The following is a 72,089-nucleotide window of genomic DNA, read 5'->3' as shown; positions in this document are numbered from 1 at the left end:
TTCGAGGGGAGGCTCTATGATCATAGGTAATCTATAGGCTTCAAAGGTGGCTTTATGTGGTGTACTTAATGAGAGGCAAGACTCTATGATGATGAGTTTATAAGTAAGGAAGTCAAAACAAAGTCATAAGAGTTTATGCTCTAGACAATATAATACTATTGTAGACAATATTGTAGCTTTATTTCAATAAATAAATTCATGATTCTCTCACAAACTTTATTACAATTCATAAAATTTTTAAAATCAAATCTCTTCATACCACCCAAGAATTATAAGGCTTTTCCCCAATATAGTTGCCAGGAGGATCATAATTGCAAACAACAAACTGAGAATTAGCCTTGCAGGGTACTCTAGCACATCCAAGCCGCACCGAGCTCCGCCACACCATCTGAGTGTAGTGCCCACATTCACCACCCACGCATTTATTCGACGCATGATCATACAGCGGCTTCTCGTTCACCCACAGCTTCACTGCATCTGCCCCAGTAAACTTAGGGTAGTAGCCCGCGGCTATGTTTTCCCCGTACGGCCCGGTTGAGTGAATCATGGCGCAGTCACCCTTTCTTTTTTTTGCATAGGCTTGAGCGTACGCGGCCACGGTGTTGCTCCATTGCATGGGGCCGACGCCGACCTGGGCTCGAGCTCGGTTGTGAAGCGCGAGGTAGTCACCGGGGGCGTTTTGAGCGTTGGTTAGGGCGAGGAGGAAAATGAAAGTGGCAATGAAAGCGACCATGATCGGTAGGGTTTGAGTCCACATAATTTCAATGAGAGATGAGATGAAGATTGAGAATGAGGGAATGATGTATATAGAGATGGAAAACTTAATATGGAATGTGAGGGAGAAAACCATGAATTATTAACTAATTATGCCATGCTTGGGAATTCAAAGAGAATAAATTCATTCTCGCTTCCATGTTTAATTACGAGCTAGATTTTTGTTTTGATTAAGTTCAAATAAGTGAAAATTTTCTAGATTTAGCTAGTTTATGAATTTTTTTTAGGATTAATGAAACTTAATCCACCTGATTATGGTTAATATTAAAAGATACATTTTTACTTGTAGGTATATATTTATTGTTTTATTTAGTTTTATAATTTTATTTATTTATTCTTCTCCAATTTTTTAAAATATATATTAAAATTGAATTGGTTAATTACATGTTCAAAAATAAGTAAATAATGTTAATATTTTCTTAAAATTCTGAAGGAAGGAGCAATAATAGGGAGAAGCATAAAGCAAGGTTGCATTGCTGATTCCACCATGGAGGCTGAGTATGTTGCTGCTTGTGAAGCAACGAAAGAATCTGTATGGCTTAGGAAGTTCTTAACTGATTTGGAAGTCGTTCCAAATATGCATCTTCCCGTCACTCTTTATTGTGATAACAGTGGAGCAGTTGCAAATTCAAAAGAACCAAGAAACCGTAAGCGAGGAAAACATATTGAGCGCAAATATCGTCTCATAAGGGAGATTGTGCAACGAGGAGATGTGATCGTCACACAAATAGCTTCAGAGCACAACATTGCTGATTCATTTACAAAGCCCCTTACGGCTGAAGTGTTTGAAGGGCACCTAGTGAGTTTAGAACTACGAGTTATGTAATCTAGGGCAAGTGAGAGAAAAGGCATGAGTATGTGATGCCCTAGTTTATTGTATTTCTCTCCTACTCAACGTTATAAAACCTCACTAGAGTTTTAGTCCAAGTGGGAGTTTGTTGGGTTTTATGTCCTAAAACTCATTGTTTGTAAACAAAAACATATTCTATTTTCAATAAAGTTATTATTGTTGTTTATTTAGTAAAGATTGTTATTGAATAAAGTGAACTTTACGATCATTAATCTAAATCCAATAAACTTAGAACACTCTGGCTATAGTATGATTACTTGAACTATATGTAGAGACATAACAATGTGATCACTAATAGTATGATTACTTGAACTATATGTAGAGACATAAGAGTGGATCAAGTTCAAGTATATAATCAAAATGATCTATAGTATAAGGATAAGGCTGAGTACCTTATTCTGGGGACACTATGGATGCTGCCCACTTTTGTATATGATATAAACAATGTGATCATTAAATTGTACATGTGGAGACATGTGAGTGGGGGCGTCCTATGCAACGAGTATTTCATAAGATCAGACCATAAAGAAAACCACTCTCACTTTATAATGTCGTTTACTGTTGAGACTGATTTTCTTTTCATTCGATAACCTAGGTAACTCAGTTTTAATCCTGAACTAACCATGAACTCTTGTTTATTCGGAATTATCCTTAGATTTTAATGGGTGAGAGTGGCTCTAGTTCGTCATTCAATAGGCTTCCCATTTCAGGGGTAAGACTGGGTGAATGGCTGGGGACGTGGGGTGCAAGATGGAACTCACTCCTACCCACTTTTAGGGATAGAAGAGAGGTAGTTTCCTTAAGCACTGACTCTAGGTCTTGAACAAGGGGCCCCACCCTCTCATTAGCCTGAGAGGGATTCGGTTTACTGGTTGGACCACAAACCAATTGTTCATTAGAGGATCAGTGAGACATGAGGAACAAGAAGTAACTTTAGGGGTAAAACGGTAAATTGACCAAGCTCTAGTTACGAACAACCTGTGAAGGATCGACTTACTAATCATGGTTATATAAAATGGACAGAAATATATCTATAGTGAGGGGAGTGCAACTACTAGGCTATAGTGGAATGTCCTAGTAGTTAACGAATGTTGGTTAACAAGGTTAATGAGTTTAGCCGGTTAATCTTGGATCGTTGGAGCCCATGATCTATAGGTCCATTAGGTCCCTCTGCTAGCTCATATCGGACTAAACCATAAAACAGTGTGACGAGTGAGTTCGAAGTGTTCGAATTTAAATTAGGGAATACGCGTTACATATATACGATATATTTAACCGCATTTTTGTTTTATTGACGACTTAACAAAAAGAGAGAATCTGAGATATTTAAATAAGATTTAAATATCTTAATCAATTATGTGTCATGATTGATTGGGATTGGCAAATGAATTAATATTAAATATTAATTAAATAGTTTAATTAATCATTTAATGTTACTTTAATTTGAAATTCATTATTCAAATTAATTGTTGAATTAAAATGAAGAAAATCAAAATGTTGACTTCATCTAATCGAAAAAACCATGTTAGTGGAATTTTGAGGTGTCAAAATTTGGTTTAACCAAACTTGCATGCTTGCCGAATAAACCCCACAAATTTGAGTGGAATTTTGAGGGTCAAAATTTGGTTAACTCAAACATGCATGCTTGCCACTAATCCCAAACATTTGAGTGGAATTTTAAGTGTCAAAATTGGGTGATCTCAAATTTGCATGAACATGCAAACATGACTCTTTAAATAGAGTGATCATGATACATGGGAGGTCTTCTTTATCTTGGTGAAAAACCTTGAGAAAAACCTCTCACAAACACTCTCTTCACATATACAAAATTCCTCCCAAGTTTAGTCACTCAATGGATTCCACAATCCCGTTCTAAGGCCAGAGGATAGTGGAGAAGACACTAGTGGTGGTTCGAAACCGGTTCGTGAAGAAAAAGGAGTTTGAACTACAAAAGGTTAGTATTTAAACTCATTAAGTTTTATTACTTATGAACATGCTAGTTATTTATTATAATTGATGTTCTAAAAGTGCCTAAGATCCAAATTGCTTCCGCATGTGTTATTAACACCATCAAGTATATCTTAATTACTATTGAGTTATGTGCAGCAGAGCCAATCGCCGTCGTGGGTCTCCTGATTTAGAGGCCGAAACATTGTGACTGGTTTTTCGCATCTCGGCCGTGGGCATTTATTCCCGTTGACTTCAAACAACATTTGACAGCTATTCTGGGAGCTATTCTCCATGTGTAAAAATTTTAAGAGAGAGTCTTTAAGAAATGATCATGAATTTATAAGTAAGGAATAATCTCACAGGACAACAAGCAGAAAGTACTTAATCTCAAACTAGACAGTATCATATCAGTGTAGAGATGGATGGTTCCTAAAACTTGGTAATTCTCCATTTATTTTTGCAGTATTGGTAAGAAAGCACATAATATCATACCATTACGAAGATATTGTCCACTTTGAGTTCACCTCAATGGACCCATGATCGTTCCCTAAATTCGCCGAGTGGGACTTTGTCCAAGTCCACTTTGAGTTCACCCCAATGGACCCATGATCATTCCCTAAATTCGTTGAGTGGGACTTTCATCCAACACCTCCCCTCGACTCCTTTTCTTTTCCGTTTTCTTTTGGAGTCGTTTGTTCGACATTTGAGTATTCTATTGACATGGCTAAGTTTAGGGCATGGCTAAGTTTAGTGGTAGAGTGTGGTAGAGTCGGCTAGTGGCTAACCCAATTGACTCACTTGGTTGCACTACGATTAGTCTGACGTGATCCATTAAACTTTCCATTCTAGCCCATAAATTCATCATTTTTAAAATAGAAGTTGAATAGGTTAAATTTTTATATTAAAAAGTGTTAGTTTTTTAAAATTTGGAGACTTATTAGACACTTTTAAAATAACAAATTGTTAAACATTTTCTTATCCTACTCTTTTCAAAGTTTATGAATATGTATGTTTTTGTTAAAGTTTAGGTTGGGACAGTGGGCCTTTGTCTCCGGTGTGGGTCTCATAGTGCAGCGGAGTTAAATGCCGCCGTGCATCTCTCGATTTGGAGTTCAAAAACACCATGGACTGGTTTTTCACATCTCTGTCGAGGGCATTTCTTTCGAGTGACTTAGAACAGGAATTGGCTGGTGGCTGGTGTTCTCAGTATTGAAGATTGTTCGGAAATGATCGGAGATTTATAAGTAAAGAATACATCTCTAGGAGCCCGAAGCAAACCTATGAGAAAATCTCATGTTCAAAGTGGACAAATATCATATACCATTGTAGAGATTCGTGATTCTTAACATGGTTATCAGACCATGAACTTAACTTAGCTGTGTCGAACAAAGAAATTGATAGCCTCAAAATTGTAGTCAAAAGTGTCGAACAAAGGGTGTATTTTGTTCAAAGGCTCCAAAGAAAGTAGTCGAGCCTCAATTAAGGGAAGGCTGTTCTAGAAATCTACTGGCTTCAAGGGTGGCTCTATGATGTACTTAATTAGAGGGGAGACTCTATGATCATGGGTTTATAGGCGAGGAGGTCAAAACAAAGTCACAAGAGTTAACTCAAGGAGGTTAAAACAAAGTCACTAGAGTTAACTCAAACAAGACAATATAATACTATTATAGACAATACCATAGCTTTATTTCAATTCATAAATTCATGATTCTCTCATAAACTTTATTACCATTCATAAAATTTTTAAAACCAAATCTCTTCAAACCACCAAAGAATCATAAGGCTTTTCCCCAATATAGTTGCCAGGAGGATCGTAATTGCAAACAACAAACTGAGAATTAGCCTTACAAGGCACTCTAGCACATCCAAGTCGGACTGAGCTTCGCCACACCATCTGAGTGTAGTGCCCACATTCACCACCCACGCATTTATTCGACGCATGATCATACAACGGCTTCTCGTTCGCCCACAGCTTCACCGCATCCGCCCCGGTGAACTCAGGGTAGTACCCAGCGGCTATGTTTTCCCCGTATGGCCCGGTTGAGTGAATCATGGCGCAGTCACCCTTTCATTTTTCCGCATAGGCTTGAGCGTACGCGGCCACGGTATTGCTCCATTGCATGGGGCCAACGCCGACCTGGGCTCGAGCGCGGTTGTGAAGCGCGAGATAGTCACCGAGAGCGTTTTGAGCGTTGGTTAGGGCGAGGAGGAACATGAAAGTGGCCATGAAAGCGGCCATGATTGGAAGGGTTTGGGTCCACATAATTCCGATGAGAGATGAGATGAAGATTGAAAATAAGAGCAGGATTTATATAGAGATGGAAAACATAATATGGAATTTGATGGGGAAAACGATGAATTATGAACTAATTTTGTCATGCATCGAGATTTACGTGAAGATAGATCTGATTAATAACGTATATATTAAATCAGGTATATATTAAATCTTCATTTTCTTTTATCCTATTTTTTTTAGAAATGACGGCCAATTATAGTTAGATCTTCACTGAATTATTACAATGGTTTAGCTTTGAGTTAGAAACTAAATGTCAATCATTTATACAAATGCTAATAAATCACATCAGATTAATAATATTAGATTAAATGTATATCAGTAGCCAAATTAATAGATTAAAAATAGAATGACCAATAAAATTTGTGAACAAGAACAATGAGATAAGGAAAGGTTTGGAAACAGAGATCCGCTGGAAATTTGGAATGACACTGAGATAAGGAAAGGTTTGGAAACAGAGATCCGCTGTAAATTTGGAATGCATGAGAACTGAATTAAAAGGTAACCGATACAACAACAAAAAAAAATTAAAAACTACTAACTAAATATAGAGAAAAAGGTAAATATAGGGTAAATCTAGAGAAATCCAGAGAGTAGTAAAGCCAAAATAACTTGAAACAGTTGTATCTACTTTTTTTTTATACAACAGTAACCAAGGAAAATAAGATTTTTAATAAAAATATGATTATATATATATAACATTTCAAGACTTTTAACAATGGATCAATGTAAATTAGAGAAATAATTTTGTAGAGTTCAAACTTGAAACTGATGTCATGGGCTCACGTAGGTTGACTCGGATTTCAAAGGACGGAATCGAACTTTCATTAAAGATATATTCGAGACAATGACTTAAGCTAGCTAGGTAAGTAGCCTTACAATCGACATGGTTATATTTGATGTTCACACGTGCCTGTGGTTCTGCACGTGTCATATATACTGATATGTGTGAATTATCTGTGAATCGGTATGCTTATATTATGTTTATGTTATATTATAATATGTGAATTGTATGATAATAATTGTGGTACGATGTGTTCAAGGATATGTTTGAGATAGAATACGAGAAGGATGCATAAAACAAAATGTAATGATAGTAGTAAGATTTATTCATGAAACGTTAAGGTTAGGTTACGTATCAGAGTGCTATGGATAGAAGAGATTGTTGAAAGAATATGGTTAGGATATGGGTAGAAAGGGATAGGTTTGTGATAGATTGATAGAACGATAGCGTTAGGATACGTTCCTGAGATGATATGACTAAGGTACATTCATGTAACGATATGCCTGTGATAGGTATAAGAACGTTAAGGCTATGATAAGTTAGGGAACAATATGACCACGAAGTGTTTACGATACTCAATGTTTATGATACGATATATTGTGATGTGATATGTCATGTTTAGATTGTTTTGTGTGACCATTGAGGTAATTGTTGTATGAATTCCACGTTATGAAATGACATGTTAAAAGCATGGAGAATTATGTTATGTTTTCTAAATTGTATGTATACAACATGTTATGAATGACATGATATCACGACAAATGAAATGAAATGTAACCCCGTTAGGATTATGTATGATACGTAGACTAAAAATGAGAAATGACATGTTAAGCATGAAAGATGATAGCGGGGTTATATTCATTAATGATAAAAGTAGAAATATTGGGGACCTCATGCATTATGTGTGCTCATGCATTTGGAGGATACCCCTATTCCAAAACAAGGGTACGGACGCGTACATCCAATGGCAGGACAACGATCATTATGTTTTGCATAGCGCTGCCTTGACGGTTACTAGTTCTAACGGGTGTCCGGCCTAAGGAGCTCCCAAAGTATGCTCGCCCGACAAGGAAAGTGGACCAGCAGTGTGCGAACTGGCTGGTGAGCCCGTAATCGCACGTATGGGCTATGTGTAGAGTATATGGTACACGTCCAAATTTACCGGTTAGAACAGCACCGTAAGAAGACAGATTGAAAGATAGGTCTCATCATCTCATTTGCATGTGATTGTTGCATTTAACCCCAATAGTGGGGTAACTTACTGAGTATTGCTACTACTTTTTCAGGTTAAGGCAAGGCATTCCTGTATGGCTGATGACGGCATCGCAACTCGAGACCATGACACATGCATAGGATAGTGGTATTTATTTTCTTAGACTTAGGCTAGAATAGGATGCTTTAAACTTAAACGCTTATTTATTTTATTTCGGGTCTTTTGTTGTATCGTTTTAAAGATGTTTTCGAAACACGTAAGTCCATGGTTGTGTTTTAAGATAAAGGTTATGTTTTATGGAATTTAAATGCAGTCTTCCGTATTCAATATTTATAGTACGTATATAGTAGCGACCTTAAATTGAGCAGAAACTTTCGGGTCGTTACAGTGGTCTTCATAAGAAATCCTCCTTGAAAGTGCAAGAATTAAATGGGATAGGTTAGATATGACAAACTCGGGTAACTCTTAGATGGTAACTTCATGGTTTTTCTTGAGCTTTTTATGGCAACTTTGTGTGGGGAAGTGGGATTCAGAAATTTTCTGTAATAGCCCAAAAAATAAATAAACAAATAAATAAATAAAAATAGTTAAAATAATAATAATTAATAAATAAATAAATGAAGAAGAAAAAAAAAACAATATTTCCCCACTTCTTTCCACCAACCTCTCATCCCTTCCCACAGTTATCTCTCCTCAACCCCTCCTTACGCCAGAAAGTAACAGTTATTGCAAAAAGAAATAGAAAATCAATAATAGATCTGATCAAAATATATATATATATATATATATTAAATCTTCATTTTCTTTTATCCTATTTTTTTTTAGAAATTACAACCAAATTATAGTTAGATCTTCATTGAATTATTACACTGATCTAGTTTTGAGTTAGAAACTAAATGTCAATTATTTATACGATTCTAGTAAATCAATTATTTATACGATTCTAGTAAATTAGGTCAGATTAGTAATATTATATTAAATTTTTATCAGGCAGCTAGCCAAATGAATAGATTAAAGATAGAATGACTAATAAAACTTATGAATAGGAAACAATGCGATAAGGAAATAGGAAACACTGAGGGAAAGATTTGGAAACAGAGATACATTGTAAATTTGGAATACATGATAACAGAATTAAAAGGCAAAGATTTGGAAATAGAGATCCAGACAACAGATGAAAAAAAGAGATTAGGGAATTAAAAACCAGAAACTAAATATGGAGGGAAAGGTAAATACAGACGCGTAAGTACGAATAGTAAAGCTCGGAATAACTTACCAGTATCTACTTTTTATACAACAATAACAATGAAAAATGAGATTTTTAATAAATATATAATTATAGATATATAACATTTTAAGTCTTCTAACAATGGACCAATGTAAATTAGAGAAATAATATTGTAGAATTCAAACCCGAAACTAATGTCATGGGCTCATATAGGTTGACTCGGATTTGAAAGGACGGAATCGAACTCTCATTAAAGATATATTCGTGACAACGACTTAAGCTAGCCAGGTAAGTAACCTTACTATCGGCATGGTTATATTTGATGTTGACACGTGTCCTGTGGTTCTGCGCGTGTCATATATATTTATATGTGTGAATTGTCTGTGGATAGATATGCTTCCTATATGTTATGTTATGTTATAATATGTGGATTTTACGATAATAATTATGGTACGATGTGCTCAAGGAGATGTTTGAGATAGGATACGAGAAGGATGCACAAAACGAAATGTAACGATAGGAGTAAGATACGTTCATGAAACGTTAAGGTTAGGTTACATACCGAAGTGCTATGGATAGGAGAGATTGATGAAAGAATACAGTTAGGTTATGGGTAGAAAGGGATAGGTTTGTGATAGATTGATAGAACGATGGCGTTAGGATACGTTCTGGTGATGATATGACTAAGGTACGTTACGTAATGATATGTCTGTGATAGGTATAAGAACGTTAAGGCTATGGTAAGTTAGAGAACGATATGACTATGAAGTGTTTACGTTATGACTTGTTTATGATATGATGCATTGTATGCTAGGTTATTGTGCTTAAGTAGGTAGTTAGGTGAACGTGAATGTATGCTTTTAGTCTGATGTGATGTGTAATACATGTAACGATGTGTGGTCCTTGAACGATTATGGCTTGTTTGTATGAATATTTGAATGTAACTGCATGAATTGTATGACATGAAATACGGTAAATTACATGAAACATAACCCCGCTAGGAATATGTATGATATGTAAAGAAATGAGAATGAAAATGACATGTAAGCATGAAAACGTGATAGGGGTTATGTTCATTAATGATAACTGTAGGACTAGTGGGACCTCATGCATATTGTGTGCTCATGCATTTGGGGGGATACCCCTATCCCATCACGAGGGTACAGACGCGTACATCCAATGGCAGGACAACGATCGTTATGCTTTGTATAGCGCAGCCCTGGCGGTTCTAGTTTTAACGAGTCCCGGCATAAGGGGCTCCCAGGGTATGCCCACCGGCTAAGGACAGTGGCCCAGCGGTGTGCGAACTAGCTGGTGAGCCCATACTTGCACGTATGGGCTGTGTGTAGAGTATATGGTATACGTCCACGATTACCCGTTAGGACAGCATCGTAGGGAAAACGAAACGAAAGATAGGTCCCATCATTTCATTGCATGTGATTGTTGCATTTAACTCCAATAGTGGGGTCACTTACTGAGTATTTCTTTAAATACTCAAGTCATGTGCTACTACATTTTTCAGGTTAAGGCAAGGCATTCCTGTACGGCTGACGACGGCATCGCAACTCGAGATCATGGCACATGCATAGGATAGTGGTATTTATTTTCTTAGACTTAGGATAGAATAAGATGTTTTAAACTTAAACGCTTATTTATTTTATTTCGGGTCTTTTGTTGTGTTGTTTTAAAGATGTTTTCGAAACAAGTAAGTCCATGGCTGTGTTTTAAGCTAAAGGTTATGTTTTATGGAATTTAAATGAAGTCTTCTGCATTCAATGTTTATGGTACGTATACAGTAGCGACCTTAAATTAAGTAGAAAATTTTGGGTCGTTACATTTTCAACACTTGTTTCTTTCACAAAGTTGTGGGTAGTCTTATGTAGAAGATGTAGGAATAAGTTTGAAGGGAAATAATCCAATATAACTCTTGAAGTTGGAAGAAATTCAAGAGGAAGAGACCCAAAATCTAAACTCTTATGACTTGTGATTGGAGGCTGGCCAACTCTTGTTTCTTGCTCCAAATGATTCCCCCAAACTTCATAATTTGTAGAGGGAGCTTGAGCTAACTTTGAAACATTAAGAACCACTCTGAATCTACCTATATGGAATAAAAAACAGAGGATGCTCCTTTCTAAGCCTTTTCCAAAGACCTCGAGGCCTTAAAATTCTTTAGGGCATTGGAAACAAACATCTTTTGTAGACATTTTGAACAATCCTTGAGTCTCATAATCCTTCTTTTGGATCCTTTAAAACCATAATGACAAATTGAATAACAGCAAAGTCACATGACTATTTTATTTAGGAAATGGGAGGAATTAAGGCATTAGAACAAGTGGATTAGTACAAGGAAAAGAAGGGCATCACATCAAAACTCAATTTTCTTCACAAGGGAAGAAACAATGGCAAGCAAAGTTGGTGGGAAATTCCGGAGTTTCAACACATTAAGATGTTGAATTTGGGTAAATCTCTAGGCACTTTTGGTGACATCCAGTGGCGTGGCATGCATATTCGAACATCTTCACATCACATTGTTTTGCGTGGGTTGCTAGAGGCAACATCCAACCAGCTGCGAAGAATTTCAAAATTATACATACTTTAACACTCATCCAGGCTTACAACACAAAACATAAAGGCATCTAAACAACCATACGTACCTGAGAGAATCAGAACCAGAACAAGAACAAAGAGGGAGCAAGAGAAGTTTGCCATCTCCTAAAATATCAATGTTGTAATATACTAAATTTTATGTGTTTGAATGTATACTTAGTTTTGCTCATTTGCCATTGTAGAGCATGTATTTATATACACATTTTGTTTGACAAATATGGTGACTCAATAACTTTTTATATCTTGATTTGAAAGCAGGCCAACTACAAGCTTCAAACCCCTATGGAATTAACTAATCTTTTCATGGAATGACCTTAACTACCTCGACCAGAGTAGTATGTATCGTTGTACAAATTACAACTATTAAAGATTCTGACATCCGAGTAAAGGAGTAAATGAATGAATCAAGATTATGTCCAGATGAAACTAATCTTGAGGATAGGATGTTAAGAAAAGCTTAAAAAGATTTAAAGTTACTGTCCATTCCAATGGTAAGTGTATTTTGCTGGTAACAATTCTATGTTGGGTGATCTTTTCAAAATTTTCTTAGAATGCATGTAAGTTAGGATAAAACATGTTAGAACAGCTCGTATTGGTCTATGGGAATAATCTTCACACTTACAATTGAGGAATAAGCTATGTACCTGTAGTTGAACTCTTGTACCCTGTAAAACAAGTTGTGTTCATGTATGTTATCACTACAATCAAGTCGATTATCGATTCTTCACGAATTGTTTGTAACTATAGTTAGATTAAAAGTTTGTTTTACCCTTGTAAATATATTTTTCACTATAAGAACTACTGAATTTCTAATTAACAATTTTTTTACCATTAACTATAAACTAAGTCATACCAATACGAGTCACTCATGTTTGTATTTGTATAATAACTTTTTTAAATAATAAATATGTTGCATATATTTGTATTTCACGACTGAGTCACTTACTGGATATTTCTTAAAGTAAGTCATGTGCTATTTTTACGTTTCACGTAAAAGCAAGACATCCTTATATAAGTGACAATGGCGACGCATGAAGACCATAGAGCCGGTGTTAGGGTAGTTGGTTTTCACCTTATTTTATACACAATTTTCACTTGCAACCATAATGACAAATTGAATAGCACCAAAGTCACCTGACCATTTTATTTAGGAAATGTGGGGAATTAGGGCATTAGAATACGTGGATTAGTACAAGGAAAAGAAAGGCATCACATCAAAACTCAATTTTCTTCACAAGGGAAGAAACAATGGCAAGCAAAGTTGGTGGGAAATTCCGGAGTTTCAACACATTGAGATGTTGAATTTGGGTAAACCTCTAGGCACTTTTGGTGACATCCAGTGGCGTCACATGCATATTCGAACATCTTCACATCACATTGTTTTGCGTGGGTTGCTAGAGGCACCATCCAACCTACTGCGTAAAATTTCAAAGTTATACATACTTTAATACCCATCTAGGCTTACAACACAAAACATAAAGGCATCTAAACAACCATACGTACCTGTGAGAACCAGGACAAGAACAAAGAGGAAGCAAGAGAAGTTTGCCATCTCCTAAAATATCAGTGTTGTAATATACTAAATTTATGTGTTTGAATGTAGAGTTGGTTTGCTCATTTGCCATTGTAGAGCCTGTATTTATATACATATTTTATTTGACAAATATGGTGACTCAATAAATTTTATATCTTCATTGGAAAGTAGCCAATTATGGTACGTAACTTCAAACCCCAATGGAATATAACTAATCTTTTCATGGAATGACCTTAACTACCTCGACTAGAGTAGTATGTATTGTTATTTAAATTACAACTATTAAAGATTCTGACATCCGAGTAAAGGAGTAAATGAATGAATCGAGACTATGTCCAGATGAAAATAATCTTAAAGATAGGATGTTAAGAAAAGTTTTAAAAAAATTGAAAGTTACTATCCATTCCAATGTATAGTGTGTTTTGTTTGTAAAAATTCTATCTCTTCAAAATTTTCTTAAAATGCATGTAAGTTAGTACAAAATATGTTGGAATGATTCGTGTTGATCCATGGGAAAAATCTTCACTCTTACAACCAAAGAATGAGTAACTTGACTATATGGCAGGAAATATTGGGATCGTTAAGTGCCAAATCCGAAAGAGTCATCCTCATTGTATAAATTCTCTCACACTCCTCTATTTTCTTTTTGTTATTCTCAAGAACGCCCCTGGATTGTATCTATCTCAAATCTCCACTATTCTTTCTCATTTCAGTTTCATCTTATCTTATTGACCCAATATCTTTTCTTATTGTTATAGCCTTCTACAATAGATTTGTGGGTATTGGCCCGGAAGTGCAAAAGTACCGAAAGCACCAAACGCCAACCATTATTGAAAGCCATGAGAAATTTAGTAGGCTCCTTCCCTTTTCATGGCTACTAGTCTTTTGTTGCTGATATTAAAGTTTTGTATCAGAAACTCATTTGGTCGAATCTTGCTCCAGGTTTCCTTCATTCATCACTTCGTTTTTATTAGAAATTTTCTTCTTTACGATCTCTCTTAGGGTTTCGTTGGATGTTGCTCAACTAGGTTTATTGTAACGACCCTAATATTTTACCTATTTAATCTGAGGTCATTACTATACCTTGAAATGCTACATAAAATGGGCTCTATTCATAAATGCGACTTACTCTCGCCTTTTATTACCTCGTGATAGAGAAAACGATTACAAGGAAAAAGAAAAGAACATTATTGAAATAAATGAAAAGTAACAAAACCAAAATGAATGTTTTATTCTACCCTATGGTTTATTATGCAAATATATTTCAACCTATACTAACCTATACTAATGATGCAAACTGAATTCAGACTAGACTACGAAATGGAATAAACAAACAACTATCCTATGCATGTGCCACGATCCCGAGGTGTACGATGCCACCGTCGTTGTGACATGGGTGCCTTGCCCTTATCTGCAAAAGTAAAGTAGCACGAGGCTTGAGTATTTCTAGAATACTCAGTAAGTGACCCCTTATCGGGGTTATGCGACAATCACATGCAATGCAATGATGGGACCTATCATTTCATTTTGTTTCGTTTCGTTTTTCCTACGGTGCAATCCTAACGGGTAATCGTGGACGTGTACCATATACTCTACACACAGCCCATATGTGCGAGTATGGGCTCACCAGCTAGTTCGCGCATCGCTGGACCAGTGTCCTTATCCGGTGGACATACTCTAGGAGCCCCTTAAGCTGGGACCCGTTAAAACTAGAACCGTCACGGCAGCGCTATGCAAAGCATAACGATCGTTCTACCATTGGATGTACGCGTCCCTACCCTCAAGATGGGATAGGGGTATCCCACCAAACTGTACTATAGGGGGATACGACTAGTTGTCAACTTCTCCCTACCCAAAGTTATATAGTGTAAGCCGTTGTTATTTCTCTCTTGCTTGCTTATAAAACGTCTCTTTCAAAAATCTCTCTCTGCCCTCATTTTCTAAAACCTTCTCTTAAAACTGAGGCCAGAGGCTCGAGCATACGTCGCTTGGCCGTAGGTGACGCAAGAAGGAATTGGCTTAGCTCACTTGTCTTGGAAAGTGAGTGCCGCACAATCGCAAGTCCGCTGCCATTAAAAGTGCGAATGTGACATCCGGTGCCTATCACGCCGCCCTCCGCCGCTAGCTGGCCGACCTCTTTTTTTTTTTTTCCTTTTCTTCTCTGTCCTCTGAAATCCGTAACACAGTCCCCTTTTTCAATTTTCATATCTTTCGATCCATTGATCGAATCGATATGATTTCTTTGGCAAAGTTCTAGATCGTGTTAGGGGCTACGTCCTAGTTTTTTTTTTTTTTTTTTATAATTTTTGCTTGACTACCAGACGAGTTAAGAGCGTCAGAAGTTTGCTCACCGTTCTCGGACGATTCTCGGATCTCCGCCTTCGGATTGAGGTCTTGGCCGAAATTCTTCATAGATCGTGCATAGAGTCGTTCCTTGATGAATATTTCAGCATTTTAGGACTCGATTCACATAGGAAAAACTCAGATCTGAGAAATATCATTTAGAACCTTACCTCGCAAAATGTTCTTGGGTCTTGACGGAGCGATAGCCTCGATAACCTCTCAATCCTTGTACAAGTCTCGTCTGAAGGTGGATTTCGAAAGTGGTTCGTTAAACTTCACGGCTGACTCCTCTCAAATTTCTCTCTAACTCTCTTTTTCTTTTGCAGGGGATGTGACGGGGTTCTCCTTGGACCCCTATTAGGGATGGAGGGGCAAAATGTCATTTTGCCCCTCAGTTGACTTAGGCCCCCTTTTTTTTGGCGTTACATTTATGCTTATAGAAAAACAATATCCCTCATGTTTTCATTAATAATTTGTTATAAAAGTATGCAAAGGAAAAAGAATAAATTTTTTTTTGAAATATTTATCATGCTGTCATCAAAATTTGGAAACAAACATACATAAAACTAAAAAGACAGGTTGAAGCATTCATGCTTAACATCTAGAAAACTACATTCCGTGAAGCCCTTCATGCTAAACAACCTACCAAAACATACTAACAATCAGTGCAACTCAACAACCATTGGATAAAGCTTTACAACAAATAAATTGTAGACCAACACTCATTCATATGGTGCAACAATCATTTATACATTGATATTGATCTGATTCTCATAAAGCCTTTGGCCAACAAAAAAAACTTATTTACTGGTCTTTTCTTTACCATTGCTAATAGCTAAATAATAGTGGAATCAAATAATTTATACATTGATAAGTTTGTATGGTGTGAATAAATAATTGATTGATAAGTCTGTATGGTGTGAATAAATAATTGCTATGACTAAAGAATGAAGTCTTTTTAAATGAAATGGTTCAGTAAGGAGTAATAAAGCTTTAATTTGATCCTCTAATTGGAGGAAGTAGTTCATTCAAATAACTCGAGTTCATCCTCTTATTCTTCTATAATATGGCAGCTTCACTTTGAGTAGTAGAGAAAGAAAATGCAAAAGATACACATTTGACCAATTAAGAGAAAGAAAGTGTTTAAATTTGCTAAAAGCACAACTTTGGAACTTCGATAAGTAAGGATGATATGTTGATAAATCCAAACAAACATAGGAAAAACGGTAACAACCGGGAAATATCAAATAAAATAAAATAAAATAATAATAATAAATAAATAAATAATAAAAAAAAACAAATTGGTAACCGATCCCTCCTCCTCCCTTCCATCTCTCACCACTCCTCCCCTAAAAATAAGTCTGGCAAGAAATCAGAAATTCCCTTTCTTGTAAAAAGCAGATTTACTTCGTATCACAATTTCTTCCTTCCTACAAAAATAAATAGGAAAAAAAAAGTTTAAACAGATTTTAGTAGTCCTATGTTAAATCTTCATTTTATTTTATTAAGTAATATTAATTTAGTTACAATTATTTAGTTCCGAATTAGAGATTAAATGAAAAAATTGTCTATGAGTTTTAGGAAATCACAACCAATTATATTTTAGATCTTCTGTTGTAATGATTTAGGTTGTCAGTAATTTTATATGAATTATAGAAAAAGAATATAACCAAATGAATCGATTAAATTAAAAGCTAAGAACATAATTGTCAACTAAATCAGAAGGAAGACAAAGGAAATAAGAAAAAAAACCAAATAGAGATGGAAATCGAGAATACTGTTAACTAAAAAGAATACTGTTAACTATTGCAACGATTTAGTCTTTTGTTGTGTCATTTTAAAGATGTTTTCGAAACACGTAAGTCCATGACTGTGTTTTAAGATAAAGGCTATGTTTTATGGAATTTTAATGAAGTCTTCCACATTCAATATTTATGGTAGGTATGCAGTAGCGACCTTAAATTAAGTAGAAAATTTCAGGTAGTTACAAAAACGATGGCCTCTCTGTCACAGTCTGACTCCACACTTTACTGAGGTGTTCATCAGACCTCTGAGCGTCGATAATTTTCTTTCGTAGGGTGGGCTGTATGGTTAGCTGTGCCATCTGCACAATACCACCTTTAATCACCACGTCTATTCCAGCCCTTTTCATCTCATCTTGTAGTCTTTCCTATGTGTGATCATCGCAGAAGTATGCACAGCCTTCCTGCTCAATGCATCCGCTACAACGTTGGCTTTGTTTGGATGGTACAGGATCTTTATGTCATAATCCTTTACCAGTTTCAACCATCGTCTTTGTCTCATATTGAGCTCCTTCTGCGTGAACAAGTACTTGAGGCTCTTATGATCGGTAAAGACTTGTACTTTTTCCCCATACAGATAATGCCGCCACGTTTTTAGAGCAAACACTACCGCTGCTAACTCGAGGTCATGCGTTGGGTAGTTTCGTTCATATTCCTTCAGTTGTCGAGAAGCATACGCTATCACCTTACAATTCTGCATGAGCACACACCCCAAACCTTTCCCTGATGTATCACGGTACACCACGAGATTACTTGACCCGTCTGGAACTGTAAGGACTGGTGCGGTTACCAATCTCTTTTTGAGTTCCTAGAAACTCTGCTTGCAAGCTGGAGTCCAAGCAAAGAGCTTGCCCTTCTTGGTTAGCTGAGTTAGCGCTGAGGAAATTTTGGGGAAATCCTATACAAATCTTCTGTAATATCCAACTAGCCCTAGAAAACTCCTCACCTCTGTGACTGTAGTCGGCTTTGGCCATCTCATCACTGCTTCTATCTTAGCTGGGTTCACTGTAACCCCCTTGCTTGACACCACGTGACTCAGAAATGCTACTTCAGACAATCAAAACTCGCATTTAGAGAACTTGACATACAACTGCTGAGCTCTCATTATTGTCAAGACTTTTCTTAGGTGTTTTTCATGATCTGCCTCTGACTTAGAGTATACCAGAATGTTGTCGATGAACACTAAGACAAAGGTGTCTAAGAATTCCTCAAACACCCTATTCATTAGTTCCATGAAACCTGTTGGTGCATTGGTAAGGCCAAAGGACACAATGAGAAACTCGTAATGTCCATGACGACTTCTGAAAGCTGTCTTAGGTATATCCCCTTCTCTGAACCTCAAGTGATGATACCCGACCTTAGGTCGATTTTGGAGAAGACTCTTGCTCCCTGTAGCTGATCAAACAGGTCGTAAATTCTCGGGAGAGAGTACTTATTCTTTATAGTGACCTTGTTTTATTCCCTGTAATCAATACACAACCGCATGGACCCATCCTTCTTCTTGACAAACAGAACAGGGGCTCCCTAGGGTAATACAATGGGTCGAATGAAACCCTTATCCTACAGCTCCTGTAACTGTTCCTTCAATTCCCTAAGTTCTGCATGTGCTATCCTGTAAGGTGCCTTGGAGATCGGCACAGTTCCTAGTTCTAAATCGATCCCAAAATTGACTTCTCTAGCTGGGGGCAAACCTGGCATATCCTTCGAAAAGACATCTACGAACTCCCTAATGATGTGTACCGATAAGGTTATTTGTTTGTTATCATTGTCTAAGGTCACGCTGGCTAGAAATGCACTGCACCACTACGAATCAGCTTCTTAGCCCTTAGCGATGTTATGACGCTTGGGGAAGTGGCTCCCTTGTAGGTAAAGTTATCCCTTGACGCGAGCCTGAGAGTCACTATTCGAGTCTCGCAATCTATCAAAACGCGATTCTCACCTAGTCAATCCATACCGAAGATGACATCGAAGTCTTGAATGCTTAACACTATCAGTGTAGCTTCGATGACACGCCCTAATATTGTTACCCCACCTCCCTTAACCCTATGGGTAGCTAGCAACAGCTCGTGAGCAGGGTGGAGTAATCTCTAAAAGTTCTTTCTCTAGGTGTGCTAGCTCTACAAACTCCTCAGATACGAATGAATGCATTGAACCTGAATCAAACAATACTAAAGCAAGATGGCCAAATACGGGTAGCGTACCTGTGACAACTGCGTCAGGCTGGTCAACTTGCCTGGCAGTTGTTGCATGGGCTATAGCTCGCCCCTGCTGATGTTGAGCAGCTTGGCCCTTCTAATGTTGTACTGCAGGCCAATTGACACGCTGATCGATCCTCTGAGGGCAATCCACTGTAAAGTGCCCTACCTGGCCACATCAGTAGAAGGCGCCTATTCCTGCTCTGCATTCCCTCGTGTGAGGACGTCGCCAGTTAGGACAAAGGGTCATGTTCTGTACCGGGGCCCTTCTTCGTTTATCAGTGCGCCATGGGGCGGTCTTCCAGTTATGGGGTGGCTAGAGTCTGTCACCTTTCCCTAGGCTACAGTGTGGGATGATTGTGCTATTCCCAACTGCAGCTTATCGGTGCAAGACGCATCAAGCAGGGTCACCACTTAAAAGGCTTTTGTATAAACGAAGGATGATTGGGATGCCACATTCCCCCTTAGTTCCTCCCTCAGGCTAGCGATAAATCGTTCGCTCTTCAACTCCTCAAACCTAACATAGGCTAGAGAAAACCTCGATAGCCTATTGAACTCCAAATCATATTCCTCCACTGATCTGTCTCCCTGTTTCAGTGCTAGGAATGCTGTCTGCAATTTCACTCTGGCAGTGATTGGGTAATATTTGTGGAGGTACGCATCTTTAAACTGACACCATGTAATAAACTCTCCTTGTGGTACAATGGTCTTCTGAGCACCCTTCCACCAGAAATGCGCCTCTCCTTTCAGCATACACGTCCCACAGTGGACTTCATACTTTGGCGGGCTGTTCATAAAATGAAAGGTTGTTTCTATGGCCTCTAGCCAGTTCTCAGCGGCAATGGGATCCACCATGCCTCCGTCAAAGGAAGGCGGTTTATGCCTCTGAAAATCTCTTAAGTAGTGGGACTCCACAGTCATTGTAACGCCCCTAATTTTCTTTAACCTAATTAGTGACGTCACCCATGCATACTTATCTCATTAAGCGGAAGCTCATCATAAATGACCTTGAAAGAGTCTTTCATAAATATTCATGAATCCAAAATAAAACTTAAACTCTGAAAATAAACCTTCAATACTGAATTCAAAATAAATCCAAATAAAACAATCCTCAATCCTATAACTTAAAACAGTCTAATAAAAGCAAACTCCTAAAAATATCCCGTCTCCAACTTCCATGGTGGCCTCGGCTCCGCCGTCAACCGTACATTGGCACCTTGCCTTTACCTGAAAAATGTAGGTAGCACGTGGCTTGAGTATTTTATGAAATACTCAGTAAGTCACCCCACTGTTAGGGTTAGGAATGCAAATACATGCAACATATGAGCGGGACCTAACTTTTCATAAACTTTTCATAGCCTTGGGCGCTTTTCTATTCCGGGTAGGGTTGGATGTGTGGTACTCCTTCACACATGACCCATGTACGTGTACACGGACCCACCAGGCGGGCTCATAAACATACCCCCTGGGCCTGACTTGGTCGGGCACAACATGTTACACGTAGCCGGACACCACAGAAAAGAAAAGGACCCGCATGATATCATGGCGAACATAAATATCGTATTTCATTCTTTCGTAACATAAAGGGGAAGAATCCCGATGCACGTGACATAAATATATGCATGAGGTCCCTTAACATATCTAACATGGCATTACATGAGCAGTGCTAACATCGCATTTACGTTTCTTACATCACATGACATCTCACATGACTTACATTACATGGCATATTACATAAACATTCCAGTTGCATAAACATCTCATGATATGACTCGACAATTCTACGTGTATCTAGGGCATCGATCAACATATTCATGGCATATAATACTAACATCTCATTCATGACTTCACATAACAGTCAACCTAATTAATACATCACATAGAATACACAATCTACCGTCAACACAATCTATACATCACATAATCATATCACATAAATATGGTGCATGCAGGGGCCACAGGGCACGCACCATCATACAACACGTAGTAAGCCCTATGAGCTAATCCCAATAGTAAGGTCACTTACCTCGATGGTCTTGGTTGAAGTCACTCACAACGAGCTAATCCCAATGGTTAAATATGCCCTATGATATCCACATAAAGATTTACAACCTTTCATAAAGTACCCTAGCTAAACCTCATGCTATTTATCAAAATAAACCCTCGACCTAATCTGTCTTTAACGTTTAGGAGCCATACTGACCTTGGATGGTAAAACTAAGGAAAGAAACGACTTCGGAAGGACATAAAACCTTCGAATCGATATATTACAGTGATATAGAGTCACCAAGCCGAGCTGCCGAGCCGACCAATTAAGCCGCCAAGCCGAGCTGCGGGTTTTGACCGAGCCGAGCCACCGTACACGTCAAGCCGAGCTGAGAGCACGCGTGCGGAGCCGAGATCAAGGCTGCAGCGCGTGTCCGTGTTGGGCCGAAACGCACAGGGCCCGCGTTCGTTCTGTGGGCTGGTCTAGAGGCCAAACGTGAACCCGACCCATTTTCCTTCGTCTTCCTTACCCGAAATCTCGTGAAAACCCTAATCGTCGCTGTGCCGCCAACGACGACGTCACAACCCCGATTCCGATGATGCGACAACACCCCTCACCTATTCCGACCGACGCGCAACGATATTCAACACCGATAGCTTCGGTCGATTCTCCCTCCGGCCACTCACCGAAGAAAATCCAGCGAACCACCTCACACGTTTTTCCTGGCTAACCCTCTCAATTTTTCCGTACTCTCAGACACCTTCGAAAACCCAAAAAGTTTGGAGAGTCAAAGTCGTTTCCAAGGGAGGAGGAGAGTTGAATATGGGAATATAAAAGGTCTTTATGACTTTTCCATTAAGGTAGTAATTTCCTTGCTAGAAATTGTACCTTTCCAGCGACGATAAATGCAGCATAATATCTTTTCGTTTTGGCTGCAAAATAAAATCTTAGCATAAAATCTAAAATAAAAACAAAAATTCGAATCCTTACAGTCATAGTCCCTGAATCCTTGCCCCCTTGCCCTATTGACGTATTAGCCATCATGGTTTGTATCATCTGGTTCGTCAGAGCCTGATTTTCTATCGAGGTCATCATGAACGTCTAAAACATCTCTACTGTGGGCATGGCTAATGGTTGGTTTAACGGGACTGCTGTACACGGGGTTGAACCCGATGGGACCTCCTCAGGGAAGGGAGTAGTAGGGGGTGTATCAAGAAGCCTTCGGGCCTTGGCCTTCCTTCGGCGTCTTTTTGTTCTTAATTGTTGTGGTACTGTCCCCTCGCTAGTTTGGGGCGTATCCCCAGCCTCCTCCTGAAATTAAGGTTGTTCCTCTTCAGGTGTTCGAATCGAGGTGTCCTGAACTTCCTCTCTTCTTCTCCTTCTGGGTTCGGGCCCTACATATGGTTCGCGTCTGTTTAGTGCCATTATCTACCACAATAGAAAAAGGAACTTGTTGGGTTTTATGTCCTAAAACTCATAGTTTGTAAACAAAAAACATATTCTATTTTCAATAAAGTTATTATTATTGTTTATTCAGTAAAAATTGTTATTGAATAAAGTAAACTTTACGATCATTAATCTAAATCCAATAAACTAAGAACACTCTGGCTATAGTATGATTACTTGAACTATATGTAGAGACATAAGAGTGGATCAAGTTCAAGTATATAGTCAAAATGATCTATAGTATAAGGATAAGGCTGAGTACCTTATTCTGGGGACACTATGGATGCGGCCCACTTTTGTATATGATATAAACAATGTGATCACTAAATTGTACATGTGGAGACATGTGAGTGGGGGCGTCCTATGCAATGAGTATTGCATAAGATCGGAACATGAAGAAAACCACTCTCACTTTATAATGTCGTTTACTGTTGAGACTGATTTTCTTTTCATTCGATAACCTAGGTAACTCGGTTTTAATCCTGAGCTAACCATGAACTCCTGTTTATTCGGAATTATCCTTAGATTTGCATGGATGAGAGTGGCTCTAGTTCGCCAACTCAATAGGCCTCCCATTTCAGGGGTAAGACTGGGTGAATGGCTGGGGACGTGGGGTGCAAGACGGAATTCACTCGTACCCACTTTTAGGGATAGAAGAAAGGTAGTTCCCTTAAGCACTGACTCCAGGTCTTGAACAAGGGGCCCCACCCTCTCATTGGCGTGAGAGGGATTCGGTTTACTAGTTGGACCACAAACCAGTTGTTCATTAGAGGATCAGTGAGACATTAGGAACAAGAAGTAACTTCAAGGGTAAAACGGTAAATTGACCCAGCTCTAGTTACGAACAACTTGTGAAGGATCGACTTACTAATCATGGTTATATCAGATGGACAGAAATATATCTATAGTGAGGGGAGTTCAACTACTAGGCTATAGTGGAGTGTCCTAGTAGTTAACGAATGTTGGTTAACCAGGTTAATGAGTTTAACCGGTTAATCTTGGATCGTTGGAGCCCATGATCTATAGGTCCATTAGGTCCCTCTGCTAGCTCATATCGGACTAAACCATAGAACAGTGTGACGAGTGAGTTCGAAGTGTTCGAATTCAAATTAGGGAATATGCGTTACATATATACGATATATTTAACTGCAATTTTGTTTTATTTACGAATTAAACAAAAAGAGAGAATCTGAGATATTTAAATAAGATTTAAATATCTTAATCAATTATGTGTCGGAATTGATGAGATTGACATTTGAATCAATATTAAATGTTAATTAAATAGTTTAATTAATCATGTAATGTTACTTTAATTTGAAATTCATTATTCAAATTAATTGTTGAATTAAAATGAATAAAGTCAAAATGTTGACTTCATCTAATGGAAAAATCCATATTAGTGGAATTTTGAGGTATCAAAATTTGGTTTAACCAAACTTGCATGTTTGCCAAATAAACCCCACAAGTTTGAGTGGAATTTTGAGTGTCAAAATTTGGTTAACTCAAACATGCATGCTTGCCACATAATCCCAAACATTTGAGTGGATTTTTAAGTGTCAAAATTTGGTGATCTCAAATTTGCATGAACATGCAAACATGACTCTTTAAATAGAGTGATCATGATACATGGGAGGTCTTCTTTATCTTGGTGAAAAACCTTGAGAAAAACCTCTCACAAACACTCTCTTCACATATACAAAATCCCTCCTAAGTTTAGTTACTCACCGGATTCCACAATCCCGTTCTAAGGCCGGAGGATAGTGGAGAAGACACTAGTGGTGGTTCGAAACTAGTTCGTGAGGCAAAAGAAGTTTGAACTACAAAAGGTTAGTATTTAAACTCATTAAGTTTTAATACTTGTGAACATGCTAGTTATTTACAATAATTGATGTTCTAAAAGTGCCTAAGATCCAAATTACTTCCGCATGTGTTATATTAACACCATCAGAACTATGGTTACAATTCATTCTTAGCACATCTCCTAGGTAATGTGCGATTATAATGCCATAGTCGGTCATGGTAGACTCTAAAAATACTAGCTTAACCTTTGTCTCCATGTTTCCGTCGCGTGAGAACGTCTGGTCGTGAGCGGCATGTGTTTGACGAGCGAAGTCACAGAGGACACAACTCTCTATCCTAAATGTCTACAGGACCTATAACCTGACTGCTCTGATACCAAATTTGTCACGATCCAGTATTTTACTACGGACCGTGACTAACGACAAGACACAAATGCACAAAGTGATTTAAATATGAAATAAAGAAAATCCTTAAATTCCAAAAAAGTTTTTAGACGACAAACAACAGACACATGACAGTTTGGAAATAAATTTCGAAAGAATGCAAATACAATATAAAGACTGGACTGACGCCCCGAGACAACCCGTTCCTTTGTGACAATCCCCGTCTCCATCACGTCCGCCCTTGACAAATGCCTCGCGCTCCTGAAAAAAGGAAAACATAGCAAGGATGAGTAAAAATTATACTCAGTAAGCCACCTACTTATAGGCTCTCTTCACGTCTTAATTTAACAGGTTCTCACGGTTTTCTGATTCGGTTCTAGGACATCTGGTTCTAAAATTAGTCCCTTGGAGCTTGACCCTTGGGTTTCACCGGTTCGTCGTCCTTTCATTATACGCCTAGAGGTTCCTTACGCCAAGCTAATATGGTTGGTATCTCTCTATGAGCTGCTACCTCTACATGGCTACCTAGGACTACATGGTATTTAGCCTAGGGGTGTACTGAATACCCCTAAGCCCATATTGTCCCCCTATGGGGGGTGCGACCCAACCCGTTCCCATGCAGCTAATGGGCTGTACGACGTGGGGACACATTTTCCATGCGAAATTGGCTAAGAGCAGTAAAGACTGATAAGGGACCCTTGGTCCTCCCACGAAGCTATAGATACCGTTCTCACGCTAGCAATCTATGAACACTCCTAAGGTACCTTGTTGCCATGGTAAACTGCTAAGTTCCTAGTGAAAAATTACGTCTGGCTAGAGCGACATATCGCTCCTAACAGTAATCCCCTAAGCTTATCATAGAAATGGGCCCTAGCAATTAACAGAGTGTGCATGCAACCATCTTCTAACATCATAATATATAATTCATGCACACTAGTCATACCGGCTCAACGGGGCGATGTCCTCCATCAAGCACCCAGAGCACGAAGTTCGCGCTCAATGGGGCGAATTCGTCCATCAAGCACTCGGAACACGGCATACACAATTCCAACATAAACTAAACGCATGCATACATATGGCATAAGCTTAAAGCATACAAACAACACTTAGATAATTCACCCATTACACTCATAGCAATCAATCTGGCTAATATTTTACATGGAGAGCTAATCGGAAAAAAAATTACTAGCATGCATGCAATCCAAGCGAATCCTACAAGTATTTCTTCCTAAATATCGGGTGGTGACTTACCTGGTTGACGCGTGCCTTTTTTCTAGCGTTTCTTTGGCCGTGAGGTGTCCAAAAATACTGATTTCTTTATATTAGGTCCCTATTCACGTAAAAACAGTATTGGAACTAAAACCAGGAAAAAAATCGAGCAAACGAGAGCAACCAGGCCAAAACGCTCGTTTCACGCGCGCTCAGGCGCCAGCAGTGTGCTGAACACGCGCGTGGACATGCGCTAGTCGCAGGCCGTATGCGCGCCTAACACGGGCGGCAGCCCCTGCGCAGTCGTGGGTCGGCCGGTCCGGTTTGACTCGGCTCGGCTCACGTTTGTGGTTCTGCTCGACTTTGCAGGTGACACGTGTCATCGCCTCGCTGGAGCTGCGTTGCTCCAGTCGACGTGTCTCTAGTGTCATAGTCATGCTCGTCCAAGGCGTGTTGCCCATGGCTGCATGCCCATGACAAGCCCAACCCTTTATGTCCTTACATATTCTAGTGTTTTACTTTTGTATTTCTAGGAAGTATGACGTTTTAGAAATATCATGCCTAGGCCTGTTAGACATAAAATGCCTCATAATGTACTATAGGGGGATATGACTAGTTGTCAACTTCTCCCTACCCAAGGTTATATACTGTAAGCCATTGTTATTTCTCTCTTGCTTGCTTATATAACGTCTCTTTCAAAAATCTCTTTATGCTCTCATTTTCTAAAACCTTCTCTTAAAACTGAGGCCAGAGGCTCGAGCAACGTCGCTTGGTTAGCTCACTTGTCGTTGGAAAGTGAGTGCCGCACAATCACAAGTCTGCTGCCATTAAAAGTGCGATTATGACAAGTGGTATCAAAGCTTTGTAAGCTCCGTGAAATAGCAAAGACCGAAAACATGTCAATGACAAAGTCGACACTCAAATCACAAGCCGACCGACTTACTTTAATATTGGAGGAAATGCTGTTCCTCAAAGAAGTCCCTTACACCATCCGCTTTCTGGAAGCATGGGTGAAAGAATTGAGTAGAAAAGTCGTAGAGATCGACGCAATGGGTAACTGCCTGGATGGGTTGCCAATCGAAGAACTGATGTTTCGAGTGACCTCACTCGAAGAAAAAGTTGCTCCTACGAGCAGCCCAAGACCGTCTGGTAGCCCGATAGCTCTGTCGTGCACAAGGAGGAACGTGGCGAAGAGTTCGACGTGCTACAAAATACAATGATGAGTTTGTTCAATGGATTAGCTGACGAATTCAGAACAACGATCGATGACATCTAAAAAAAGATGTCCACCATGAGCACCCGAATCGAGGTGACCATGAAAGCCGTGGAGAACGTCTCGGCTGGGCAAACTAATACAAGATCCAACAAACTGAAGTTTCCCGACCCTAGACCTTTCAAAGGGAACCGAGATGCCAAAGAGTTGGAGAACTTCATCTTTGATGTCGAATAGTACTTCAAAGCCACACCGGCTTGTACCGACGACATAAAGGTGACAGTAGCCTCGATGTATCTCATAGACGACGCCAAACTTTGGTGGCGTATGAAGGTACAGGACATCAAGAATGAATTGTGCACCATAGACTCGTTGAAAGACCTCAAGAGAGAGTTGAGGGACCAATTCCTCCCCGAAAACGTAGACCATCTAGCAATGGAAAAACTAATAGCCCTAAAGCAAAGTGGAAGCAGAAGGGACTATGTCAGACAATTTTCGACCCTGATGCTAGATATCAGGAGCACATCAGAGAAGGACAAGGTGTTCTTCTTTATAAATGGGTTACAACGGTGAGCCAAAACAAAAATACACGAGAAAAAGGTCCAAGACCTAGCTACTGCAATTGTTAGGGAACGAGGCGAATTACCAAAGAAAAACGACACAGGCCCCAAACACTGGGGGCAAAACATATAATCCGCCAGGTCATCGAAATGGAAGCCCCAACAGGCCAAACGGAGGTAACGACAGACCAAGCGGGTGGACAGATAGACCTCCTTAGAACAACCAAGCGGGGACATCTTGAGGACCTTACCCTCAAAGGAACCACCCGACAACACCTTTACAATGCATATTGTGTAAAGGCCCCCAAAAAGTGTCCTAGTGTCCTCATCGGGCCTCTCTCACTGCACTCCAAGTGTCCATTCAAGAGAGCAACGACACAAGAGACGAGACTATGCTAGACAAGAAGGAAGATCAAGACAACCCTCGAATGGGCACGCTCAAATTCTTGTCAGCCCTCCAACGGAAGGTCGACCCGAAGGAGATAATAGAGAAAGGGCTCATGTTTGTGGATGCGACAATAAACTCTCGACCGAGCAAGAGTACTTTGATAGACTCAGGAGCGACTCACAACTTCATCGCCGATCAAGAAGCTCGAAGATTGGGACTCACCATAGGAAAAGACCCTGGAAAAATGAAAGCTGTCAACTCCGAGACCTTGCCTATTGTGGGAGTTTCCAAAAGAGTCCCCTTCAAATTAGGGATTGGACAGGAGAGCTGGACCTTGTCGTAGTTCGCATGGACGACTTTGACGTGGTACTTAGGATGGAGTTCCTCCTAGAACACAAAGTTATCCCAATGCCACTGGCGAAATGCTTGGTGATCACCGACCGCAATCCCATAGTAATACCTGCAAGCATCAAGCAGCCAGGTAATCTTAGAATGATCTCGGCCATACAATTGAAAAGAGGACTCGCACGAGAGGAACCTACATTTATGGCTATACATGTAACGCCCCTAATTTTCTTTAACCTAATTAGTGACGTCACCCATGCATACTTATCTCATTAAGCGGAAGATCATCATAAATAACCTTGAAAGAGTCTTTCATAAATATTCATGAATCCAAAACAAAACCTAAACCCCGAAAATAACCCTTCAATACTGAATTCAAAATAAATCCAAATAAAACAATACTCAATGCTATAACTGAAAACAGTCTAATAAAAGTAAACTCCTAAAAATATCCCGTCTCCAACTTCCATGGTGGCCTCAGCTCCACCGTCAACCGTACATTGGCGCCTTGCCTTTACCTGAAAAATGTAGGTAGCACGTGGCTTGAGTATTTTATGAAATACTCAATAAGTCACCCCACTGTTGGGATTAGGAATGCAAACACATGCAACATATGAGCGGAACCTAACTTTTCATAGCCATGGGCGCTTTTCTATTCTGGGTAGGGTTGGATGTGTGGTACTCCTTCACACATGGCCCATGTACGTGTACATGAACCCACCAGACGGGCTCGTAAACATACCCCCTGGGCCTGACTTGGTCGGGCAAAACGTGTTACACGTAGCCGGACACCACAAAACAGAAAAGGGGCCGCATGATATCATGGCGAACATAAATATCGTATTTCATTCTTTCATATCATAAAGGGGAAGAATCCCGATGCACGTGACATACATTTATGCATGAGGTCCCTTAACATATCTAACATGGCATTACATAAGCAGTGCTAACATCGCATTTACGTTTCTTACATCACATGGCATCTCACATGACTTACATTACATGGCATATTACATAAACATTCAAGTTGCATAAACATCTCATGACATGACTCGATAATTCTACGTGTATCTAAGGCATCAATCAACATATTCATGGCATACAATACTAACATCTCATTCATGACATAACATAAACAGTCAATAGTCAACACAAGTTCATACGTCACATAACCTACACAATCTACGATCAACACAAACTATACATCACATAATCATATCACATAAAATATGGTGCATGCAGGGGCCACAGGGCACGCACCATCATACAACACGTAGTAAGCTAACTTCAATAGTAAGGTCACTTACCTCCATGGTCTTGGTTGAAGTCACTCACAACGAGCTAATCCCAGTGGTTAAATATGTCCTATGATAACCACATAAAAATTTAGAACCTTTCATAAGGTACCCTAGCTAAACCTCATGCTATTTATCAAAATAAACCCTCGATCTAATCTGTCTTTAAAGTTTAGGAGCCATACTGATCTCAGATGGTAAAACTAAGGGCAGAAACGGCTTTGGAAGAGCCAAAAACCTTTGAATCGATATATTATAGTGATACCTTGCCGCTAAGCCTAGTTGCCGAGCCTGCCAACTAAGCCGCCAAGTCGAGCTGCGGGAATTGACAGAACCGAACCGATTTCGTACACGTGCAAGCCTACCCGCACTGTGTACGCGTGCAAAACTGCCGGACCTGCTAGGTGTGCGTCTGCGGCTCGACCCGATTCCAAAGACCTCACCTTCCTTACTCGACAAGCGACAAAACCCTAGTTTTCGCCTCTCCGATTCCGGCGACGCGCCGACGATCCCACAACGTCCTCAACACCGATTTTCGACGGTCAACCTTCTTTGACACAATGATCCCAACATCAATGCCTTACTTCTACTCGATTCTTCCTTCGAAAGCAACCCCAACATTTCGGAGGAAAGTTTGGAGAAAAATCGTTTTCAACGGATGTAAAAGGTTGGGCATAGGAATATAAAACTAATCTCAAGACATTTACCAATAAGTCATCCTAGGGTTTTAGAATAAGGAAATTGGGAGAAATAAGAATATTTCTATTAGGCAAAATAAGAGTCTCTCAGGAAATCCTTGATTTCCGAGGAGATTACATTTAATTATTTATTCTATTTTTATTTGATTTTATTTTTATTCCAGAAACCCGAATCTTTTCCATTTCCAGTAAGGTAATAACTTCCTGGTTTAAAATTGCACCTTTTCGAGCGAGAATTAATGCATAACATGATATGTCATTTATAGAAATAAAAAATAAATAAAATCTTAACCAAATAAGACAAAAATGGAAAATCTGAATCGTTACAATACCACTGATGAAAGAAGTGACTATTGAGGAAACTATCCCAAACAAAATCAAGGAGGTACTAAACAGTTACGCCGACATAATGCCAGAGAGCCTACCACAAACATTATCACCCCGTTGAGGCATTTATCACGAAATTGAACTCCTTCCCGGGGTTAAACCCCCAGCGAAGAACGCATATCGGATGGCTCCCCCTGAGCTAGCCGAATTAAGGAAACAACTAGATGAGTTGTTGACGGCAGGATTCATCCGCCCAACAAAAGCACCTTACGAAGCCCCCATACTATTTCAGAAAAAGAAGGATGGGACGTTGCATCTGTGCATAGATTATAGAGTCTTAAACAAGGTGACGGTACGCAAATACCCACTGCTGATAATATCCGACTTGTTCGACCAACTTCACGGGGCCAAATACTTCATGAAGTTGGACTTACTATCAGGGTACTACCAAATACGTATCGCCGAGGACGACGAGTCCAAGACGACGTGTGTGACAACATATGGGGCCTTTGAGTTCCTGGTAATGCCCTTTGGCTTGACAAACGCCCCAGCTACGTTTTGCACGTTAATGAACCAGGTTTTCTACGAATACTTGGATCAGTTCGTCATAGTATACCTTAACGACATAGTTATATACAACACAACCCTAGAGAGACACAAGGTGCACTTGAAGCTGGTATTTGACAAGCTGCGGCAGAATCAGTTGTACATCAAGAAAGAAAAATGTGCCTTCGCACAGACATGCATCAACTTCCTCGGACATGTCATTAGTTGTGGACAGATCCGGATGGATAGCGATAAGATAAAAGCTATCCAAGAGTGAAAAGTCCCTACTTCCGTATCCGATGTGCGGTCCTTCTTAGGATTAGCAAACTACTATAGGCGGTTCGTCGAAGGGTTTTCACGACGAGTCGCCCCCTTAACGAGCTCCTGAAGAAAGACCACCCTTGGTCGCGGTCAAATAAATGTCAAATGACCTTTGAAGATCTGAAGGCAACCATGACGAGGAGTCCTGTCCTCGGGTTAGTAGATGTTACAAAGCCAGTTGAAATAGAAACAGATGCTTCCGACTTTGCCCTAGGCGGTGTCCTTATTCAAGAAGGCCACCCCATCGCTTATGAAAGTCGAAAGCTCAATGATGTCGAACGGAGATACACTGTCTCGGAAAAAGAAATGCTGGCTGTAGTTCATTGCCTACGAGTCTGGAGACAGTATCTCTTGGGATCACAGTTCATAGTGAAGACAGATAACAGCGCCATCTGCCACTTCTTCGATCAACCAAAATTGATGGCAAAACAAGCCTGGTGGCAAGAGTCGTTGGCGGAATTCAACTTCAAATTCGAACACAAGATAGGGAAGAGTAATCAAGCAGCCGATGCACTGAGTCTGAAGGGCGAACATGCGGCCCTGTGCATGTTAGCCCATATTCATTCAAGTAAAATTGATGGATCGATGCACGACATCATCAAAGAACATTTACACAAAGACCCATCGGCCAAAGTCGTCGTCGAACTAGCTAAAGCTGGGAAGACACGACAGTTTTGGGTCAAGGGAGACCTTCTAATGACTAAAGGAAACAGATTATACGTCCCAAGAATGGGAGAACTGAGGAAGAAGCTCATTCAAGAATGTCATGATACCTTATGGGCAGGACACCCTGGGTGGCAAAGAATGTATACCCTAATAAAAAAGGGGTACTTCTGGCCGAATATGCGGGACGATATCATGCAGTACACCAAGACATGCCTCATCTGCCAATAGGACAAAGTCGAGAAAGCCAAAGTCTCGGGACTCTTGGAACCTCTACCTGTGCCAACAAGACCTTGGGAAAGTGTGTCTCTGGACTTCATAACATACCTCCCAAAAGTCGGAGAATATGACGCCATCTTGGTTATCATAGATTGATTCTCAAAATATGCGACGTTTGTTCCCACTCCCAAATTATGCTTGGCTGAACTAACAGCCCAACTATTTTTCAAACACGTCGTCAAGTTATGGGGCATTCCGTCGAGCATCATCAATGATAGAGATTGTAGATTAATTGGCACATTTTGGACCAAACTATTCGCCTTCTTGGGAACGACTTTAAACATCTCTTCGAGCTACCATCCTCAAACCAATGGACAAACGAAACGGTTCAACTGCTTGCTCGAAGAATACTTTCGTCACTTCGTCGACGCTCACCAGAAAAATTGGATACAACTGCTAGATGTTGCCCAATTCTATTTTAATTGTCAAATGAGCTCGTTTACGGGGAAGAGTCCCTTCAAAATTGTAAGTGGACGACAACCGGCCTTACCACATATTATTGATCATCCTTATGCAGGGAAAAATCCTCAAGCTCAAAACTTTACAAGAGAACGGAAGCAGACAACAGATATAGCCCGGGCATATTTAAAGAAAGCTTCCAAGCATATGAAGAAGTGGGTAGAAAAGAAGCGTCACCCCCTTCAATTCCGAGCAGGAGATCAAGTCCTCATCAAGTTGAGACCAAAACATATCAGATTTCGCAGCCGAAAGAACCAGCGACTAGTTCAAAATTATGAAGGCTCGGTTGAAGTCCTTGAAAAGATCGGGGCTACCTCCTACAGAGTTGCGCTACCCACATGGATGAAAATCCACCCAGTAATTCATGTGAGCAACTTGAAGCCTTATCACCCTGACCCGGACGACGACCAGCGAAATGTAATCACTAGACCGAGCATCGATCTGAAACAAAGAGATAGCAAAGAAATAGAGGAGATCCTAGCCAACAGGGTTAGGAAGATAGGAAGACCCATACAGACGATTCGTGAATTCCTTGTCAAATGAAAGAATCTCCCTACGGAGGAAACCAGCTGGGAACGCGCCGAAGATCTGGACTCCAGTGTCACCTACATCGCCAGGTTCGAAAGTAGTCGGCTGACAGGGACGTCAACTAATTAGGTGGGAGAGGATGTCACGGTCATGCTCGTCCAAGGCATGTTGCCCATGGCCGCATGCCCATGACAAGCCCAACCCTTTATGTCCTTACATATTCTAATGTTTTACTTTTGCATTTCTAGGAAGTATGACGTCTCGAGCATACGTCGCTTGGTCATAGGCGACGCAAGAATGAATTGGCTTAGCTCACTTGTCGTTGGAAAGTGAGTGCCGCACAATCGCAAGTCCGCTGTCATTAAAAGTGCGAATGTGACATCCGGCGCCTGTCACGCCGCCCTCCGCCGCTCGCCGGCCGACCTCTTTTTTTTTTCTTTTTCTTTTTCTTCTCTGTCCTCTTAAATCTGTAACACAGTCCCCTTTTCCTATTTTCATATCTTTCGATCCGTTGATCGAATCGATATGATTTCTTCGGCAAAGTTCTATAGAAAAACAATATCCCTCATGTTTTTATTAATAATTTGTTATAAAAGTATGCAAAAGGAAAAAGAATAAATTTTTTTTAAAAATATTTATCATGCTTTCATCAAAATTTGGAAACAAACATACATAAAACTAACAAGACACGTTGAAGCATTCATGCTTAAAATCTAGAAAACTACATTCCGTGAAGCCCTTCATGCTAAACAACCTACCAAAACATACTAACAATCAGTGCAACTCAACAACTATTGGATAAAGCTTTACAGCAAATAAATTGTAAACCAACACTCATTGATATGGTGCAACCATCATTTATACATTGATATTGATCTGATTCTCATAAAGCCTTTGGCCAACAAAAAAATTTATTTAGGGGTCTTTTCTTTACCATTGCTAATAGCTAAATAATAGTGGAATCAAATAATTTATACATTGATAAGTTTGTATGGTGTGAATAAATAATTGTTTGATAAGTCTGTATGGTGTGAATAAATAATTGCTATCACTAAAGAATGAAGTCTTTTTAAATGAAATGGTTCGGTAAGGAGTAATAAAGCTTTAATTTGATCCTCTAATTGGAGGAAGTAGTTCATTCAAAGAACTCGAGTTGAAAAGGGAAGGAACCTACCGAGTTTTTCATGGCTTTCAATAATGGTTGGCTTTTGGTGCTTTCGGTACTTTTGCACTTCCCGATCAATACCCACAAATCTATTGTAGAAAGCTATAACAATAAGAAAAGATAGTGGTCAACAAGATAAGATGAAATTGAAATGAGAAAGAATAATGGAGATTTGAGATAGATACAATCTAGGGACCTTAGCCGAGAATAACAAAAAGACAAAAGAGGAGTGGGAGTGAGAATGTGAGTCCGTGGTGTGCAAATCAAAAAGTAAAAAAGTAGCGATGAGTATTTTTTTTTTTTACATTTTTAATAGCTCTTTTTTAAAAATGCTATAACCAAATGCTATGAATGAAGCAATTTGTTGTAGTGAATAATAACCTAAAGAATTTATAGTATATGGATAAGGTTGAGTGTCTTATCCTCAACACTATTGATACGTTATAAGTGATTTGATTTAATTCAAATAGTTTATGTGGAGACATGTGAGTAGGGGTATCCATTACAATTAGTTTGTATAAGAGTGGATTACGAAATATTTAATCTCTCTTTCTAGATCCGTTAATTAAAAGGATTAATATTTCATATAATGATCATATGAGCCTGGACAGTGAGTTATGAACTCTTACATAACTTGTCTTTTGATCCACATGGGTGAGAATGACTTATGTAGCTGATTCAATATGCCTACCATTTTGGGACTTACCAAATAGAGACAAATAGAGACAAATAGAGAAATGGAAACATAATTTCACGAGATTAAACAATGGGCCCCTCTCACTAGCCCAAAAGGGAATTGTTTTATAGTAGTAAAATGGACTACTCATCTGCAACGTTATCGAAACTATTGCAAAACTATTCGTTTGATTTTCAAACTACTTAAAAATAGTTAATTTTGCTTGTTATTATTGTTGTTGGTGCTGCTGTTATGCTTAATTGACTATTTCGCTTGATTGACCTTATCCTCCCCATCGTCGATTAGTATTCCTTCATCCTTGAATTACCTTGTACGTGAAAGAAGATCCTCTTTAAAGAAGAAAACAAAGAAAGCCCCGAAATGGGCTATAAAAGCTGGTAAAGATTCCTTTGACTTATGTAGTTTTGTTCCATAGTTCACTTAGGTTTAATTGGACCAATCTAATTCAACTCGATTGGTTCAATCCATTTTTCTTTGATCTTTTAACTTGTTTTGATTATACTATTATTTTATTTTATTTTATTTTATTCTTTTTATGATGTTAGGCTTGATCATAGAATATTTTTTTTTTATGAAATAAAGAAGAAAGGACAATAACTTCAGTCTTAAAATTTTTTAATTTAGAAGTTTGGCTAGAGTAATTTTTAGATTATTAAAGAATCCAAGCCACAATTGAGAATAATAGTATTTTAATTGACGGTTTCTAAAATATATTATATTTTGCATATATTTATAATTATAAGCCTTCTTATGTATATATATCGAAATATTATATTATGATTATTATTATCATAATGATAATTATCATTATTATCATTATTATTATTATTATTATTATCATTATTAAATCATCATCATTATCGCAATAATCATAATAATCATAATTATCATTATTGTGATAGTCCTTCTTATCGTCATAATTATTGTCATTGTCATCTTCATGGTCGTTATTATTATTATTATTATTATAATATAGATATAAATTCAATCCCCAAATAGTTTAGGAAGAATTATGAGATAAATAAATATTTATTTATTTATTAATTTGTTTCATTATCATTTGGACTTAATTGCCAATTTTTTTATATATTTTTCTATAATTATCAAATAAATTAATCAACTATTTATACCAATTTATTTCTTTCATTTAGTACTTTGTGGCAAATTGGTTTTTTTATTTTTTATTTTTTATTTTCGTATTTTTCTAAAGTTCAACTCTGACCATTCTCTCTTGTTTACCCCTTTGTATTGATGGTTTGTAGATCCTAAACCATAAATAAAATTTTTATTTATGATTGAATTATAAAAAAAATTGTTCATTTTAGAATCCGTGGTACTTAAGATAAAAAATGTAACTATAAAAATGAAATAAGCTTTTGACCTAGCTGCAATTATAAACAACCCATGAAGGATCGATGAACACAACTTGTCCTCGGTGCCTAAGAATAAAATTCTAGATTTTTTGTAGAGTGGTCTATAGTTAATAAATGAAAATTAATTAGTTAAAATATTTAATTAATTTATTTTATATGATTAAAACTTATAATCATTAAGTCCATCCGACCTAATATACTAAAATGATCCATTTAGTTGAAAAAGAAACTATTTAAATTAATATTTAATATATTAGATATATTTGAAATTGAAATGAGATTCAAATTAGTTCTATACATATTACACTATCTTATTACATTTGATATTATTTAAATAAGATATTATGTTCTAATATATTAAATATTTAAATATATTACTTCACAAATATTAGTCTTTAGATTTCTGTTTATCTAGAGTTGTTACCATCATTGTAACGTAATCATTTTGTTCGACAATAAGCGTTTAAACTTCGTCATGAAACACAACTTCATCTTAAAACAATGTCATAGACTTATGTGTTCGAAAACCTATTTAAAACGACACAACAAAATACTAAATGAAATAAATAAATATTAAAAAAAGCAAACACTCTATTCTAACCTAAGGCTAAGAAATTAAATATAACTACCTTATTCCTGTGTCATGGTCTCGAGTTAAGATGTCATCGTCAGTCGTACAAGATTGTCTTGCATTTACCTGAAAAGGAACCTAAAACAGCTTTGCCACCATCCAATAAAGAAACGTCTACAATATAAGTAACACGTGGCTTGAGTATTTTAAGAAATACTCAGTAAGTGACCCCACTATTGGGGTTAGATGCAAGCACATACAATTTTGAGTGAGACCTATCATATCAGTCTATATTTCTTATGTGACTATCCTAAACATGTTAATTGGATATGTATTCACTGTTCTACACACGACCCACACGTGCGAGTATGGACCCCATCAGTTGATTCGCACACCTCCTAAGCCCCCTTTCATAGTTGGGCGAGCATTCTTTGGGAGTTATTGTTTTCGGACACCCGTTAGAAATAGCGACCGTCAAAGCATTATAATGAATATAATGATCGTTTTCCTACCTCGTAGTGTACGCATCCATACCATCATAAAAGAGGGGTATTTCCCCGATGCATGAACACACAATGATGCATGAGGTCCCAATATTTTTAATCATTGTCATGTAAGACAACAACACCTCTCATTTTCTTTCATATCATGTTATTTTCATCCTAGCTTTCCATGCATAAATTGAGGTTGTGCACCGTATCGACACATCTTGTCTTATATCATTCATATCATGCATCGTGTCGCATCGTGTCATATCATACATATCTCATATCATCAACATATCATGTAACATCATATACTATATCGTCAAACGTGTTACAACATAACCTTTATCATATCATCAATACATCACATCAAACACATGTCATAACATTCACGTATCATCTCATGGTCCCATTGTTTCATAGACCTATTATGGATTTATCCTTTCATATCATTTCATAAATATATAATAGTCATATCGTTTCATATACATATCATAATCATATCTTTCATAAATATATCATAGTCATATTGTTTCATAAATATATCATAGTCATATCGTTTTATAAACATATCATAGTCATATCGTTCCATAAATATATGATAGTCATATATCAAGCATATAACACGTGCAATGTAATAGCCCAAAAATAAATAAACAAATAAACAAATAAAAAGTTAAAATAATAATAATAATAATTAATTAATTAATTAATTAAAATTAAAGAAAAAAAATCTTCCCCCATCTCTCTCCACTAACCTCTCGTCTCTTCCCACAATTATCTCTCCTCTACCCATCTTAGGTCAACTGAAAAAAAAGAAGAAAGAAACAGAAAACCTGCACAAAAAAGAGAAAGAAATAGAAAACAACAATTTGAGAAGAAGTAAAATGGCTTTGATTGCAGATTTAGAGATTTTTTTTAGTTATTACGGTAAAATTCTATCTCAGATTTCCTTTCTCTTTATAGTTATGGTTATAAGAAATTAATTTAGAATCAAATCTTCTTTCCTATCTTACATCTGTAATAATCAGATCACATGTTCAATTAATTAGATTTTTGTTAGCATCTAGAAGTTAGAGGAAATAAGGTTAGAATCAATAAAATTTTAGGAGGCAGATCCATAAATCTGTAAGATAGTAGCCAAATTAAAATTGGCCAATAATATTTGTTTAAAAATAAATATAGAATTAGAGTAATATTTTATTTACAGATGTTTACAGAACTGAGAATCTACTTACTGGGTTTAAAAATATAACAGTAGATATGAGAGGGCATGAAACTCCATTAAATTCTGTCTAACAGTAAATATCAGAATTTTAACAAAGTAATTTAGAGAAATAATTGTATAGAGTTCAAACTTGAAACTGATGTCATAGGCTCACATAGGTTGACTTGGATTTCAAAGGACGGAATCGAACTTTCAGTAAGGATATATACGTGACAACGACTTAAGCTAGCCAGGTAAGTGACCTTACTATCGGCATGGTTATATTTGATGTTGACACGTGCCCTGTGGTTCGGCACGTGTCATATATATTGATATGTGTGAATTGTCTGTGAATCGATATGCTTCCTATATGTTATGTTATTTATGCTGCTTAGTTGATGTGATATGAATGCATGTGACGATGTGTGGCCCTTGTACGATTTTGGCTTGTTGTATGAGTATTGAAATGCAACTGAATGAATTGTATGACATGAAATATGGTAAATTGCATGATACATAACCTCCCTAGGAATATGTATGATATGTAACGAAATGAGAATGAGAATGACACGTAAGAATGAAAACGTGACACGGGATTATGTTCATTAAATGATGACTGTAGGACTAGTGGGACCTCATGCATATTGTGTGATCATGCATTTGGGGGATACCCCTATCCCATCACGAGGGTACGGACGCGTACATCCAAATGGCAGGACAACGATCGTTATGCCCTGCATAGCGCTGCAGTGACGGTTTTAGTTTTAACGGGACCCGATGGGCCCCCAGAGCATGCCCACCGGCTAGGGACAGTGGCCCAGCGGTGTGCGAACTAGCTGGTGAACCCATACTCGCACGTATGGGCTGCGTGTAGAGTATATGGTACACGTCCACGATTACCTGTTAGGATTACACCGTAGGAAAAACGAAACGAAACGAAGCGAAAGATAGGTCCCATCATTTCATTACATGTGATTGTTGCATTTAACCCCAATAGTGGGGTCACTTACTGAGTATTTCTTTAAATACTCAAGCCATGTGCTACTACATTTTTCTAGTTAAGGCAAGGCATTCCTGTACGGCTGACGACGGCATCGCAACTCGAGATCATGGCACATGCATAGGATAGTGACATTTATTTTCTTAAACTTAGGATAGAATAGGATGTTTTAAACTTAAACGTTTATTTATTTTATTTCGAGTCTTTTGTTGTGTCGTTTTAAAGATGTTTTGAAAACACGTAAGTCCATGGCTGTGTTTTAAGATAAAGGTTATGTTTTATGGAATTTAAATGAAGTCTTCCGCATTCAATGTGTATGGTATGTATACAGTAGCGACCTTAAATTAAGTAGAAAATTTTGGGTCGTTACAGTTGGTATCAGAGCACTAGGTTATAGATCTTGTAAACTAGCCTACGATGTAGGCTTGGCATGTTCCATGGTCCCACCGTTGATGCCCCGTCTCCGTCAGGTATGTCTTGCTTAAGATAAAAAAATGAAATGTCGTTAATTGTGTATGTTGTTATTGCTTGGTCATTATAAAATATAACTCGTAATTGGACTTTTACACCATTGATTGTATTGTAATTTACTACATTATTGTTGGCTTAATTCTATATTTATTAGAATGTAGAATATGTTATGTTTTACCTTGCATCCAATGTGAATGTAAATTGTTGTATTGATGATATTTTGATTTACTGAGGTTGTTATTGTGAATGAGTAACTATAGTTTTAGTAAGCTACTAAATGTTATTGTATGCGTGAATATGATTTTGCTAAGAAATGTCATATGCTTTAGTTAGACATCTCGAACATAGATAAACTACACAGTCTTATGACCATAGAGATGGGAATGAATGTACCAATGTATACCGAAGAGTAAGTAGTGTCAGATGAAATAAAATGACCTAAGAAGCTTGATAGATGTCAATATCTTATAGTACACTATAGATATTAAAAGTGGTAGTGTTTGAAAGGAAATTTTATAACTTTGAAGTATGTAAAGATGAAATTAAAAGTATCAGTAAAAAAAAAATAATAAAAAAAATAAAAAAATTTGAGTTAAGACCATAAAAGTTGAAAACATGTATACTTAAATTGATGGGTGAATGACATAAGTGCCTTTAATGGAAGCTGAGCTTTGGAAGTACTGAGATGTAGAAAACTTTCCTGCCTTAATACAAGCTGAAAATTAAAATAATAATAATAATAATAATACAACCAATTAGGGAAGTTGTGAGGTGATTTAAAAGTATCTCGCCACAGTTTGGACGAGGGATCATGGTCAAAATTTTAGAGATATATGGAAAGGGACTACGGTATGAGATATGAGATTGTCAATATACCTTCAATTTAAAAAACCATGATTTAAGATGAACTTAGGTGGGGGATACACGAGGATTAGAGTGGGACATTGTCTCTAAATCAACTAGAAGTTTTGTGGTAATTCTCCTTATGGTATACGAATGCAGTCAGGAAGCTCAATATAAACAAATTGTTGTAGAAAATTACCAATCAATTTTTCCTAGCAATGTCAACTTGGTTAAAAGGTATTACTATAGTTAAAGTTTCAAATCTAAAGTTTCAAATCTGTTATTTTAAGTTTGATTTTCAAGTATCCCAAGTTTTATGGTATCTGAGGATATTCACCATGCTTATATAATACCAATTTTTAGAAGAGAATTTTGTTAAGCCCATTCTTGATATTACAAAGGTATTGAAGGGATGTGATGTCTTTCCATTATGGTTATAGGAACAGTAGTTTTGTAGTAGATAAGGTATACCAATAGAAAAGCCTATTTGACAATGTTTCCTATGAAAGTTACCAAATCCTCAAACTCTAGCTTGACCACAAATCAAATACAGGAAGTCGAGGTCCATGTGATTTACTAGTGCATTCTATTTGCATTGGGATAGGGTGGAGTTCTTAATCAGGTTCATGTCATGATTTTGACTCCAAAAATTTACTAGAATTGGGGTAAGTTGCCAAAAGAGAAAAGTATTACAAATTTCTTGATTTTGTATGGGAAAATAGGCAAATTTGTATATGAAATTCATCTACAAAGATGAGACATTAGTGATGAACCAAATCAAGTGGACACAAACAATAATGAGGAAAGGAAAGCAATTCTTTCTTTCTTTTTAATTATTAAAAATATAGAGAACGAACAATTTTAATTGAAAACATTCCTCTAGTGAATTCCCGGGGAACTCCTATAGTAAATGGACTATACAGAATTGTGGTCAGTCAAATATTGCAAAGCCCCGGTATCTATTATTGGTCAGAATTGGACTATAACGAAATTTCGGTCTATACCGGCACCATAATATTTGATTGGGGAGGAAGATTAGAATTAGAGATTGATCGAGAAACAAAGGTATGAGTGCGTGTGAGTAGGAAACAAAAAATATCTATTCTAGTTCTATCATCAGCTACGGGTTCGAATCTTAAGAGAAATTATCGAGAAGGTTTCTACCCTGAAATTTTTCGTTGTCTTTCTTTAATGATAAGGAGAGGAAAAATTAAGATCAAAAGAAAGTGTCATTTTGGAGTTTTACCAATAATTTTCTTGTGTAGGCGGAGATCCCGTATTTTAAAATGAGATTTTGAGAATGTATGGACAAACTGGTCAATTAGTGATCCTTTAGCTAAGTGTAGAAAATCTGATTTGGAGAACAATGTAAATCAGAAACTAGAAAAACTATTGATCCAGTAGATGGAATCATAGGAAAAAAAAAAAAAAGAGGAACTAGGTATGTTTTTCAACCTTATTGTATATATCAACATTTATTTCAATGAAGTGCCTGAGCCACAAACTTAGATGAATTATGTTGTCCATGAAATTTTAGAAGAAGACCCAATATGGCATGATAAGGTTATGTACGAAATTTGGTGACCACTAGGTTATGATAATGGGCTAAACCAAGTGTGGGTGTAAAATGACTAAAATGCCCCTATGATTACGTCCCACTAGTTTATGACCTAAGTGACCTCTAAATGATATGAAATTTGATGAGGGGTCGTATGATATGGTGTAAAGGGATTACACAAAGTTAGATGGCCATTGAAATATGTTGAAGAATTAAACCAAGATTTGGGGGTAAATGACCAAAAGACCCTTTTGAGTATGAATTAAGATTTAAAATACCTAACTATCTGACAAAAACCTTATAAGGAATCAAAGATTTTATGAATACAAAGTGATAGGCTTATGAAAGTTTTATGCATGCAAATAAATGTTTGACTCATACGGATTAGGGTATACTTGTTAAGAATTTTTACTTAGTGGTACTTGTCGACTTGACAAAGAACTCTTAGAATAGGGACTCGAGTTATTCCAAGATTAAAGCACTTTCGGGGACGAAAGTTTCTTTTAGAGGGATATAATGTAATAGCCCAAAAATAAATAAAAAAATAAACAAATAAAAAGTTAAAATAATAATAATAATAATAAATTAATTAATTAATTAAAATTAAAATGAAAGAAAAAAAAAATCTTTCCCCATCTCTCTCCACTAACCTCTCATCCCTTCCCACAATTATCTCTCCTCTCCCCATCTTACGCCAACTGAAAAAAAACAGAAAACCTGCACAAAAAAGAGAAAGAAACAAAAAAAACAATGTTGAGAAGAAGTAAAATGGCTTTAAACAGATTGAGATTTTTGTGAGTTATTACTGTAAAATTCTATCTCAGATTTCCTTTTCCTTTCTAGTTATGGTTATAAGAAATTAATTTAGTTATGGTTATAAGAAAATAATTTAGGATCAAATCTTCTTCCCTATCTTACCGTCTGTAATAATCAGATCACATGTTCAATTAATAGCATAGGGAAGTTAGAGGAAATAAGGTTAGAATAATAAAATTTTAGATTTTTGTTAGCATATGGAAGTGAGAGGAAATAAGGTCAGAATCAATAAAATTTTAGCTAGCAGATCCATAGATCTGTAATATAGTAGCCAAATTAAAATTGGTCAATAATATCTGTTTAAAATTAAATATAGAATTAGAGTAATATCTTATTTACATAGAATTAGAGTCATATCTTATTTACAGATGTTTACAGAACTGAGAATAACTGAGAATCTACTTACTGGGAATGAAAATAATTACACAGAGGGAGGAGGGAAGATTTGCTAAAACGAATTTAAAAATATAACCGGAGATATAAGAGGACATGAAACTCCATTAAATTCTGTCTAACAGTAAATATCAGAATTTTAACAAGGTAAATTAGAGAAATAATTGTATAGAGTTCAAACTTGAAACTGATGTCATAGGCTCACATAGGTTGACTTGGATTTCAAAGGACGGAATCGAACTTTCAGTAAGGATATATACGTGACAACGACTTAAGCTAGCCAGGTAAGTGACCTTACTATCGGCATGGTTATATTTGATGTTGACACGTGCCCTGTGGTTCGGCACGTGTCATATATATTGATATGTGTGAATTGTCTGTGAATCGATATGCTTCCTATATGTTATGTTATTTATGCTGCTTAGTTGATGTGATATGAATGCATGTGACGATGTGTGGCCCTTGTACGATTTTGGCTTGTTGTATGAGTATTGAAATGCAACTGAATGAATTGTATGACATGAAATACGGTAAATTGCATGATACATAACCCCGCTAGGAATATGTATGATATGTAACGAAATGAGAATGAGAATGACACGTACGCATGAAAACGTGACGCGAGGTTATGTTCATTAAATGATGACTGTAGGACTAGTGGGACCTCATGCATATTGTGTGATCATGCATTTGGGGGGATACCCCTATCCCATCACGAGGGTACGGACGCGTACATCCAAATGGCAGGACAACGATCGTTATGCCCTGCATAGCGCTGCAGTGATGGTTTTAGTTTTAACGGGTCCTGGTGGGCCCCTAGAGCATGCCCACCGGCTAGGGACAGTGGCCCAGCGATGTGCGAACTAGCTGGTGAACCCTTACTCGAACGTATGGGCTGCGTGTAGAGTATATGGTACACGTCCATGATTACCTGTTAGGATTACACCGTAGGGAAAACGAAACGAAACAAAACGTAACGAAATGAAATGAAATGAAACGAAACGAAACGAAAGATAGGTCCCATCATTTCATTGCATGTGATTATTGCATTTAACCCCAATAGTGGGGTCACTTACTTAGTATTTCTTTAAATACTCAAGCCATGTGCTACTACATTTTTCAGGTTAAGGCAAGGCATTCCTGTACGGCTGACGACGGCATCGCAACTTTAGATCATGGCACATGCATAGGATAGTGGCATTTATTTTCTTAGACTTAGGATAGAATAGGATGTTTTAAACTTAAATGTTTATTTATTTTATTTCGAGTCTTTTGTTGTGTCGTTTTAAAGATGTTTTGAAAACACGTAAGTCCATGACTGTGTTTTAAGATAAAGGTTATGTTTTATGGAATTTAAATGAAGTCTTCCGCATTCAATGTGTATGGTATGTATACAGTAGCGACCTTAAATTAAGTAGAAAATTTTGGGTCGTTACATGCAAAACTAGGGGCACGTGTCATCATCCAAACATTAATTCCTAACCGTATCGATAGTAAGGTCACTTACTTTGTTGACCTTAGTCGACTTTCTCCCTAAACTCGAGTATGTTTGTATTCCATCCCTCGAAGTTGTTCTAAATATCGTCGAGAGTTATTTCCTATTAGAACATTCATTTCGTTTCGATAGTAATACGAATTTTTTATCTCAATTTAACTTATATTGAGAAAACAGACCTTATACTGTTCTTAATCGTCTTAGATATGGCCGTATTAAGCCGAATGATCGAGTAATTGATATCAAAATGTCTATACCAAGCTGAATGGTCGAGTTTTGAGTCGAAAAGTTGCATCGAGCTGAGCCGAGCTGCATTGAATTGACTGAGCCGAAGAACTCGGCATCTGCTTCCGTGACACATGTAGCTGTGGGGAGAAGACGTGATGAGGCAACCCTAATTCTCAATCCAACTATCCAAGGTTTTGTTAAAGCAAGAACCTTGAATCAAAGAAATTAACCAACCTTATACAAAATTAGAATCAACCATACATAAAGGTTAAAATTAGATTAGATCTGAGTTAAATATCTATCATCAAGATTTGTAACTTTTTTCTAAATTGGGTCGCTTCACAATTCAATTTGAAAGGTTTGATTGAATAACTTAGATGCAATCATAAGACTTGCATGTAACTTAGAAATTACAAAAATAATACTCAAATTTTCAAGGATACCGTCTTAATTTGAGCACTAAATTTCATTCACCAAAATCTATTTTTTATATAATAATTTTTGGGTATTTATAGTCTCCTCACAAAAGTAGAGTAAATAAGTTAGTCACCATTCAAACGTGAGTAAAGAAGTTAGTCACCATAATTTACTCACACCCGTCTAAATGATTTTGACAACTAACTTCCCACCCTTTTCTAACCGCAATAAATTAAGAAATTAAAAATAATAAATAAAATTTTCTAACACATTATCGATGAAGAATGATAAGTCACTTTGACAACTAACTTTCCACCCCTATAACAACTTCATCCGCTACTTCAACCGTGCAAATATTCACTTCCGAAGCTTCAAATGGTCATTCCTAAATCGAATCAACTTGTAACACATGAAATAATGGTTGAACCGAGCCTATCCAATTTTGTAAATGAAGAATGAATGTTTGTTGAATCTTCATGGTCTTAGATCGTGTAATAGGTCCAATTGGAACGTTTGGAACACCGTGATCCTTATCATCTTTCCCCTCTTCAAAAGGATTCGTCATCTAATAAGTTAAATCATCACCTACATCAAAAGGACTCTAGTCAGCAACATTGAAAGTAGAATGTACTGGAAATTCTCCAAAAAGATCAATTTTATAGGCATTGTTATTAATTATTTCAAGAACTTAATAAATGTCATCCCCTCTTAGATGTAACTTTGTTTTCCTTTGAGATGGGAATCGCTCCTTGTGAAAATGTATCCAAACCTAGTCACTGGGTTGAAAAATGATTTCCTTTCGTCCTGTGTTAATTCTTAAAGCAACTTTGAAATTTTGTTTCACATTTCTCTCCACCTCTTTGTGTAATATTTTGATCAAATCTGTCTTACTTGTGGCTGCTTCACTCGCAAAAATATTAGAATGAATAAGAAGCAAATCAAGAGGCGTAAGGGAATTAAATCCATAAACAACTTCAAAAGGAAAACAATTAGTGGTACTGTAAATGGTTTATTATATGTAAACTCTTCAAATGGCAAACGTTCATTACAAGACTTAATATTCTTAGAAATAATAGCCCTAAACAATGTTTCTAATATTCTATAACCATGTTTTCCCATCTGATGATATGCAGTTGAAAACAACTTGGTACCCAATTTACCCCACAATACTTTATAAAAGTGACTTAAAAAGGTAACCTCCTTGTCACTAATAATTATTCTATAGATTCCACGTAATCTTACTACTTTCTTAAAGAATAAATTAGCAACATGCTTTACATCATCTGTCTTGTTGCATACAGTAAAATAAACAATTTTACTAAATGTGTCTGACACAACAAAAATACTATCCTTACCATTGTTAGTGTGCACCAAACATCTATAAATATATTAATCTAAAGTTCATTAGATACATTCAAAGGAGTATACAATCCATTTGGTTGTGATTTAGATTTAGCTTCTTTGCATTTAAAATATTGGCTACAAAACTTATGAACATTGTGCTTCATCTTCGGCCAAGAGAAGTGTTCATGCAACATCTTATAAGTTTTATTAATCTCAAAATGTCCCAGTAAGTTGTCACCACGTGCTTCTTTTTACCTGCAAATCTCTTATAGAGCATTTAGTAATACAAATCTTACTTTTCTTAAATAAAAATTCATGAAACATATAATAATCATCCCCAGCTCTTTTCACAAGATAAGATGCATCATCTTTATATAATTCTTTAATATACTCAAATACAAGAATTTTTGGACTAAGAGAAGTAAAGAGATTATACCTTCTAGATAATATATCAGCTACCATATTATCTTTACCTTGCTTATATTTGATAACATACGACAATATTTCAATAAACTTCACCCACTTTGCATGCCTATGATTTAGTTTGCTATGACATTTAAGATACTTCAAACTTTCATGAATAGAGTGGATTATAAATTCTCTAAGCCATAAGTAGTATTGTCACACTTGCAATGTGCAGACTAAAGCAAACAATTCTTTACCATAGGTAGAATAGTTCAATGTTGTCCTATTTAGTTTTTCACTTAAATATATTAAAGGTTTTCCATCTTGCATCAAAATAGCATCTATGCCCAAACCACTTGCATCACACTCAATTTCAAAAGTTTTATCAAAGTTTTGCAAGACAAGTAATGGTGCACTAGTTAATTTCTTCCTAAGCTCATTGAATGCATTCTCTTGCATATCCCCCACTTAAAAACAACATTCTATTTCGCTAAATCATTCAAGGGTGCAGCTACTCCGGCCCCGTTGGTCTCCATATTCAGAGCCGGTAAACGCCGGTAGGTTGCAGTAGTGGGTCTTCGTCTCCGATGTGGGTATCATACTGCAGCGGAGTTAATCGTCGTCGTCGTGGGTCTCCCGATTTGGAGGCCGAAAACAACGTGACTGGTTTTTTGCATCTCCGCCGAGGGCATTTCTTCCGGGTGACTTGGTACAGCAATTGGCTGGTGGCTGATGCTCTCAGTGTTGAAGACGGTTCGAAAATGATCATAGATTTATAACTAAAGAATACATTTTCATTAACATGACTTCTTGTGGGCGCTTGAAGCAAACCCATGATGTTATGTTCAAAGTGGACAAATATCAAATAACATTGTAGAGATTCGTGATTAGTAACATGGTATCAAACTATGAACTTAACTTAGCTATGTTGAACAAAAAAGTTGTAAGCCTAAAAATCGTAGTCAAACGTATCGAACAAATTGTGTATTTTGTTCAAGGTCTCCGAAGAAAGAAGTCGAGTCTCGATTAAAGGGAGTTTCTTTTAGAAATCCAAAGGCTTCAGGGGAGGCTCTATGGTGTATTTTGTTCGAGGGGAGGCTCTATGATCATAGGTAATCTATAGGCTTCAAAGGTGGCTCTATGTGGTGTACTTAATGAGAGGCGAGACTCTATGATGATGAGTTTATAAGTAAGGAAGTCAAAATAAAGTCACAAGAGTTTATGCTCTAGACAATATAATACTATTGTAGACAATATTGTAGCTTTATTTCAATAAATAAATTCATGACTCTCTCACAAACTTTATTACAATTCATAAAATTTTTAAAATCAAATCTCTTCATACCACCCAAGAATCATAAGGCTTTTCCCCAATATAGTTGCCTGGAGGATCATAATTGCAAACAACAAACTGAGAATTAGCCTTGCAGGGTACTCTAGCACATCCAAGCCGCACCGAGCTCCGCCACACCATCTGAGTGTAGTGCCCACATTCACCACCCACGCATTTATTCGACGCATGATCATACAGCGGCTTCTCGTTCACCCACAGCTTCACCGCATCCGCCCCAGTGAACTCAGGGTAGTAGCCCGCGACTATGTTTTCCCCGTACGGCCCGGTTGAGTGAATCATGGCGCAGTCACCCTTTCTTTTTTCCGCATAGGCTTGAGCGTACGCGGCCACGGTGTTGCTCCATTGCATGGGGCCGACGCTGACCTGGCTCGAGCTCGGTTGTGAAGCGCGAGGTAGTCACCGAGGGCGTTTTGAGCGTTGGTTAGGGCGAGGAGGAAATTGAAAGTGGCAATGAAAGCGACCATGATCGGAAGGGTTTGAGTCCACATAATTCCGATGAGAGATGAGATGAAGATTGAGAATGAGGGAATGATGTATATAGAGATGGAAAACTTAATATGGAATGTGATGGAGAAAACCATGAATTATGAACTAATTATGCCATGCTTGGGAATTCAAAGAGAATAAATTCATTCTCGCTTCCATGTTTAATTACGGGCTAGATTTTTGTTTTGATTAGGTTCAAATAAGTGAAAATTTTCTAGATTTAGCTAGTTTATGAATTTTTTTTAGGACTAATGAAACTTAATCCACCTGATTATGGTTAATCTTAAAAGATACATTTTTACTTGTAGGTATATATTTATTGTTTTATTTAGTTTCATAACTTTATTTATTTATTCTTCTCCAATTTTATAAAATATATATTAAAATTGAATTGGTTAATTACATGTTCAAAAATAAGTAAATAATGTTAATATTTGCTTAAAATTCTTAACGGAGGAGCAATAATATGGAGAAGCATAAAGCAAGGTTGCATTGCTGATTCCACCATGGAGGCTGAGTATGTTGCTGCTTGTGAAGCAGTGAAAGAATCTGTATGGCTTCGGAAGTTCTTAACTGATTTGGAAGTCGTTCTAAATATGCATCTTCCCGTCACTCTTTATTGTGATAACAGTGGAGCAGTTGCAAATTCAAAAGAACCAAGAAGCCATAAGCGAGGAAAACATATTGAGCGTAAATATCGTCTCATAAGGGAGATTGTGCAACGAGGAGATGTGATTGTCACACAGATAGCTTCAGAGCACAACATTGCAGATCCATTTACAAAGCCCCTCACGGCTGAAATGTTTGAAGGGCACCTAGTGAGTCTAGGACTACGATTTATGTAATCTAGGGCAAGTGGGAGAAAAGGCATGAGTATGTGATGCCCTAGTTTATTGTATTTCTCTCTACTCAACGTTATAAAACCCCACTAGAGTTTTAGTCCAAGTGGGAGTTTGTTGGGTTTTATGTCCTAAAACTCATAGTTTGTAAACAAAAACATATTCTATTTTCAATAAAGTTATTATTGTTGTTTATTCAGTAAAGATTGTTATTGAATAAAGTGAACTTTACGATCATTAATCTAAATCCAATAAACTTAGAACACTCTGGCTATAGTATGATTACTTGAACTATATGTAGAGACATAAGAGTGGATCAAGTTCAAGTATATAATCAAAATGATCTATAGTATAAGGATAAGGCTGAGTACCTTATTTTGGGGACACTATGGATGCGGCTCACTTTTGTATATGATATAAACAATGTGATCACTAAATTGTACGTGTGGAGACATGTGAGTGGGGGCGTCCTACGCAATGAGTATTTCATAAGATCAGATCATAAAGAAAACCACTCTCACTTTATAATGTCGTTTATTGTTGAGACTGATTTTCTTTTCATTCGATAACCTAGGTAACTCGGTTTTAATCCTGAACTAACCATGAACTCCTGTTTATTTAGAATTATCCTTAAATTTTCATGGGTGAGAGTGGCTCTAGTTCGCCGATTCAATAGGCTTCCCATTTCAGGGGTAAGACTGGGTGAATGGCTGGGGACGTGGGGTGCAAGATGGAACTCACTCTTACCCACTTTTAGGGATAGAAGAGAGGTAGTTTCCTTAAGCACTGACTCTAGGTCTTGAACAAGGGGCCCCACCTTCTCATTAGCCTGAGAGGGATTCGGTTTACTGGTTGGACCACAAACCAATTGTTCATTAGAGGATCAGTGAGACATGAGGAACAAGAAGTAACTTTAGGGGTAAAACGGTAAATTGACCAAGCTCTAGTTACGAACAACCTGTGAAGGATCGACTTACTAATCATGGTTATATCAAATGGAAAGAAATATATCTATAGTGAGGGGAGTGCAACTACTAGACTATAGTGGAATGTCCTAGTAGTTAACGAATGTTGGTTAACTAGGTTAATGAGTTTAGCCAGTTAATCTTGGATCGTTGGAGCCCATGATCTATAGGTCCATTAGGTCCCTCTGCTAGCTCATATCGGACTAAACCATAAAACAGTGTGACGAGTGAGTTCGAAGTGTTTGAATTTAAATTAGGGAATACGCGTTACATATATACGATATATTTAACCGCATTTTTGTTTTATTGACGACTTAATATTAAATAAAATTTAAATATCTTAATCAATTATGTGTCATGATTTATTGGGATTGGCAAATGAATTAATATTAAATATTAATTAAATAGTTTAATTAATCATTTAATGTTACCTTAATTTGAAATTCATTATTCGAATTAATTGTTGAATTAAAATGAAGAAAGTCAAAATGTTGACTTCATTTAATGGAAAAATCCATTCTAGTGAAATTTTGAGGTGTCAAAATTTGGTTTAACCAAACTTGCATGCTTGCCGAATAAACCCCACAAGTTTGAGTGGAATTTTAAGTGTCAAAATTTGGTTAACTCAAACATGCTTGCTTGTCACATAATCCCAAACATTTGAGTGGAATTTTAAGTGTCAAAATTTGGTGATCTCAAATTTGCATAAACATGCAAACATGACTCTTTAAATAGAGTGATCATGGTACATGGAACGTCTTCTTCTTCTTGGTGAAAAACCTTGAGAAAAACCTCTCACAAACACTCTCTTCACATATACAAAATCCCTCCCAAGTTTAGTCACTCACCAGATTCCACAATCCCGTTCTAAGGCCGGAGGATAGTGGAGAAGACACTAGTGGTGGTTCGAAACCGGTTCGTGAGGAAAAAGGAGTTTGAACTACAAAAGGTTAGTATTTAAACTCATTAAGTTTTAATACTTATGAACATGCTAGTTATTTATTATAATTGATGTTCTAAAAGTGCCTAAGATTCAAATTGCTTCCGCATGTGTTATATTAACACCATCAAGTTATCTTATTACTATTGAGTTATGTGCAGCAGAGCCAATCGCCGTCGTGGGTCTCCCGATTTGGAGGCCGAAACATCGTGACTGGTTTTTCGCATCTCGGTCGTGGGCATTTATTCCCGTTGACTTCAAACAACATTTGATAGCTATTCTGGGAGCTATTCTCCGTGTGTAAAATTTTTAAGAGAGAGTCTTTAAGAAATGATCATGAATTTATAAGTAAGGAATAATTTCATGGGACAAAAAGCAGAAAGTACTTAATCTCAAACTAGACAGTATCATATCAGTGTAGAGATGGATAGTTCCTAAAACTTGGTAATTCTCCATTTATTTTTGCAGTATTGGTAAGAAAGCACATAATATCATACCATTACGAAGATATTGTCCACTTTGAGTTCACCCTAATGGACCCATGATCATTCCCTAAATTCGCCGAGTGGGACTTTCATCCAACACCTCCCCTCGACTCCTTTTCTTTTCCTTTTTCTTTTGGAGTCCTTTGTTCGACATTTGAGTATTCTATTGACATGGCTAAGTTTAGGGCATGGCTAAGTTTAGTGGTAGAGTGTGGTAGAGTCGGCTAGTGGCTAACCCAATTGACTCACTTGGTTGCACTACGATTAGTCTGACGTGATCCATTAAACTTTCCATTCTAGCCCATAAATTCATCATTTTTAAAATAGTAGTTGAATAGGATAAATTTTTATATTAAAAATTGTTAATTTTTTAAAATTTGGAGACTTATTAGACACTTTTAAAATAACAAATTGTTAAACATTTTCTTATCCTACTCTTTTCAAAGTTTACGAATATGTATGTTTTTTTAAAAGTTTAGGTTACGACAGTGGGCCTTTTTCTCCGGTGTGGGTCTCATAGTGCAGCGGAGTTAAATGCCGCCGTGCATCTCTCGATTTGGAGTTCAAAAACACCGTGGACTGGTTTTTCACATCTCTGCCGAGGGCATTTCTTTTGAGTGACTTAGAACAGGAATTGGCTGGTGGCTGGTGGCTGGTGTTCTCAGTATTGAAGATTGTTTGGAAATGATCGTAGATTTATAAGTAAAGAATACATCTCTAGGAGCCCGAAGCAAACCTATGAGAAAATCTCATGTTGAAAGTGGACAAATATCATATACCATTGTAGAGATTCGTGATTCTTAACATGGTTATTAGTCCATGAACTTAACTTAGCTATGTCGAACAAAGAAATTGTTAGCCTCAAAATTGTAGTCAAAAGTGTCGAACAAAGGGTGTATTTTGTTCAAAGGCTCCAAAGAAAGTAGTCGAGCCTCGATTAAGGGAAGGTTGTTTTAGAAATCAACGGGCTTCAGGGGTGGCTCTATGATGTACATAATTAGAGGGGAGACTCTATGATCATGGGTTTATAAGCGAGGAGGTCAAAACAAAGTCACAAGAGTTAACTCAAGGAGGTTAAAACAAAGTCACTAGAGTTAACTCAAACAAGACAATATAATACTATTATAGACAATACCATAGCTTTATTTCAATTCATAAATTCATGATTCTCTCGTAAACTTTATTACCATTCATAAAATTTTTAAAACCAAATCTCTTCAAGCCACCAAAGAATCATAAGACTTTTCCCCAATATAGTTGCCAGGAGGATTGTAATTACAAACAACAAACTGAGAATTAGCCTTACAGGGCACTCTAGCACATCCAAGTCGGACCGAGCTTCGCCACACCATCTGAGTGTAGTGCCCACATTCACCACCCACGCATTTATTCGACGCATGATCATACAACGGCTTCTTGTTCGCCCACAGCTTCACCGCATCCGCCCCGGTGAACTCAGGATAGTACCCAACGGCTATGTTTTCCCCGTACGGCCCGGCTGAGTGAATCATGGCGCAGTCACCCTTTCTTTTTTCCGCATAGGCTTGAGCGTACGCGGCCACGGTATTGCTCCATTGCATGGGGCCGATGCCGACCTAGGCTCGAGCGCGGTTGTGAAGCGCGAGATAGTCACCGAGGGCGTTTTGAGCGTTGGTTAGGGCGAGGAGGAACATGAAAGTGGCCATGAAAGCGGCCATGATTGGAAGGGTTTGGGTCCACATAATTCCGATGAGAGATGAGATGAAGATTGAAAATAAGGGAAGGATTTATATAGAGATGGAAAACATATTATGGAATTTGATGGGAAAACGATGAATTATGAACTAATTTTGTCATGCATCAGGCTTGCAAGTTCAACCGAAATGAATTTGTTCGGGCTTTCCATGTGTAATTAAGAGATTTTTGTTTGGATTAGGTTCAAATAAATGAAAATTTTCTAGATTTAGCTAGTTTATGAATTTTTTTTAGAATTAATGGAACTTAATCTACCGTTAATTTTAAAAGATACATTTTTATTTGACATATATTTATTGCTTTATTTAATTTAATTTAATTTTATTTATTCTTCCACCACTTTTTTTAGTGGCTTAATTAAATATTTGAAAATAAATAAATAAGGTTAATATTCTACTTAAATTGTGAGTAAATAAATGAACTAATTTAACCCAAAAATTTTATGATCGAGTTAGATTGGGTTTATATAAGGAGAATTTTTTAGAAATATTTATGACTAATTGAGTTATGGATTTTTGTATTTTTTTTCTTTTTAAAAAAATAAACGTAAATTAAAACATAGATCAGTGGATGAAACAGAACCTCCCACCTAATTTAACATTTTAATTACTATTGAGTTATATTCACTTTACTTTTATTATAAAATAATAATAATAATAACCTTAGAGAAATTAGTTAAAAGAAAAAATTATATATAAAAACCATTTTTAGCTAATCGAATTCCAACATATATTGTAATTTCCAATCCAATAAAATTTCTCAAATAAAATAAAGTTTCCATTTCAAAAAATTAATTAGGATTAATTTTATGTCTTTGACTACCATAGATTCTAAAAAAAAAAAATTGTTGAAAGCAAGATGATTAAGAACCATAAAGTGAGAAAGGGCAGAATTTGAACTTCTTTGATGGTTTACCCATCACACAATTATTACTAGGAGAGGAGAATTGAGCTATGGTAAACCATCCACCATCTTCTTTTGCTCAAGAGTCTTCCATTACTAGGAGAGGAGAATTGAGCTATGGTAAACCATCCACCATCTTCTTTTGCTCAAGAGTCTTCCATATCTACAGTGTTAAAGTTGTTAAATATATTTTGTGATTGTATTGAAACAAGTGTATGAGTCTTCCATATCTACAGTGTTAAAGTTGTTAAATATATTTTGTGATTGTATTGAAACAAGTGTATGCTACAGGCCGAGATATAGCATGATTAAGCCTCTCAGGATGAAACACCTCGCACGTTCCATTTTGAAACAAAATGGTAAGCCCTTTTGATTGCAATTTCCCAATACTCAACAAATTGTTCTTCAGCTCTAGTACATAGGTATGATTCCATTAACTTGCAGCCGTACATTACTCTTTCCTGTTACAACCATGCTTGAGTTGTTGCCCAACTTCAAGCAATCTCTAAAACTTCCATCAAAATCTAAAAAAATATTTCTTCTTCCAACACATATGATTGCTACATCCTGAGTCAAGGAACCACATATCTTCTCTATTGGCCTTATTCATATTCACGTAAGCCGTCAACAACATATCTTCTTGAGTCTCTGCATAGTTTGCCTTTTTCTCCTTGCTTTGGAATTCCCATTGAAAATGTCCTAGCTTGTGACAATTATAGCACTCCACTGTGGCCCTGTTGAAGGTTTGTCTACCTCGTCCCCTTCCTCTGCCTCTAAAACTTCCACGACCATGACCCCTTCCTCTAGATTGTGCACCATGAGTGATATTCAAAGCGTGGTCTTCTTCAACATGAGAACTCATGCGTTGTTCATGTACAAGCAGGCTGCTTTGCAACTCATTAATGGTTAAGATGGTTGTATCCTTGGACTCCTCAATGGAACACACAATATAATTGTAACGACCCTAAATTTCCACATACTCAGAGTCGCTACTAATGTCTCATGCTCATCTATAATGCGGAAATATAACTCTTACATGAACATAATTGATAATGAAAATTTTCAAGAAAACGTTTAAAACAACTTCTCCTCTGAAAAACATTGTCATGGTCTTACGTGTTTAAATATGAAATACTGAAATTTAGAGAAACAAAAACAAATACAAAATAATTTAAAACAATGAAATGCAAAACAACCTATTCTAACTTAAGACTAGAAATTTAAATATGAGTCTACCCTATGCACGTGCCACAGTCTCTGCTCGCGATGCCGCCGTCCTCCGTACAAGTGTGCCTCGCCTTTACCTGAAAAATGATGTGGCACACGGCCTGAGTATTTCAAAGAATACTCAGTAAGTGACCCCACTATAGGGGGCCATGCAAATGCAAACACATGCAATCATGATTTAGGGACCTATCTTTAATCATCTTAGGGGTGGCCTCCAGTCTGGGACAAATTGGATTGTAGTACTTCCCTACACACGACTCACACGTGCGAGTGTGAATCCCCAGGGCGCTCGCACACCCCCTGGACCCTCTGGTCAAGCTAATCTGTAGCGACGTCCAGAGGTCAGCGGAACCCCATAGTGTCATGCACCTCATGAACACCCTCATCTGTGTGCTTTCGCACCTGTGCGCATACGCACTCATCATACGGTGCGCGTCCGCACTCATCATCTCTAGGGGAAGTAGCCCTATGCTTATGAACATACAATATGCATGAGGTCCCTCTAAATCCATCATAATGTCTCTTCTGACACAACCCTCTAGTCTCATCTCTTTGTTACTCTAGGTAACACATACTCGTGGATATTTATATTAATATCATTTTCACGCTCTTAGGGTTGTGTCCTATGTCGATCTAACGACATGATGCAATATGGCACTCATCATCATATAAGGTAAACGTCACGCAATCATCATACTCATCATATTGCCACAAAGTGCATCAAACATATCAAGTACGACATTTATCAAAATATATAAATACTGAGCACATCATCAGATATCATAACCCACACATCATCATAAGTCATACATCATCATAACTCATATACCGCATCATACGACATAGTTCATACAACATCGTAACTCATACAATTTTTAGCCTATCCTATAGGAAGGCCACTTACCTGGTTGGCCTTAGCCGAAGTACTCCCTAATTTAATTAACGTAAGCTCCCGTTCCTCGAGAGTTGCTCTAAAGGTTGCTGGAGTTCGCTTCATATCCCACCGTTCGTCACCTTTTGTTAGTATTTCACATTTTAATTAATAATCTAACTAACAATGTGAAATACGGCTCTAAAACGGTCTCAGTAAAAATCGAATTCCAAGTTTTCATTGTTTCTAAATTTTCTAAAACTCAAATTGAAAATATGTCTATATTATTTCATGCTGCTTTGAATCATCAATCCAATTATGGTTTGTTATAATATTATATTATCTGGATACGAACAATAATAATTTTTCACATTTTCCATTTTCTTTCTGGTACCTCTTTGTTCTCTTCCCTCTTTATTTTTTTTTTCTTCCTACAAATGATTATGCAATTATAAAACAATTTCAATCCATTCTGTTCTCCTCCCTTTCCTAATATGACTATCCAATTAACCGAAAGCCATTTTCAATCTATTCTTTTTTCTTTCTCTTTCCCAAATGACTATCAAATTCATTTACAATCCATTCTAATTTCCTTCATAAAACTGACTATGCATCAATCAATTATGATTTTCTTCTCTTTCCTAAAAATGATGATTCATGCAATTGACAAAACCATTTTCAATCAATTTTGATTTCCGAGTAGAGATCCAGAAATCTAAATAATTGAAAAAAGAGAGATCTAAAACAATCTTTCTATCTCCTGCAAAAATAAAGGAAGAGATCTAACTTACCCATAAATTTTCTATCTCTTCCCTTCCTATCAGATCTTCTTGGAGTGAAGCCATTCCTTCCAGGTAGCCATTTTTTTTTTCTATTCTTTCTTTTGCAGATCCCTTTGCAGTTGGAGGTGTTGGGGAGATATTTGGGGAAGGTGGAGAGAGGGTCCATACTTTATTTTTTTATTTTTTTTATAATTATTATTATTTTTTTCTTTTTTTCTTTTTTTGGGTCGTTACACTAATCAAACTTGGGGGTCATAGATCTCAGAACCTTTCCAACTACTTCAACATCTTCTTTGTTCTCACCATTTAGTTTCATCTTGTTGGCTATGCTAAGGGTCAGAGCAAAATAGTCATTCACAGATTCTCCTACCTTCATGTGCAGCATTTCAAACTCCTTCCGAAGAGATTGCAAATGTGCACGCTTTACCCGTGTCGAACCTTGATATTTCTACTTCATAGATTCTCACATGTTTTTTTTCCTGTATCCTTGTTGAGGGTTGTCTTCAAGATCGAACGATTTAATGCTTGAAATAGATAATTCTTTGCTTTCAAATCTTTCAATTTATGATCTTCAATGTGCTTCTTCTGGGTATCTGTTAAAACGATGTGTTCTATTGATGCGGGAATCCCATTCTCCATCAAACCCAGTACTAAAAAAGTTTTCCATGAGCACTACCCAATGATCATAGTACCCATCCAATTTCAGTACTAAAACAACCTTTCCCCACTTCTCTCCACTAACCTCTCATCCCTCCCCACAATTATCTCTCTTCATTCCGTCCTTATTGCCTCTCTTCATTTTGTCCTTACACCAGAAAGTAATAGGTACTGCAAAAAAAGAAATAGAAAAACAATAATGGTGAGATTTACTTAAGGGAAAAAAGAATGAGAATGACCTTTACCTAGTTGAGATTCACAGGAGATTTACCTAGTTTTTAGAAATGACCACCAATTATAGTTAGATCTTCATTGAATTATTACAATGGTTTAGCTTTGAGTTAGAAACTAAATGTCAATCATTTATACAAATGCTAGTAAATCACATCAGATTAATAATATTAGATTAAATGTATATCAGTAACCAAATTAATAGATTAAAAATAAAATGACCAATAAAATTTGTGAACAAGAACACTGAGATAAGGAAAGGTTTGGAAACAGAGATCCACTGGAAATTTGGAATGCATAGAATTGAATTAAAAGGTAACTGATACAAAAAAAAAAAAAAAGAATTAAAAACTACAAACTAAATATAGAGAAAAAGTAAATATACTATAAATCCAGGGAAATACATAGAGTCGTAAAGCTCAGAATAACTTGAAATAGTTGTATCTACTTTTTTTTATACAACAGTAACCATGGAAAATAAGATTTTTAATAAAAATATGATTATAGATATATAACATTTCAAGACTTTTAACAATGGATCAATGTGATAGAGAAATAATTTTGTAGAGTTCAAACTTGAAACTGATGTCATGGGCTCACGTAGGTTGACTCGGATTTCAAAGGACGGAATCAAACTTTCATTAAAGATATATTCGTGACAATGACTTAAGCTAGCTAGGTAAGTAGCCTTACAATCGACATGGTTATATTTGATGTTCACACGTGCCTGTGGTTCTGCACGTGTCATATATACTGATATGTGTGAATTATCTGTGAATCGGTATGCTTATATTATGTTTATGTTATATTATAATATGTGAATTGTATGATAATAATTGTGGTACGATGTGTTCAAGGATATGTTTGAGATAGGATACGAGAAGGATGCATAAAACAAAATGTAATGATAGTAGTAAGATTTATTCATAAAACGTTAAGGTTAGGTTACGTACCAGAGTGCTATGGATAGAAGAGATTGTTGAAAGAATATGGTTAGGATATGGGTAGAAAGGAATAGGTTTGTGATAGATTGATAGAATGATAGCGTTAGGATACGTTCCTGTGATGATATGACTAAGGTACGTTCATATAACGATATGACTGTGATAGGTATAAGAACGTTAAGGCTATGATAAGTTAGGGAACAATATGACCACGAAGTGTTTACGATACTCAATGTTTGTGATACGATATATTGTGATGTTATATGTCATGTTTAGATTGTTTTGTGTGACCATTGAGGTAATTGATGTATGAATTCCACGTTATGAAATGACATGTTAAAAGCATGGAGCATTATGTTATGTTTTCTAAATTGTATGTATACAACATGTTATGAATGACATGATATCATGATAAATGAAATGAAATGTAACCCCGTTAGGATTATGTATGATACGTAGACTAAAAATGAGAAATGACATGTTAAGCATGAAAGATGATAGCGGGGTTATATTCATTAATGATAAAAGTAGAAATATTGGGGACCTCATACATTATGTGTGCTCATGCATTTGAAGGATACCCCTATTCCAAAACAAGGGTACGGACGCGTACATCCAATGGCAGGACAACGATCATTATGTTTTGCATAGCGCTGCTGTGACGGTTACTAGTTCTAACAGGTGTCCGACCTAAGGAGCTCCCAAAGTATGCTCGCCCGACAAGGAAAGTGGACCAGCAGTGTGCGAACTGGCTGGTGAGCCCGTACTCGCACGTATGGGCTGTGTGTAGAGTATATGGTACGCGTCCAAATTTACCAGTTAGAACAGCACCGTAGGAAGACAGATTGAAAGATAGGTCTCATCATCTTATTTGCATGTGATTGTTGCATTTAACCCCAATAGTGGGGTCACTTATTGAGTATTGCTACTACTTTTTCAGGTTAAGGCAAGGCATTTCTGTATGGCTGATGACGGCATCGCAACTTGAGACCATGGCACATGCATAGGATAGTGGTATTTATTTTCTTAGACTTAGGCTAGAATAGGATGCTTTAAACTTAAACGCTTATTTATTTTATTTCGGGTCTTTTGTTGTATTGTTTTAAAGATGTTTTCGAAACACGTAAGTCCATGGTTGTGTTTTAAGATAAAGGTTATGTTTTATGGAATTTAAATGAAGTCTTCCGTATTCAATATTTATGGTACGTATACAGTAGCGACCTTAAATTGAGCAGAAAATTTCGGGTCGTTACAGTGGTCTTCACAAGAAATCCTCCTTGAAAGTGCAAGAATTAAATGGGATAGGTTAGATATGACAAACTCGGGTAACTCTTAGATTGAAACTTCATGGTTTTTCTTGAGCTTTTTAATGGCAACTTTGTGTGGGGAAGTGGGATTTAGAAATTTTCTGTAATAGCCCAAAAAATAAATAAATAAATAAACAAATAAAAATAGTTAAAATAATAATAATTAATAAATAAATAAATGAAGAAGAAAAAAAAAACAATATTTCCCCACTTCTTCCCACCAACCTCTCATCCCTTCCCACAATTATCTCTCCTCAACCCATCCTTACGCCTAACATTTATAGCAAAAAGAAACAGAAAATCAATAATAGTCAAATTTACTTGAGAGAAAAAAAAAAGAATGACCTTTACCCATTCACCGGAATGTGAAGATAGATCTGATCAATATATATATATTAAATCTTCCTTTTCTTTTAATCCTATTTTTTTTAGAAATCACAACCAATTATAATTAGATCTTCATTGAATTATTACACTGATCTAGGTTTGAGTTAGAAACTAAATGTCAATTATTTATACGATTTTAGTAAATCAATTATTTATACGATTCTAGTAAATCAGGTCAGATTAGTAATATTATATTAAATTTTTATTAGGCAGCCAGCCAAATGAATAGATTAAAGATAGAATGGCCAATAAAACTTATGAATAGGAAACAATGCGATAAGGAAATAGGAAACAATGCGATAAGGAAATAGGAAACAGGAAGATTTCGAAATAGAGATCCATTGTAAATTTGGAATACATGATAACAGAATTAAAAGGCAAAGATTTGGAAATAGAGATCCAGAATTAGAAGGCAACCGATAAAAAAAAATTTGGAAATAGAGATCTAGAATTAGAAGGCAACAGATAAAAAAAAGAGATTAGGGAATTAAAAACCAGAAACTAAATATGGAGGGAAACGGTAAATATAGAGAATAGTAAAGCTCAGAATAACTTACGAGTATCTACTTTTTATACAATAGTAACAATGAAAAATGAGATTTTTAATAAATATATAATTATAGATATATAACATTTAAAGACTTCTAACAATGGACCAATGTAAATTAGAGAAATAATATTGTAGAATTCAAACCCGAAACTAATGTCATGGGCTCATATAGGTTGACCCGGATTTGAAAGGACGGAATCGAACTCTCATTAAAGATATATTCATGACAACGACTTAAGCTAGCCAGGTAAGTAACCTTACTATCGGCATGGTTATATTTGATGTTGACACGTGTCCTGTGGTTTTGCACGTGTCATATATATTTATATGTGTGAATTGTCTGTGGATCGATATGCTTCCTATATGTTATGTTATGTTATAATATGTGGATTGTACGATAATAATTATGGTACGATGTGCTCAAGGAGATGTTTGAGATAGGATACGAGAAGGATGCACAAAACAAAATGTAACGATAGGAGTAAGATACGTTCATGAAACGTTAAGGTTAGGTTACATACCGGAGTGCTATGGATAGGAGAGATTGATGAAAGAATACAGTTAGGTTATGTGTAGAAAGGGATAGGTTTGTGATAGATTGATAGAACGATGGCGTTAGGATACGTTCTGGTGATGATATGACTAAGGTACGTTACGTAATGATATGTCTGTGATAGGTATAAGAACGTTAAGACTATGGTAAGTTAGAGAACGATATGACTATGAAGTGTTTACGTTATGACTTGTTTATGATATGATGCATTGTATACTAGGTTATTGTGCTTAAGTAGGTAGTTAGGTGAACGTGAATGTATGCTTTTAGTCTGATGTGATGTGTAATGCATGTAACGATGTGGTCCTTGAACGATTATGGCTTGTTTGTATGAATATTTGAATGTAACTGCATGAATTGTATGACATGAAATACGGTAAATTGCATGAAACATAACCCCGCTAGGAATATGTATGATATGTAAAGAAATGACAATGAGAATGACATGTAAGCATGAAAACGTGACAGGGGTTATGTTCATTAATGATAACTGTAGGACTAGTAGGACCTCATGCATATTGTGTGCTCATGCATTTGGGGGGATACCCCTATCCCATCACGAGGGTACGGATGCGTACATCCAATGGCAGGACAACGATCGTTATGCTTTGCATAGCGCTGCCGTGATGGTTCTAGTTTTAACGAGTCCCGGCATAAGGGGCTCCCAGGGTATGCCCACCGGCTAAGGACAGTGGCCCAGCGGTGTGCGAACTAGCTGGTGAGCCCATACTTGCACGTATGGGCTGTGTGTAGAGTATATGGTACACGTCCACGATTACCCGTTAGGACAGCATCGTAGGGAAAACGAAACGAAAGATAGGTCCCATCATTTCATTGCATGTGATTGTTGCATTTAACTCCAATTGTGGGGTCACTTACTGAGTATTTCTTTAAATACTCAAGCCATGTGCTACTACATTTTTCAGGTTAAGGCAAGGCATTCCTGTACGGCTGACGACGGCACCACAACTCGAGATCATGGCACATGCATAGGATAGTGGTATTTATTTTCTTAGACTTAGGATAGAATAAGATGTTTTAAACTTAAACGCTTATTTATTTTATTTCGGGTCTTTTGTTGTGTTGTTTTAAAGATGTTTTCGAAACACGTAAGTCCATGGCTGTGTTTTAAGCTAAAGGTTATGTTTTATGGAATTTAAATGAAGTCTTCCGCATTCAATGTTTATGGTACGTATACAATAGCGACCTTAAATTAAGTAGAAAATTTTGGATCGTTACATTTTCAACACTTGTTTCTTTCACAAAGTTATGGGTAGTCTTATTTAGAAGATGTAGGAATAAGTTTGAAGGGAAATAATCCAATATAGTTCTCGAAGTTGGAAGAAATTCAAGAGGAAGAGACCCAAAATCTAAACTCCTATGACTTGTGATTGGAGGCTGGCCAACTCTTGTTTCTTGCTCCAAATGATTCCCCAAAACTTCATAATTTGTAGAGGGAGCATGAGCTAACTTTGAAACATTGAGAACCACTCTGAATTTGAGTTCTTGTCGGAAATGCTTCCACATTTATGGGTTGTCGACTTAATCTTCAAATGTTAGCTGTTGAATGTAATGAGTTGTAAATCTTTTAGAGATCATATCTAAATTTGGGAGAGAGCCTATAGTTGGATTTTTAGATTCATTAGATTTTGTATAGGGTGTTGATTCTAAAGTAGGGAGGACTTTCTCATCTTTCAAATTTAATTCAAAGTTCAAGGCTAATTTAGTAATTTTCCATTTTTTTATAATTATTTTATTAAAAAAGATATAAACTTTTTCTAAAAATATAAATTATTAAAATATTTTATTAAAAAAAATTATTTTATTTTTTTCCACATTTTTAAATATAAACTATTCACTCTATGGATCATTTTTATTTACCTATAAGGAATAAAAAACAAAGGATGCTCCTTTCTAAGCCTTTTCCAAAGACCCTGAGGCCTTAAAATTCTTTAGGGCATTGGAAACAAACATCTTTTGTAGACATTTTGAACAATCCTTGAGTCTCATAATCCTTCTTTTGGATCCTTTAAAACCATAATGACAAATTGAATAACAGCAAAGTCACATGACTATTTTATTTAGGAAATGGGAGGAATTAAGGCATTAGAATAAGTGGATTAGTACAAGGAAAAGAAGGGCATCACATCAAAACTCAATTTTCTTCATAAGGGAAGAAACAATGGCAAGCAAAGTTGGTGGGAAATTCCGGAGTTTCAACACATTGAGATGTTGAATTTGGGTAAACCTCTAGGCACTTTTGGTGACATCCAATGGCGTCGCATGCATATTCGAACATCTTCACATCACATTGTTTTGCCTGGGTTGCTAGAGGCAACATTCAACCAGCTGCGAAGAATTTCAAAGTTATACATACTTTAACACCCATCCAGGCTTACAACACAAAACATAAAGGCATCTAAACAACCATACGTACCTGAGAGAACCAGGACAAGAACAAAGAGGGAACAAGAGAAGTTTGCCATCTCCTAAAATATCAGTGTTGTAATATACTAAATTTTATGTGTTTGAATGTATACTTAGTTTGCTCATTTGCCATTGTAGAGCCTGTATTTATATACATATTTTGTTTGACAAATATGGTGACTCAATAACTTTTTATATCTTGATTTGAAAGCAGGCCAACTATGGTAGCTTCAAACTCCTATGGAATTAATTAATCTTTTCATGGAATGACCTTAACTACCTCGACCAGAGTAATATGTATCATTGTATAAATTACAACTATTAAAGATTCTGACATCCGAGTAAAGGAGTAAATGAATGAATCAAGACTACGTCCAGATAAAACTAATCTTGAGGATAGGATGTTAAGAAAAGCTTAAAAAGATTTAAAGTTACTGTCCATTCCAATGGTATGTGTGTTTTGCTGGTAACAATTCTATGTTGGGTGATCTTTTCAAAATTTTCTTAGAATGCATGTAAGTTAGGATAAAACAAGTTAGAATAGCTCGTGTTGGTCTATGGGAATAATCTTCACACTTACAACCGAGGAATAAGCTATGTACCTGTAGTTGAACTCTTGTACCCTGTAAAACAAGTTGTGTTCATGTATGTTATCACTACAATCAAGTCGATTATCGATTCTTCACGAATTGTTTGTAACTATAGTTAGATTAAAAGTTTGTTTTACCCTTGTAAATATATTTTTCACTATAAGAACTACTGAATTTCTAATTAACAACTTTTTTACCATTAACTATAAACTAAGTCATACCAATGAGAGGGCGTGCTCTCATTGTTCAAGTTTACAAAATGGTAGACATATTGAATCAGTTGCGAAAGTCATTCTCACCCATGCAAATCAAATACAAGTTTCCCGTAAGGAGGAGTTCATAACTCACTCAAGATTAAAATCGCATCACATATGATCATATTCCATGAAATATTAATCTTCTCAATCAACACATTTAGAAAAAGAGAATAAATATTTCTTAATTCAATCTTAAATATTTTTTTTCTTTTCAAAGCTAATATTCCAATCACAAAATAACAAATAGATATTTTGTGCTTTGAACTTCCCCTTAAGATTTTCCACATCTTGGCTGACACACCGTTCGGTGTCTAGGTCTGATACCATTCGTAATAGCCCAAGCCCACACCTAGAAGTTATTGTCCACTTGGCCCGTTATGTATCGTAGTCAACCTCACAGTTTTAAAATGTGTCTACTAGAGAGAAGTTTTCACACGCTTATAAGGAATGCTTAGTTCCCCTCTCCAACTAATGTGACTATATCGCAACATATGTTGGGGTCATTAAATGCAAAATTTGGAATAACCAACTCCATTATATGACTTCTTTCAAATTACACCACCGCTCAAAAGAATTATGTCAAATCAACAAATAATGAAGGACAAAAAAGAAATTTAATACAAATTTAATGGCAAAATAGGTAGGTAAGGATGGTCCCATTAGAGCCCCTCTTATTATGTTCTATAGATATAATAGTTGAAGAACCATCGACTTGTTTTCCACCTAAATATATATTACCATAGGGTCAAATCTCCATTATTAAGAATATATATATATTTATATATTTACTATATGGATGACTAAGTGAATGCGTTGAACCAAAAAAAAAAAAAAGTTATTTAATAATTTAAAATATCTATCGAAGTAAATATAATAACTTTTTTAAATAATAAATATGTTGCATATATCTGTATTTCACGACGGAGTATCTTACTAAATATTTCTTAAAGTAAGTCATGTGCTATTTTTACGTTTCACGTAAAAGCAAGACATCCTTATATAAGTGACAATGGCGACGCATGAAGACCATAGAGCCAATGTTAGGGTAGTTGGTTTTCACTTTATTTTATCCACCATTTTCACTTGCAACCATAATGACAAATTGAATAGCAGCAAAGTCACCTGACCATTTTATTTAGGAAATGTGGGGAATTAGGGCATTAGAATACGTGGATTAGTACAAGGAAAAGAAGGGCATCACATCAAAACTCAATTTTCTTCACAAGGGAAGAAACAATGGCAAGCAAAGTTGGTGGGAAATTTCGGAGTTTCAACACATTGAGATGTTGAATTTGGGTAAACCTCTAGGCACTTTTGGTGACATCCAGTGGCGTCACATGCATATTCGAACATCTTCACATCACATTGTTTTGCCTGGGTTGCTAGAGGCACCATCCAACCAGCTGCGTAAAATTTCAAAGTTATACATACTTTAATACCCATCCAGGCTTACAACACAAAACATAAAGGCATCTAAACAACCATACGTACCTGAGAGAACCAGGACAAGAACAAAGAGGGAGCAAGAGAAGTTTGCCATCTCCTAAAATATCAGTGTTGTAATATACTAAATTTATGTGTTTGAATGTAGAGTTGGTTTGCTCATTTGCCATTGTAGAGTCTGTATTTATATAAATATTTTATTTGACAAATATGGTGACTCAATAAGTTTTATATCTTCATTGGAAAGTAGCCAATTATGGTACGTAACTTCATGGAATGACCTTAACTACCTCGACTAGAGTAGTATGTATTGTTATATAAATTACAACTATTAAAGATTCTGACATCCGAGTAAAGGAGTAAATGAATGAATCGAGACTATGTCCGGATGAAAATAATCTTAAAGATAGGATGTTAAGAAAAGTTTTAAAAAAATTAAAAGTTACTATCCATTCCAATGTATAGTGTGTTTAGTTTGTAAAAATTCTATCTCTTCAAAATTTTCTTAAAATGCATGTAAGTTAGTACAAAATATGTTGGAATGATTCGTGTTGATCCATGAGAAAAATCTTCACTCTTACAACCCCAAGAATAAGTAACATGACTATATGGCAGGAAATATTGGGATCGTTAAGTGCCAAATCCGAAAGAGTCATCCTCATTGTATAAATTCTCTCACACTCTCGCTCCCACTCCTCTCTTTTCTTTTTGTTATTCTCAAGAAGGCCCCTTGATTGTATCTATCTCAAATCTCCACTATTCTTTCTCATTTCAGTTTCATCTTATCTTATTGACCCAATATCTTTTCTTATTGTTATAGCCTTCTACAATAGATTTGTGGGTATTGGCCCGGAAGTGCAAAAGTACCGAAAGCACCAAACGCCAACCATTATTGAAAGCCATGAGAAATTCAGTAGGCTCCTTCCCTTTTCATGGCTACTAGTCTTTTGTTGCTGATATTAAAGTTTTGTATCAGAAACTCATTTGGTCGAATCTTGCTCCAGGTTTCCTTCATTCATCACTTCGTTTCTATTAGAAATTTTCTTCTTTACAATCTCTCTTAGGGTTTCGTTGGATGTTGCTCAACTAGGTTTATTGTAACGACCCTAATATTTTACCTATTTAATCTGTGGTCATTACTATACCTTAAAATGCGGAGTATACATTAAATGGGCTCTATTCATAAATGCGACTTACTCTCGCCTTTTATTACCTCGTGATAGAGAAGACGATTACAAGGAAAAAGAAAAGAACATTATTGAAATAAATGAAAAGTAACAAAACCAAAATGAATGTTTTATTCTACCTATGGTTTATTATGCAAATATATTTCAACCTATACTAACCTATACTAATGATGCAAACTAAATTCAGACTAGACTACGAAATGGAATAAACAAACAACTACCCTATGCATGTGCCACGGTCCCGAGGTGTACGATGCCGCCGTCGTTGTCACATGGGTGCCTTGCCCTTATCTGCAAAAGTAAAGTAGCACGAGGCTTGAGTATTTCTAGAATACTCAGTAAGTGACCCCCTATCGGGGTTATGCGACAATCACATGCAATGCAATGATGGGACCTATCATTTCGTTTCGTTTTTCCTACGGTGCAATCCTAACGGGTAATCGTGGACGTGTACCATATACTCTACACACAGCCCATATGTGCGAGTATGGGCTCACCAGCTAGTTCGCACACCGCTAGGCCAGTGTCCTTATTCGATGGACATACTCTGGGAGCCCCTTATGCCGGGACCCGTTAAAACTAGAACCGTCACGGCAGCGCTATGCAAAGCATAACGATCGTTGTTCTACCATTGGATGTACGCGTCCGTACCCTCGTGATGGGATTGGGGTATCCCCCCAAAATGTACTATAGGGGGATACGACTAGTTGTCAACTTCTCCCTACCCAAGGAAATAAGAAAAAAAACCAAATAGAGATGGAAATCGAGAATACTCTTAACTAAAAAGAATACTGTAAACTGTTGCAATGATTTAGTCTTTTGTTGTGTTCTTTTAAAGATGTTTTCGAAACACGTAAGTCCATGACTGTGTTTTAAGATAAAGGCTATGTTTTATGGAATTTTAATGAAGTCTTCCACATTCAATATTTATGGTAGGTATGCAGTACCGACCTTAAATTAAGTAGAAAATTTCAGGTAGTTACAAAAACGATGGCCTCTCTATCTCAGTCTGACTCCACACTTTACTGAGGTGTTTATCAGACCTCTGAGCGTCGATAATTTTCTTTCGTAGGGTGGGCTATATGGTTAGCTGTGCCATCTGCACAATACCACCTTTAATCACCACGTTTATTCCAACCCTTTTCATCTCATCTTGTAGTCTTTCCTGTGTGGTGATCATCGCAGAAGTATGCACAGCCTTCCTGCTCAATGCATCCGCTACAACGTTGGCTTTGTTTGGATGGTACAGGATCTTTATGTCATAATCCTTTACCAGTTTCAACCATCGCCTTTGTCTCATATTGAGCTCCTTCTGCGTGAACAAGTACTTGAGGCTCTTATGATCGGTAAAGACTTGTACTTTTTTCCCATATAGATAATGCTACCACGTTTTTAGAGCAAACACTACCGCTGCTAACTCGAGGTCATGCGTTGGGTAGTTTCGTTCATATTCCTTCAGTTGTCGAGAAGCATACGCTATCACCTTATAATTCTGCATGAGCACACACCCCAAACCTTTCCCTGATGCATCACTGTACACCACGAGATTACCTGACCCGTCTGAAACTGTAAGGACTGGTGCGGTTACCAATCTCTTTTTGAGTTCCTAGAAACTCTGCTCGCAAGCTGGAGTCCAAGCAAAGGGCTTGCCCTTCTTGGTTAGCTGAGTTAGCGCTGAGGAAATTTTGGAGAAATCGTAAACAAATCTTCTGTAATATCCAGCTAGCCCCAGAAAACTCCTCACTTCTGTGACTGTAGTCGGCTTTGGCCACCTCGTCACTGCTTCTATCTTAGCTGGGTTCACTGTAACCCCCTTGTTTGACACCACGTGACTCAGAAATGCTACTTCAGACAACCAAAACTCGCATTTAGAGAACTTGGCATACAACTGCTGGGCTCTCAGTATTGTCAAGACTTTTCTTAGGTGTTTTTCATGATCTGCCTCTGACTTAGAGTATACCAGAATGTTGTCGATGAACACTAAGACAAAGGTGTCTAAGAATTCCTCAAACACCTTGTTCATTAGTTCCATGAAACCTGTTGGTGCATTGGTAAGGCCAAAGGACATAACGAGAAACTCGTAATGTCCATAACGACTTCTGAAAGTTGTCTTGGGTATATCCCCTTCTTTGACCCTCAACTGATGATACTCGACCTTAAGTCGATTTTGGAGAAGACTCTTGCTCCCTGTAGCTGATCAAACAGGTTGTCAATTCTCGAGAGAGGGTACTTATTCTTTATAGGGACCTTGTTTTATTCCCTGTAATCAATACACAACCGCATGGACCCATCCTTCTTCTTGACAAACAGAATAGGGGCTCCCTAGGGTAATCCACTGGGTCGGATGAAACCCTTATCTTACAGCTCCTGTAACTGTTCTTTCAATTCCCTAAGTTCTACATGTGCTATCTTGTAAGGTGCCTTGGAGATCGGCACAGTTCCTAGTTCTAAATCGATCCCAAAATTGACTTCCCTAACTGGG

The 72,089-nt window shown here is 37.0% G+C and overlaps 3 protein-coding genes and 2 pseudogenes across 3 annotated transcripts in view; all 5 read right to left on the bottom strand.

Annotated features, from left to right (window-relative positions):
* LOC111459977 (basic form of pathogenesis-related protein 1-like) overlaps nt 1-757 on the bottom strand; it is a 2,420-nt gene extending 1,663 nt beyond the window's left edge. Inside the window, exon 1 of the mRNA XM_023103058.1 lies at nt 260-757. Coding sequence (XP_022958826.1) covers nt 260-757 — 498 coding nt within the window. The remainder of the gene's footprint in view (nt 1-259) is intronic.
* A 4,576-nt stretch (nt 758-5,333) lies between these two features.
* LOC111459970 lies at nt 5,334-5,837 on the bottom strand (annotated as a pseudogene).
* Nucleotides 5,838-19,987: 14,150 nt separating this feature from the next.
* LOC111459962 lies at nt 19,988-20,494 on the bottom strand. Its single transcript, XM_023103034.1, has one exon. The coding sequence runs from the start codon at nt 20,492-20,494 to the stop codon at nt 19,988-19,990; it is 507 nt and encodes a 168-aa protein (XP_022958802.1).
* A 29,333-nt stretch (nt 20,495-49,827) lies between these two features.
* LOC111459946 (basic form of pathogenesis-related protein 1-like) lies at nt 49,828-50,190 on the bottom strand. The gene has a single exon (XM_023103010.1). It carries the CDS (start codon nt 50,188-50,190, stop codon nt 49,828-49,830), a length of 363 nt encoding a protein of 120 aa, XP_022958778.1.
* A 4,584-nt stretch (nt 50,191-54,774) lies between these two features.
* LOC111459941 lies at nt 54,775-55,278 on the bottom strand (annotated as a pseudogene).
* Nucleotides 55,279-72,089: the final 16,811 nt, after the last annotated feature.

Source organism: Cucurbita moschata, unplaced genomic scaffold (assembly GCF_002738365.1).
Source record: "Cucurbita moschata cultivar Rifu unplaced genomic scaffold, Cmos_1.0 Cmo_Scf00002, whole genome shotgun sequence".
In the NCBI taxonomy this organism is placed as follows: domain Eukaryota; kingdom Viridiplantae; phylum Streptophyta; class Magnoliopsida; order Cucurbitales; family Cucurbitaceae; genus Cucurbita; species Cucurbita moschata.
Note: the sequence above shows the minus strand (reverse complement) of the source record. Positions and strands in the feature narration are given on the sequence as shown.

Excerpts from the sequence above, each read along its gene's own strand:
- LOC111459962 (XM_023103034.1), bottom strand. The coding sequence starts at position 20,494 with ATGACTGTGGAGTCCCACTACTTAAGAGATTTTCAGAGGCATAAACCG.
- LOC111459946 (XM_023103010.1), bottom strand. The coding sequence starts at position 50,190 with ATGCAATGGAGCAACACCGTGGCCGCGTACGCTCAAGCCTATGCGGAA.